Source organism: Aythya ferina (genome assembly GCF_964211825.1).
Source record: "Aythya ferina genome assembly, chromosome: 6".
NCBI lineage: Eukaryota > Metazoa > Chordata > Aves > Anseriformes > Anatidae > Aythya > Aythya ferina.
Window position 1 is genome coordinate 38,716,636 of NC_140303.1, and position 72,089 is coordinate 38,788,724.

The following is a 72,089-nucleotide window of genomic DNA, read 5'->3' on the forward strand; positions in this document are numbered from 1 at the left end:
CAGCTAGTCTTGTTCTTTTCCTTCCATGGATCAGCAGTTTCTGGGCCTAAAAAGCTCTGCGAGGAGTTTCCATCATAAACAAAATGAAGGTGGGAAGAAACCAGCTGGTTATTGACACCTTCTCTCTCCACAAGGAGTCAGTGGAATGAGTACCTGGCACTGCAGGACTACTCCCAGTGCCACACTCACTGTCTTGTTGCAGGAACAGCACACCTGTTGTTACATCTAAGTAAAACCATGGGTCCTGCTGAGTTCCTCCCATTCAGCATGGGATGGAACAGAAACCACACAGAGAATCCTATACTCATGATCAACTGCAAAGACAGTATCAGAGGTAGGAGCATCATGCCATAGATAACATTGTTCCAAATGCAAAATAGGACTGTCTTGCTACAGTGATATGTTGAGCCCAAATCACATCTAAACGGAGAAAACTAATCACACAAGGATGGAGAAACCCCATTTCCACCTGAGCCTTAAGTGAATATCTCCATTGAAAGATGGGTAAAAAGTGGAAGAAAAAAATAAATAAATCAGCTTTCCAACCACTGCATGGTTCACCTTTACAGAAAGGGTAAAAATTGATACAGAAATATCCAAGGTGCACACAGCTTTCACTCTACATCAAGATACAAAGATATTTAATGTTTGGGGAAAATCAGTAGTGGGCTTCATAACTCATTACCAGGTCGCTTTACCCTACTTAGAATATCCCAAGTTGGAAGAGACCCATAAGGATCAAGTCCTAATGCATATGAGGACTCCACTTAAATGCATATATGCTAATTTAAAAAAAAAAAAAAAGAGAGGAAAAAAATAGCAAAAAAATTGCTCATAACCCTCAAGAGCATTGAAAGCAGCCTTAAATAAGAAGCACAGAAGGTCTGTGTATGCCTGCAGTATGTGTACTGACTGCTTGCTATGAGCTCCAGTACTAATACCAGACTCAGGAGCTGCTTGACAATGAATCTGCAATAGTTGAGGACCAGCAGCAATAAAAAAGAAGTGGTTCTACCTAGCAGCTGGAAGCATGTGCATTTTAGAATAAAATTTGTATTAAAAAAATAATAATAATAAATCAGTTTTTATAATATTCAAGTTTCTTTAATACCTTATTTATTTATTTTTTGTAATGAATAACAGGGGCTGTACATCCACCATTTGCAAACCTTTAGAATCATGAAAAGGAAGAATAAAGTTAACCTATTATGGCTAATTAAAATTAGTTTGTTGAGAGTTTAATCAATTAACACTGAATTTTCAAGGCAATATTGCTGCTATTCACGCTCAGTGGAAGCACTTTCAGGCAGTCCCTTTATTGCAACATCTATGTTCAGATGACCTTTACTTCATAAAGGACTGAGCTAAACATTTTATACACAGGGCAAAATCTGTTTATTGAAGGATGCCAGGGGACTGTCTTTAGGAATGCGATTTGGCCTCACTTGGGTAATTTACCAAAGACAGAAGAAAGTTGCAAACCTATTTGTAGCCTTCATTTGAAAGGCATGCCATTTCTTTGTAATACTCCCTCATCTCAAGATCTGTGCTGCAGTCCTGCAAATAAGCCTCCTCCCAGACTGATGCTATAGTGATTGTCCTGGTAAGCCAAAAACGCTAAACACAGGACAAACAAACAAACAAACATCCTTCCACACAGCAGATGCTTTCCCAATTACTTAATTTGACTTTTGTGTAATTCAGACATGATTTCAGTGAATAATATTTTCCAGACTGAACTTACTTATGAAGCAGTTTGTGGTCAGACATCAATTACCCACAGTAGGCAGCATATCATTGTGAGGTATTACCTTCTCCATTCAAAGAGCAGCAGAGATAAGGGCATTAACACTACTGCTGGGTCCCTAACTCAGAGGGTTGGTACTTTTACCATATTCCTCAGTGGTGAGGATCCACCCTAGTGCTTGTGCAAGACCATATGTTGAAACAGCACCTGACGTCCACCCTGAGCTCCTGAAGTGTTTGCTGACTCATTGTCCACAGAGAGGAAAAAATATACAAGTATTTACAGCTAACAACAGTACCCTGTCTGGGTGAGGGATGTAAAACAGATTTCTGAGCTTTTTTTATATATTTTTCTTTTTAAATTTGCAGTTCAATTATTAACATGGCTTTTCTGCAGTGAATGAGATGAGCAGTTATTTAACTCCAAAAGGAAGAAATATTTAAATACGAAGATACTGCAGTATGAGTTTGTCTTACTGTACTGCTAATGCTTTGCTCTGTTGTCCAGTCAGACCTCTGTGGGCATTTCAGCACATAGCTCAGCACAATCTCCAAAGTCTAAACCAGGACAAAGTTCTCCTATACATGATTGAGGAACAGCTCAGGAAACGGGAAAGCAGCTTTGGCCATGCCATGGTACAACCTTGACCTCAGAAGCAAACTAAGGTCAGTTTACTTCACTGTGCTCAAGCAACAGGCTTTTGAGGAAAAGCCTTTTGGCCTGGTAGGATGCATGCCGTTTGGCAGCAATCCCTGCACCCATTAACAGATACCCTGGCAGGGTGCTGGGTGTCCGGCGACATCTTTTGGCAGAGCCATAAAATGAAGCCACTGCTGGGTGCTGAGATGCTCAAAAAACCCAAGGTACATTTTCATGAACCCCCAGAGACATGTATTTCCTTAGAGTCAACATACAAGGCTGTATTTTCTTTTCTTGGCAATTATTTTTTCTAAGCTAAGGTGCAGATGGAACCACAGCCAAATCAAAAACTTTTTATGAAAGTCCTAGTTCCTAGTGCTTGTTTTCAAGTAACACATAGGTGGGAATTTTTGACTCCCTTTCAGAAAAAATAGGGTTTAGTTATATCTAACCCTTCATAATAATCTTTGTACTAAACTATTACTGGTGTTAAAGCTCATTTTACACTTGAAATAAATGCCCACAAAAAAAAAAAAAAAAAAAAAAAAAAAAAAAAAAAAAGTAGGTATGTTGATAAGAAATGAAAAAGCCTTATCCAGTCTGCAGAGGAGTCCGAAATTAATAAGTAAAAAGCTATGAAATGTAAAGTGTTACTGTACAACCAATAAAGAACCTATCCAGGACACTGCTTTTACTGTCAACGTGTTCTGTTCTCTATCCCCCCCCCTCCTTTCCCTCACTTTGACTTCAGTTTCTCCCCAAAACCTCTCCCCTCTTCTTTTTTTTCTGAAACTGCCTAATAGATACTACAGCCATGAAAAGAGAAGTATTAAGCCCTCTTTTTCCTAGTTCGTCATGAGTGCTTTGTGAAAGTTTTTGAAGACAGACCACCACATAGATAATTTCTAAAGGTAGAAGTACCTACTGAAATCCTCTAAGCCATATTGGATGTATTTTGCCAGCTCTTCTAAATGATACTTTTTCATAACTTATTGACCAATATATACCCTTCCAGAAATGGAAAGTAATATGAAATGCAATTAAAAGGGTGCACACATTAAAAAGAATCTCTCAGAATAGAATGAGATTCCCCATATACACAAAAATCCCAGTAAAAAGTGTTTTTTTTTGTTTTTGTTTTTGTTTTTTTTTTGGTTTTGTTTGTTTTTAAAAGCTTCATAATGAATAATTACTCATCAGTTTCTTTAAGTTTGGTTGCAATTCAAGCCTTTAAACTTGTATGGTTATTTGTCTATTATGACAAATGTACCAATTCTTCAACAGTCATAAAAACGAAATGACAAGCAATATCTTGGAAAATAGTTGTGGGTTTTATTTGCTTGCTTTAAATGCAGCTGTAGTAATTCTTAGAAAGTAAACTAAACTCATTCTCAGCTAAATGTTGCCAAGCCCAACTGTATCACTCTCTCATCCAAGCTAGTCATTCACCTTCCTTTCCACTGTTTTTGCAGAGAGAGAAATTGAGTGTTATTCAGAAACACATTCAGAAAGGCAAGATCTAGAAATAGAAAAACAGCTTTCATTTATCATACTTATTAGCATCAGATTAGAGAGATTCCCAGAATCCCAATTGTGAGATAAAATCATTGTATTTCATGTAAAGTCCTATCTGGCTTTTGAAGCTACAGATTGGTGGGAAAACACAAACACATGCATGCCTGCAGCTTTTCCATAAGCTATGAGATGGCTCATTTCAGGAGACTAAGGGAGCAACATTTCTAAGAAATGACCCAAGACATGTTCTACACAGACACACATATACATGCATAGTTTACATCAAACGTATCACTGAAGTAACTCATGATCTTGAATCAGCAACACAAATAAAACTTAAACATTTAAAAGTCTTTTTTTTTTTTTTTCCCCTCAGTCATTCCCATCTATTATGCTGTAATAAGGAGGAATTTGGGGTGAGGAGGATTGTTGTTACAACTTCAATTGCTTTCATTCCAAAGACGTTATAAAGCCAAAACAAACAAACAAACAAACAAACAAACAAAAAAACAACACTTTTTTCACTTTTTTGTTTATTTATTTATTTATTTATTGTATTTTATTTTTTTCCCAAGGTACTGAAGTTGGTCTCTGTCCTCGAACAGGTCCTTATGCCCCTGGCCCCATGGAAGTTAATTCTTATTGCCACCAAAGGGCAAAGATTTAAGCAAAAATGCTCAGGATTGAGATCTGCAGGCTGAAACTCAGCTCCAGATGATGGGGCTGATATTTTGATGTCTGTCTACACTATGTACATATGGTCCACCATGGAGAGCAAGCCAATGTCATGCATGAAATGCAGAAAACAATTCAAATGGCCAAATGCAGGTATCTGCCTTAAGCCAATCTGAAGTACTTTCTTGGCTCCACTGATTATATGGACTAGATCTCACTGCCACAAGAGAATCCTCTACACAGAGATCGTATGAGGAAACCAGAATTTAGCTACACCAGACTGGAGAAGAGACCAGCTTTTGGTCTCTAGTTTGTTCTCAGTTTGAGCTGGGAAAACATAGAATCAGTTCTAGATCTTTTGCCAGTTCTTTAACATACCTGAATCATTTCAGACAGGGTTTACTTACCTTCACCCACAGAACTGACAAGGAATTTAAACTCAGGTAACTGAAAACTACAAATTGAGTTCTTCTACCTCTGTTCTCCTCCTTCCGTGTTAGTTTTAGTATGATAAAGTGAACAGTAAAACAAAGGCCTAATTTTTAAGAGTGTTAAAGAGACTTCATTGACATTTGAGAATATTTCAGTTATCACTTTGATATCTAAATAAGCAGCAAGATTTGCAGACATGCTCAGAGTACTAGGAGCAGCAGAAGGCTGAGAACATTTGGAAAGCTATCCCCAAATTTCATAAAAATTGGCAAGACTAATTGTAAGCAATTTCACTCACTAAGCTTGATGCTTAAACTTGCGGCACACTAATTGCCATCGGGGATGAGCAAGGACTTGGAATTCCTAAAGTGCTTCAAAAAGAATAATGGCTTATCTAAAATTCATTCACTTATTTGAGCTCCAAAGCTACTTTCCAACTCATGCAGTTAGGAGTCTGTTTATTTTATGATTATTACAGATGTTTCTACCATGGTGTTTGAGATCAGTGTCCCTTCACTGATCAAATGGTTCATGTGAAAGCTACTGCTCTGCTTCAACATGACTCAGTCCAAAGCGTGACTGAAAGCTGTCATGAAGAGACACTTGGATATCAGCAAGCAGTTGAGGGACGCATCTACTTATAAAAATGAATGAGGCTTCAATGCCATGGATACTTCCATGATTTTGAGAATTGTAAATATTATCCAACGAATCCACCATTAGATACTTGCTACCGTTATACTAAGGTCTTATCTTTCTACATACATATTTCCATAATCACTGTAATGTACTGAACTTTTGTCTGATATATGCTGAGAAGCTGACTTCTGCAGTTTTTCTTGCCTATTTCCATTTCATCTTTATTTTTGTTTAATAGCCTGTCACTTTAATCCAATTCATGAAGAAATCAGCCCCCGAATGCTCAAATTTATTAATCAGATTCATTGTATACTTAAAAACGTACACCCTTCTGTAACTTGAGACCAGATGAATGAACCAAAAAAACCAACAACTCAAGGATGAAAGAAAAGGCAACGCACTCGCAGTTCACTACATCAGTCTGACCTGAACATCCTGCAAGTGAATCGTTTTTGTTAAGAACAACTCCAGCATGTTTGGGAAACAGTGCATTGTCAATATAATCTTTACAATTACAGTCATACGATCAGTACATCTGGAAAATAACAGTCAAGTGATTAGTCTGAACTTCATCTGGATCGGGCAATTTTTACACGGCTCTGTCAAATGTCAGACCTCCTTCTCTCTCACCAATTTCAGAAATGTTGCACCGTGATTTCAAGCAGTGAATCATCCTTCCCTGTGCCAACCATCTGTTTTGTCTGCCCCCTCAGTGTCTGAAATTAGATGACGGAGGGCAGGGCAGGCTTTCTAGAGTGGCCATTAATGTTAGTGGAGGAGGGGCTCTGGCGACAGATTTTCCATCTGAAATCATGGACTGTTAGAACTGGCAAGGACTAGAGAGGAGTGAGTAGAAAAATAATGAAAAGAAGAAGAATTAATAAAGGAACAGGGAGGAAAAATATTCTAGAAGACAGCAAGGGACTAGGAAAAGGAAACGGAGGAAAAAAGTAAAGGGAATGTGATTGTATGAAGGAATAAGAGAGAGATTAGAAAGAGGAAGTAAAATAAATAAATAAAAAATAGAGACATAGAAAAGCTCCTGAGAAATTTGTGTGTGTAGAGCATTGACTTACCCCTAATAAATAAATAAATAATAATAATAATAAATCCTACAGTCCCCACTGAAAATTTCAGCAATCCTGGTACAGGTTAAAAGGAGGAGCAAAGGAAAAAGTTATGAGCAGTATAAAAGGAATAAGATGACTTCCATGAGCCATGCTTGAACTCCAGGACTGGCTGTTTCCAGAGAGAACCTGCAGAAGACGCAGGGATTAATAGGAAGAGTGCTGGATCCTGGGAAGATCATGAATAAGCACAGGGGATTGGTCAGCAGCAACTGCGATGGATTTTATTATTTTATTTAAAAGTAGTCCTGGTCTTAAAGCAGTTAGGTAGAGGTGGCCATTTATTCAAGGCCAAAATTTTACCTTTACATGGAATTTGCTGTGGAAATAGTAGAGTTACTTAGGAATCGAGCCTCAGAAGGATTCACAAATATTTCTGGTTGATAAATAATGCAGAAGCAACAGAGAAAGGTGTGCTATCTTCCACCTAACACAAATTTTTTAGACACTTTGTTTCACTGGCCATGGCCTAAAAATTTCTTACTCCAACACATTTCTCAGAACCCTTACAGCAACAGATTTAGATACTTTTTAATAATCTTCTCCCACAGATCCAGAATCATTTGCATGGGAAAAGATAAGACTGAGTCGTCCTATTGTTCTTCCTACCATACAACCTTAAATTTAGAAAAGTAAAAAAGTTATATATATAAAAAAAAAAGTTGCAAACAAACAAACAAAAAAAACAAACTCACAAACCAAATGTATGAAATCTTTTTTTGTTTTCCCTTCTTTTAAAAAACTCTGATTGAATGTTGTCATACATCCCTCCAAGTGTATTGTAATACTTAACAGAACAAGGAGTAATTAAGTGTGCCAACTATCTCTAGTCTATCTTTCATCACTGCCAGCATAGATTGTCCCTTAGCATAAAGGAAGGGCTATGAATTGCATGTGAATGAACAGTTAGATCTGTCAGCTTGTCCTCTACTGCATTTAACTAGCATACTTCAGTAAAGGAATTTAAAAAACTGCAGAGAAACTTTATGGATATATATATATTTTTGAAAAAACAGTATGAATCAGTTAAAATAAAATGTTTTCTCAGAGTATTTGAAGTAGGACACTATCCAGTAATAACTAGTTTTAGACCTAAATTACACTAACTTCTTGATCTGTGGTGAGACAGATTTGTCATTCATCTGATATATAATTGAAGTGTTTATCACTGTTATAAGGAAGCAGTCATTGGGTTGTATTGCTTGGTTTGCCCAGAAGTATGATTTAGCTCAATCTGGTCAAACACAAGCTTGTCTTTGTCAGAAGCCTAAGAGTCTACTACTGCATGCAGGTCAGTGACCTTTCTGTAATATTGCTGCTACTGAACAAGGTATAGGCTTAGTATAGGTTTAGTATTAATGTATTACACTAATAACATCTTCAAAAGACTTGTTAATAGATGGATCTTGTCAGATGGAAAATAAAATATCTGATTTACACAACATTCATATATTTTAAAAGTGGCTGTTCTTTTTGAGAAATCTTGTATTATGCATAATTCTGCCATATTTCTTTTTTTTTTTAGTACTGTGTGCATACTTAAGAAAATTTAAAATAAAATTAACTCAGTTTATCTGGGATAAGTGGGACAGTGAATTAATGTTTAGGAGGGCTAGATAGCTGTTAAATGCTATAGAAATAGTCTATTTCAAGTCATATAACCTTTTATTTGTTATTTAGCCTCAGAGTGTAAATATAACGTTTCCTGGAAGATTATTTGCTTCTGGGAGTAAATTGATGAACAAATCCAGTCTTGCAAAAAATAAAATAAAATAAAATAAAATATTTTATTGTACACAACAGACAGAAGTTAAAGGCTTTCAAACAGTAATGGACCAAATTTTTAAACCATCATCAAGTTGTGCTCTGATTTTGCATCCGCGATTTTGCACCTGCAGTCAAGCACAAAATTGTGGGCACAGTCAATTGTAAGAGCATCTAGCTGTTTGATTGTACCAGCAAATTAAATACTAACTGTTGATGCCTGGCTGCTATCTGCTGCACCCATCGTGAAATTCAAAGACAAAATTAGATTGCTTTTAAAATAAAATGGTGTGCATATCTGAACAAAGTTACTAGTGTACTTCCTGCATTTAATGACACATTCACGTTAGATTGGCTGAAAATGGAAAACAGCTAAACAGCTTCCTTTGAGAACTCAACCTGCACTAAGATCTTAAAAAAAAAAAAAAAAAAAAAAAAAAAAAAAAAAAGCTTATTTTTGCAGTTACAATGCTTGGTTTCTTCTGCATAAAATTCAGACACCTAAGTGATGCTGAAAACTCATCTATGTTCTCAGCACATCGTCCTTTCTGCTCTCAGGGTTTTCAGTAAAGGTAGAACTGAATTTCTCCTTGGAGAAGTATTTACCTGCCTTTCAAGAGAGGCAATACAGTAAAATTACCTTTTTAAAACTGATGGTTGTCTGACCACTGCTATGGCCTGTGCACATGGGTTTCTGCAGATCCAATGCCAGAGGTTACTTTCTTATAATTCCCCCAAAGATGCACTGTACAGTCCAAAAACAGAATAAAGTTTGCCCATTAGTTCAGTTTGATGTTACGTTGTAGAGCCATCTCTGTCACTGTTTTTACTTTATGACAGCTTTCAGGGGAAGCCATTACTACTCACAGCAGTAGGTTTAAAAGAGGAAAGTATTACTTTCATAATTAACACGTGGTGACTTTCTTGCTAAAACATGAGCAAGGTCAAAAATGAGACAGCAGCACAAGACTCATTTACTGGTGTCCCCACTCAAATATTCTTAGCAGTCACAAGCAGCAGTTGGCTGCCATCGATAGGAGACCATCAATTGCTGAGACCTCTTTGAATTCCCACCTGCTGATCATTTGCAGTGGTCTGTAAGCCTTGGCAAATGACAAAATGGCACTGACCATTTGCTTAATGTCTCCTCCCTTCCATTGATAACACTAGAATTCTGTTGGGCTAGCCCACAGTCATGCTCAGTACACAGAAAGGAAAAAAAAAAAAAAAAAAAAAAAAAAAAAAGAGCATTTCATTTCTTTGGAGAAGGGAAAATAAAAAAAGATGAAAATAATAATAATAATAATAATAATAATAATAATAATAATAATAATAATAAAAACACTATTAAAGGGAAAGGTGAAAGATGATTTGGATCAGTAGGACGGTCAGGAGATTACAGTGTTATGTGAACAAACTTCTTAGAGAAAAGTAATCAGTGATACCTAAAATGTCGTTAAGGTGTCCTATAGACTAACATACAGCCAGAGTTCACCCAACTCTTATCTGGACTTTAGCGGAGTATTGTACATCATTTGATTCATATGAATAAGAAAATGAATTTCTCTTTCCACTTGGAAAGACCAAAGAGTACATATTTTGTGTGCACATGAATAAGACGAAGGAGTTTGCTCTAGTCCTTGCATTTGCCAGAAGTCTTAGCTAGCTGAGAAAGATGCAAGCATTTCCCAAAGATTTAGAATTAGTCCAGCAAAACACTAAATAACCTTTAAAAAGTCTTGTTCTGCTACAGGTTTAAAAAATACTAAATTCTTTCCCTTTCCTTTCTTGTCCCCTTTGGATTCTCTGGTGGGTGAAACTACCCATGTTTGTAGTTAGGCAGCTGGCTCAAAATCACTGATAAAAGCAAATGTTGTAAGTACAAAGCACTGAAAAGCCTAAGTCTTCCTTTAATGCTTTACTAGCACTTCGCTAATAGGCCCATGGGGTGCAGTCAGTCAATAATAACCCAATAAAATCAATAACGATAAACAAGAGTCAGTGTTCTAATAAAAATAGAATTTTTAAAATCCAAACCAGCTGTTTCAGTGTTATGTACAAACACAGGCCTGGTGCTGAGGTTTACTCTGCTTCCAAGAGCCAGCTGCCAGTCCCACATGCAGCTTCCATGGAGGAGAAGGCTCCTCCATTGGTCAGCACAGTCACTGTTTATTGCCAAGGTGAATGTACAAGTTTATTGCTTGCTTTCTCCTGTGATTTTATTGATGCTGACGAATTTTGGTTTGTTTTCTTTTTATATATTTGTTTCATATGTTTTATTTGACGCAAACTCTGAAGATTTTTCCTCCACTATCTTCCAAACAGAAGAGCAGCACATAAAATCAGCTTTGGTCACTTATGAAATGCTTTCCCTTTGTTGGACTGTGCCCTCTCCTATATAATTACCTGTGGATTAAACCTATTGTTGCTGTCTATGAAGGGGCTGGTCACATGCTGTGTGAAGTTGTCTACAGAGAGCATGTAAGCTTCAGGGAGACGAAGAGGTACAGGACTGAAGTATCAGAGATATCTTGGTTTTGCTACAGTCAAAGATCTGCTTTTACTGGACTCTTCAGGTTCAATATCATCACTCTCAATATTTAACAGCAAATACCTAAAAATAGTAGTACTTGGGACTGGAGAAAAATACAGGCATGGATGTCAAAGTTATACAAATTAATCTGAACTCCCTGAAAAACAGAAAAAGCATTTCTTTCTAATCTTGTTTATGAACTATGGCTATGCCATATGAAGGTTTGAGACCAAGAGTTCCTGCCACTTTTTTTTTTTCTTTTTTTTTTTAATAGAAAAAACAACTCTGTACAATTTTTATAAAGCTATAAAGCTATTCAAATATGTTAGGAAGATTAATTAAGCTTCCTAGATTTAGAACCAATTTTATATATAGTTTCTTTGATATACAGAATTATGTTCTATTTTACAAATGACAGTTGAAAAACAGGGTTGTGGAAAGTCTCATCCAGACCCTAAATTTGACCCAAATGTTTTCAGTACTTTCATCTTCCCACTAACAGGACCTCCATTTCCAAAAAGAAATATGAGGTATTTGAGAGCAAAAGTGGTTCAACCTGGTACAGATACTTCAGATTAGGAACAACCTACTGCTAGACAATATAACCTGGAGATGTAGGACACTGGAGAATAGGAGACAGAAAAAAAGAGAAAATGCTCCCATGGACTCAGAGCAAGCATTTGAATACATTGGCACCACTAGGAGAACAAGGGAGTGAAAGACAGGGGAGGTGTATGAGCAAAGAAAAAAAAAAAAAAAAAAGTAAAATATATAGATAAATAAAATATGCAAGTAGCCCCTTTAATCTGTATAGTTGTAAGAAAACTTCTGCATCTGAGTTCTGATAAGCAGTCTGGTAAATGCTCAATTAGACTTTAGGACCTTTGTGTAACAGCGTCTGGTCAAACAGAAAGCATATGCAGATCTGATTGCCACTAACCCCCCACATCCCTCTCCCCTCCCTTTTTTTCTTAAAAAAATCTGAAAACAATTAGGGATGCTTTTAGCTCAAGAGTGCCGCTGCACAGGTGGAAAAGGAAATCACACAGGATACAGCGTGTGAGAGAAGTCTGATCAAATATTATTTTCAACAATTGCACCATAGCTGGATATCCTGACATAGATAAGTGGCAAGAAAAACAAATTTGGCTCTCATTTACACTCAAAAAACAGCCCTCTAATGGCACAAATAATGTTTCCTATCATTTTACTATCTACCCTTAAACATTTTTTTCCTCTCTGCAATCAAATTTATCTTCTAACATGCAGCTTCTTCTGAACGCTCTCTGACAAACCCCATCACAAAGTGCTATGTTATGCTCCAAACATATTTAGAGTAATGGTTTACTCATTTTCTGCATGAAAAGATGGGCACAGTACTTTGCAGAAACCATCAAACCTCTTACTTTGCGTGCTTTTTTCTACAGTGCTTCTTTTGCCAACATCATTAATTGCACATAACTCTACTGCATGTACTAAGAAACACAGACCTGGCCAAAAGCAGTTTCTGGCACCACTGCCATTCCGATATATGCATTTCAGCTTAACAATATTATCAACACGTGGTTTTGACTCGTACTCAGAAAAAGTTCTACCATCTTCATTACAAAGGAAGAAGTGGAAAAACTCTTGGTACAAAGTCTCATTTTAACAGAGCGGAGAACATGCTATTAGCAACCATCAAGAGTCCAAAGTTTATCCTTTTCTCTAGGGTTAGAGTCATACAAGGTTTCTAATATCCTTCAAGACAAACCCTTATTTTACTGCAGAGACAGAAAACCATGCTGTATACATTTTTATGTGCAAGAGGTGTGGGTGTCCAATCAGACAGAAATACATAGTACCATGCTCATGAAATGAATTACACCAATGTCTGTTATAAATCTTTAACATAGCTCATGAGATCAATTAAGATGTTCAAGCAGCTACAAAAAGGATGATTGAGGCAAATGGTAACATCAGGATGACCATATGGTAAGGGAACGCTAGAGATGTGTGGACATAAAACGCACGCCATCAGAGTGCCACCAGCACCCGCACACAAAACAGTGAGCAGGGAAATGGCAAGACACCGAGAAAAATACCAGAAGAAAAACAGAACAGCATGGGAACTGATGTACATACAAGATCCAATAACACAGGATTAATAAAAAAGGGCAAGGTGCCTTGTTCCAACAAGTCGCAGGTGTAAAGTTTTAGTGCACCATGGAGCTAATGCTCCCAACACCTTGCAGCACCAGCAGAGAGCACGTTGCCCAACCCCAGCACACCCCACAGAAAATGTAGCTGAATGTTTAAAATAATTATGTTTAATATGAGATGATCAGCTGTAAACAGCAGTGATTTTATCTTTCTCCTGACCTGCAGGGATGGAACAAATTAATTGACTGGCCCTTTTTAAGATCTCAGGCCGTTTCTTTCAAGATTGCCCATTGGGCTGTGTTACTGCAAGCCATCATCTCTGCAGGAGACAATGGCCTATGGACAACTTACTTCACATGCAGTTGCGTTATTATAAGGTGATAACAGCACCATTAAGTCATATCACTGCTGTACTAAGGTTAAAGACTTTCATTTCCTAAGGTTGTTCAAGCTGCTGAACTGCAATAGACAATTTAGCTTAACCTTTCACAGCAGTCCTAAATCCATACTTACTAATGAAGGCAGCAGCGCATGTGGGGAAACCGTGTTCCCAACACCTGATTAAGAACGGGGGGAAACTCAGTATCTAAGTGCAGAATCCATCTTTTTCAGGGTCCTATTCCTTACCTGAGCAAAAGATGAAACTAAATAGTTAGAATACTAGACCCCCCTAGCTTAAATGTATATAAAGTAATGGAAATAAAGATGAAATGAATCTCTGATCACTCATGTAATTTCCCTCCCATAGGTATTAAAACTTTTTCAGGATAATTTTTTATCACAGTATTTTATAATGTTGGGATTGTTTTGCCCTCCTTAATGTCAGAAAAATAAAAGACATTAGATCAGATTTAATGCTATCCTTATAAATTGTCCTTAGGTGTCTAAAATAGATTTTTGTTATTGTGTTTATTTTTCAAACATCCATTTTTAGATCTGTTTTTTCCTCATAGTGAGCCAATACTGCATATCAAAAATGTGGAAATAAACACTTTACACTTTTTTAAAAAAGGAAATATTGATAGAGGAATTAACATATTTACAAGAGAATGTTGTCATCCACTCAATACTTAAAGAAAAACTGAATAAATAGTTTTGTTTCAGTTCTGGCTTACAGCAACTAGAGTCAAAACTGGTAGAAGATGAAGCTGTCAAGGTGAAGGAGAGCATTTAGAGATTTTTAAAATTTACTACAATATATACAGAGAAAATGTCTAGAAATATTGTCACCAATTAGAAGTTAAGATTACTTTCTATGCCTGCCCTTTTCTAGCAAGAAATAGATGGTCAAGTTTTATGTGGATTTGAGTCTATTGAGATTTCCATGAGGACCTGTTAGATATTCAGCAAGCCAAAACCAACAACCAAAAAACAGCTAATTCACATTCTATATTCTAGGATATGGCAGAAAAATAAATGTTGTGTTACTAGTTTCATGAAATTCTTGTGTCACAACTTAGAGAGGTAGACACAGATAGCAAAACAATATACTAAATTCAGAGATCAAATGCCTCTCAGGGCTCAGAGCCTAAAACCCGAATCTGCCCATTCTCTCATGAAGAAAACCCTATTAAGTAATCTGATCCACCAGATTTGGCCATCTTAACATTAAATGAAGTTATTTTTGCTGCCCCTATGACCTACCTGAGTAGATAGCCCTGATGGCAGCTTTTCTGCTCTCAACAACAGAGAAAAAGCTGAATTTCTGCCTCTAGTGGAGAGAGAAGCAAGTAAGTGGGGGAAATAGCATCTCTTGAGTGATTGCCAAGAATTCCCACAAAAAATAAACACAGTCTGGTGGTTATGTTCTTAACAGCTGTGTTAATGGGGTTAAAGAAACCTTAAAGAAACTGTCTTTTTTAAATGAGCTCTGTTCTTAAAAACCTGATACAGTACAAGTTTTGCTTTTAAACCCAGCTGCAACTCAAAGAAGCACCACTCTAGCAACAATAGTGTCTTGAGGGGATGTGGAGGGCCCTCATGTCCTGGCAGAGTTGTGGCAGGGCACTGATGACCAGTGCAGTGCAAAACTTCAGCGTCTTCTTAGAAAGAGAGCAAGCAAAGAGCTGCACATGTATATAGCAGCGTTGTGTGTCATCATGCTACCTTTTCTTAGGTAGCTTAGCTTCAAGCATATCAATATTAAATTATATTCCTCTTAGGCATAAGTAAAAGTTCCTTCTATTAGAAACTCAGAACACACACACACACAAAAAAAAAAAAAAAAAAGAGGATGTTTGCACTTAGGTTTTGTTTCTCTTGTAGCGAGAGCTCACAGGATAAAATTTAGGATAAAGGGTGTCTCCAGTCCTCTCTCAAAACAGAGTATGGTCCCAGTCCATAGTATATGATGATGTAACAACTCTTCTGGAAATACCGTGTGGCAGGGAAATACAAGGGAAGGCACTGAGTCAAGCAAAAAACAGCGCCAGGGATCACAACATGTACTTACTTCCCCACAATTAAAACATTGCCTTTTTCTTTTTCAACTTTTTTATTGCTATTTCAGTAGCACTTGTGGTATAAACTTGGTCTACAACATGATAGCATGTTATCATCACGTACAAAACTTTTCCTAAGAGAAGGAAAGGCAGCATTTACCGAGCAGAACAGGCTCCTCAGCAGTGTTAGCCACAGCCCAGAGCCTCACAGGGCCCTCACCTTCACCACTTGATTTTGGGCCTCAGGGGAGCCACAGGCATGTTGTGCCTCTCCTGTGGCCCTCGCCAGCTCCCACCAGTCCAGCTGCTGCATCCTCCTTTGTGAAGAGTAGGTGCCTTTAGGTTCCTGCCCTGGTTGCATGGAGCCAGAAAAAATAACCACCACCCAAGGCACGTACATTTTTGGATCAGGGGCACCAGCACAGCCTCCCCCCAGAAAAGGCCAGGGTTCAATCTTTGGTGATTGGATCACCAATCTCCTCACAAGGGTAGGTGCAGGGTCTCCCATTCACAGCCACCCCCAGTGTATCCATCTCCACCTGGCATGCAGCAGGAAGAGAAAAGACCGCTGTAGAATAATCACTGCCAGCTGCGGGTAACTCCAATGCAAGATCTTTTCTTTGTGAAGAAAGAAAATAGAACAATCACAGGGACAATCCTACTGCAACCTCTGCATGTATTTTGGCAGTATAAAAATAGAATACCTCTTTCCCAGGTGCATCACAGAAAAGTTAAAGGAGAGGTTTAAACCTTCTTTAGACACATCCCTCAACTTCTACTCTATATGCATTAGAGGCCCTCAGGGATATATTGTTGTAACTGTGCCTGATCACACCTTTGAGCACACTTCTTGTGGCCCTGAAGCTGCCTGAAAGCAGCTTCTTGTAACTAGTTAGAGGTGACTGCCATTGCCATATTCTGCTGGGGGAAAAAAAAAAAAAAAAAAAAAAAAAAAAAAAACAAAAAAAAACATACAAACTTTGAAAAATATTATATTTTGTGAACTTGCCTTTAAATAGATGTACATACAATTACATTCTAAAATGAAAAAAAAAAAAAAAAAAAAAAAAAGCTTTGGCTTTACAGTTTCAGAGTGATCTTTCTACTTCAAGTAGCCTTTTATAGTGGATGTTTTCTTCCAGTCTGAACATAAAATTCAACCCCAAATTATTTTTTCCGTATTGAAAGTTGGTTGAAAATTGTTAATCAAAGTGAGCATTAAACTTTTCATGGGGAAAGAATTTGCAACCATCTTTGAAGTTAAGCATCATCTGTAGGAACAGGTATGTCAAAGTCTCCTCTGGCCCCCACACTTTAGCCCTGATAGCCTATCACTGCCCTACTATCATACAGACACGGACAGGGACTGTACACATGGTATGGGAGTAGCCTGGGGAAGAAAATGAGGAGGATTCAAGGTGAGTAAGTGCTATACTAAATCCTCCAAGATCTGGATATAGGTTTACTTTGCATGTGAATAGCAAAGGTGTTGTAGTAAAATTGATGTGCAGAGTACAAGTGAATGGGAGACCATATCAACAGACAGGGCAGGAGACAGTTTAGTCAAGACAGAAGGCAGACTTGAGTGTTCAAAGAGCTGTACTTTGGCCTCTTCTTCTCATACCAGATGGATTTTCTGGCTGAGACTTTTCTGCAGTTTTCCTCATAGCTACTTTACAAAGGGAACAGAGAAAAGAAACCACTTGGATCTGTTTTCCCTAGAACAGGAGAGAGAATATCTTCAGTGCTGTTTTGGATCTAATAAGTCACAGGAGGCACCTTACCCCTTACCTCCCAGTTCACGCATTCGTTGCATTTCTCTGATAACAATCCAGCTTTCTCACTTTCCACTTGACTCTAAATTCTACAAGAGAGCTTGATTGGGTTCAAAAGAGGAGCACAGAAAAGCTTTGGAAAAATCATCTGAGTCTCTTAAATATGTAGGAAATTCATGAGTTCAAGGTATTCACAACCAGAACACAAGAAAACCAGCTTGCCCTAAAGTTAGAGCCAAAACAGAGACCCAAGTGTCATCAAAATGGGGGTGCTGGGAAAAGAATCTAGATCCAGGTTTTTCATCTGGCCTCATCTCAGTGATACACTGGCCCAGATCCAAAAGCACCAAAATGCTTTGGTGCTCTAATCCACACTAAAGCCCTCGTGTGTAGCTCTATTCCACACTTCCCAAATCCTCTTTTCTCTTGAGCAGACAAAACCCCCGATTTTCATACATGCCAGAAATGCTTTGTGTTTGATCCTAAAAGCAATGATTTCTCCTCTGTCACTTTTTTTTTGATGTCAACAGGATGTCACATATCAATGAGCAGTAAGGTCAGAAGGAAAAGAAAAAAAAAGAGCTTCTCACCTGACTGATACCCAGGCTGCAACACCATTACATAAATTGCTTCCAGCAATCGTAGCTTTCTGTGTTCTTGCAATAAAGTATAACAAGTCAAAATTCCTGCAATTTCTGGGTCTTCAAGGATGAATTCCAGTTTGATGGGTTTTGTGGGGTATAAACAGAGACCTGACTTCAACATGTGCATCATCCCAGGTCTCTGAACTTTATGAGCACAAGAAGAGAAATAATTCAACCACAAAAAAAAAATGACATAAGGAGCATTGAGAGCCTGATTTAAACCCACAGAAAGAAACACATTCAGAGTTAAGACTAAAAATGGGCTTAAATCATGCTCTTGAGGGCTAGAGGGAGAAGGACTGAAAAAAGAGGTGAATTTACACAACTTCAGCATTGTATTCGAGTCAAAACTTTTTGCCTAAAGCCTGAAATCGCTGATGGTTTTAGGACACAGTGATGTTATCAGGGGCAGCACCAGAGATGTTTCTCTCGCTCTGTGGCCCCTCACACCTCCATGGTCCTACAGCAAGAACTGGCTGGCTGATGTTCCTTAGAGAGCTCCTGCACCATCCCAAAGCCTCCTAGATACCCTGTGGGAAAAAATAGCATTTGGGTTGCTGGTGGAGAACAGACTCTTACAAACAGGTCCAGAGCTGTCAGACAAAGCTGGAATATGAATTATTCATAAGTTTGATTTATTTTTTTTTTAATTAAACACAGATTTTTATGACAATTTGTCCACTAAGTTTTAGCTTTTAATAATTACTTTTTTAAAGCAGTCTCCTTATAAAAGTGTGAAACCAGTCATTTACTCTTGATTGCATTTATTCTCTCTAAATACTCCCAGAATCCAACTTTACATGAATTTTAATGCCATGCATTAGCAAAAAGATGTAGTCAGGATACTGAATCCATTAAATTGTTTTTGGAAACTCCTAGAAAACTGTCATGCTACTAAAGGGAACGTTAAAAAGAAAAAAAAAAAAAAAAAAGTAATTCCTAGAAAGACACCCCCTCCACAGACATTTCCTAAATCATTCTGCCTCTGTTCTACTACAGTAGACTTTAAATGTCAAAAGATACTACCACATAAGAAATATCTCTGCTTGTTAGTAAATCTTCAAGATATCCAACAATATTCCATTTATACCTCGTGACTTTTAGTGATGCCTTTTACTGATACTTGCAACTGCCTCCCACTCAAACACTAGGCCTTTTCTTCAATGAAAACTTTCATAAAGATTCAGACGTAGAAAGTTAACTTTTACTTGAAATCTATTAACTCAGTGGAGCAGGGAAAAGAAGTTTGGAAGGATACTCTCAAGCCAGAGAGATACTCATGTCTAACAAACTGTGCCAGCTTGTCACCTCCAAGAGGTGCTCTAGGCACAAAAGCAGTTCAGTGACACACACAGCATGCTGTGGACCTAAGAATGAATGGGGACATTGCAGTTCTCATCCTACTACAGACATCACCAACAATGGGACCAAAGCCATTCCTGAAAACTCAGAAATGACCTCCAAAATTTGCATGTTTGTATTCCATTCCCTTTCCAGCTCCTGTGCAGATGGGCCAGTGCTGTTATGGCCCACAATATGTCCCTTCTCCAAGAGCGCTATAGTGCCATTAACCCATGACCCCAGCAAAGCAGGACAGAAACCAGTAGGATGGCTTATCACAACTTGCATGCCTTTGAGGATTAAATGATACCTTCTAGATTTGTTCTTTATGCATAAAAAATGTATTTATTTATTTTCATATGACTTTCAGGATCAGGTCCATACACGTTATTTTTTAATCTTGTAATGATTGCAAACACTGACTTTTATCTATGGGAAGTGTACATGGCAGGAGATATCAGCACAGATGCACCAGATTCAGTGAACTCACCGAATGAGCTGCTTTCCAGACTGATTACAAAATTTACTTTCAGATTGGCTTGTAAGAAGACTCCAAACTTTAATTAGTGCAATAGCAGGGGAGTGGGTGAATAAGTCCAAAGCCACCATCTGAATAATTGTCTATTTGTTTATTATTATAGCTTCCACAGACCAATTATTTGCTTAAGAAAATACCTTTAAAAATCCACACATAAAAATCAGTGGTTTGTTTTTCCAGTGTGGGGTTTACACTTTAAGTTTCAGCAACATAATGTACCAGATATTTAATGCTACAGATGGTTGTGGGGAACCAGAAATACTTGAGGGAGGCAGGGCAGGATGTACTTTTTGTATCTCTTACTAAGAGCTAATGCTTTCTCGGTAGCTTTTTAGCAAGAAATTCAGCAGAATCACATTGGTTTGCAACCAGTTCTCCAAACCTGACTGAAGAGGCAGCCACAGGGGCCATGCTAATTATGTTAAAGCACATGCTAATGATGTGCTGGAGGTTGCATTCATGGTTCCAAAAGGGAATCTAAAAATTTATATTTTCATGTAAAACTGCGGTGGTACACGGGGCCCTCTCAGGACACACCCCATGACACACCAAAGCCGGAGCTGCTCCTCACATCCTCCCCTTTTGCACAGGTACCAAGTCTCTTTCCCTTGCTCCCTCTCTCCCTTTTTAGTGGTAATGGTTAATTATGACACACATTTCAATTAGTGCTCCAGCCCTGTGATCAATGACCCACACGCCTTTGAAATGCCAGCGACATGCACAGCACAGCTCCTCCAGGAGGAGCCACCGCGGTGCGCTGGGCAGGTTCCAAAGGGTTAATCCCAGAGTGAATTCTTCAGATGTGTAATTTAATACTTCATAACTGCTGAAAATTGGAGCCCACATAATTTATTTTCTTTGGTCTGGGCACATTTGCCTCATGCTTGGCTGTGGCTGACTTCAGAGAGACACACCTAAAGCCCTCAAGTGTCCCAAGTGGCCCATGTCAGTTGTGCAGAGAGATTGTGGTGCTTGGAGCGAGCCCAAGGATTAGGTGTTCCTGAGAAGGTTTTTTTGGCTCTACAAAGCCCACGGATGTCATGGGAATAGGCTGCACTCCTTCCCCCGGCTCCCCCCCTTGAAGGCCACATATCAACGGGGTATCTAACCACTCAGAGACAGGCTTCGCACAAAGGTATACATTAAAATAAATAGAACATGCAACCAGAAAGCACGGAGAGGGAAGGAGGAATTGCTAAGCGGAGACGGGAAACAATTGCTTCATTGTGGAGCCGGCAGCAAGGAATCGCAGAGCCGAGCTCCACCTACAGTCCCCTTCGCAAAGCTGACTCCAGCAGCCAGGCACGGCTGGGCTTCCCTCCTTGGGCTGCTCCAGGAGTTTTCATTTTTTCAATGATTTATTTTTTATTATTATTGTTTATTACAAATAAAAAAAAATCACTTTTTTTGTTTTGTCTAAATATGAAAGTGGGTAAAATAATCACATCATCCAAGTACTTTTGAGGTTAATTTGCTTTCTGTATTTTGAAAGGGAATAGCCTGCTTTTTCCTGGAATTAATTTTAGGATTCTGTCTCAATCTCTGACTTTCGTTTACACCAGCTTCATACCATCTGACAGCATTTGCCATTTTTATTGCTGTTTGAGTGAAGTTCAGTAGTTTCATCATTCCAGTAAAAAAGTTTGTCTAAACTGTATTCTCGCCTCCTTTAAGAAAAAAAATAAAATCAAAGTTCAAAAATGATTGGGATTGTAACTTCCAAAAGCATTAGCCAGCCTCTGAAAGCTTAAGTGAAATCATTCTTATTTTCCATTTACTCAAAAAAAAAAAATAATAATAATCTGAGACTAATTCATGTTTTGTTATTGGTGGCATGCAGCAGCCCATCTGCAGATGTACATTGGAGGCAGAGCACCAGGTCACATGGTGGGGCTGCATGCCCAAGGAAACGGCAATGCTATCTGAAGCCTGGTCAACAGCCTGGGACACCTCATAGCCTCACCAGGTTCCAGCAGGGCTCCAGGTTGAGGGTAGCACTGGCTGACACTTCCTGCCCTGTGGCAGCTTACACAGTGTGTTTTCACCAGGTGACTTCTGCCCTCTGGTTACCTGCCTGGGATGCAGTTCTTCGGCAGAGAAGATTTAAATTTTCCTCAAAAAAAGCTGATGAAATCAAATGTCCTGCAGGAGGTTATTTGCTCAGGTTATTTGATCATGCAAGAGCAGCCTCACTGCACCAGTACCATAACCAGACGTTTGACTGTGCAAATGGCACATATCACAGGATCATATCTACAGCCAAACCTCAGCTTCCCAAAATCCAGAAGGGATGAAAAGATATGGATGAGGGTGTTTTCCAGAAGATCTTCTGCCACTTCATTAAAGTGCTTATACAAGGAGCTCCGCAAGTGTGCTGCATGCTTCTTAAGTGATAGAAGAAACCAAAAACAAAAATTAGGTTTTTATTGCATATTTTGTTCATTCGTTAACTCAGACTCATAAAAGCCCTTATGCTAATTAAAGCAGCATGCTCTGCTTGATATTCAGTCTCCTGACAGTGGCAGCACCAGGTCTATTAAGAGGTAGAAATCTTATTCCATTAAAGGAATTCCTGTATTTGGATTCCTACAATATCATTTGGAAAAACAAAACTAGAATGCTAGAATGAACTCTGAATCTTGGATGGAGGAAAGGAGGTGAGCCTAAATCACCCCAGGAAGACTCAGAAGTAGCATTTCTTCCCATTCCAGACAGTAAGGACGATCTGATTTACATCAGCTGGAGTACACTGCTGAGAAAGTTCTGAAGAGAGGGAATTATCAAGCTATGATCTCCTACTACTTAGGCTGTTGCTTTCAAAAAAAAAAAAAAAAAAAAAGCCACAAAAGTGATACAAGCAATGGGGGGGGTGACTAAGGCTCAGAGGCAGCCTTGACATTTGTCATGGACTTACAATCCATGCCTGAAGGAGATGGAGCTGGGCATGGTCTTATAGGGGAGTGAAAAGAACACAGTGAGACAGGGGAAAGACCTCACTGAGAATAAGGTAAGAGATCATTAACTTAAGAACCTTTTATAAATAAATTATCAAGTGCTGCCAGAGTCTGCTATCTAAGACAAAAACCCTCTTATATGCTCAGGAGACAAGCCATTTAAAAATTCTCCATCACTTACAAGAATTTTTGATGAGCATTATCATCTCACTTCATGGTCCAATATGTCCAAAATTTACATAACTTTCAAATGGTAGTAGGTATTAGCATTTTCACATCCTAGGTGAGAAAGCAAGTAGAAAAGATTGAGTGATTTGGATGTCAACAGCAGCGTTAGAAATAGAATACACTGTTCCATCTCCTGTGCAGCGCGGCAGTTCTTGATGCACACTTTTACAAGGCAGATATTTGACCTGTTACACTATGATGCATGAAATAATAAGTAATGAGTGGGCGGGTGATCTCACCAGTGTCTTTAAACCTCCTGGAATGTGTGGGTTACAAGGTTTGAATCATACAGAAGTAGTACCAAATTTGCATGCTGTTTCAAAGAAACTGCAGAAGAAGGATCCTAACCGGTGAGGAATGAAGAAAACTGAAAAATGTTAAGAGAACAAGAAATGAGTCAAGGAGAAACTATTAAGAAAACATAAAACAAGAATATCTACCTGTATTTAGGAGGCAGGTGTTCAGTCAAGCTCCTATCCCTGACACACTTCTTCCCACTTAGAGAAAGGAAAATAAAAATTTATCTATATATTCATCTTATTTGGTGTGACAGAAGACAGGTGGGACATTGATCCCTCCCATCACTGTCAGCCAGAGCAACTCCCCTACTCCAGCTCCCACCCAGCTGCCAAACCACTATAAACGAGATCAAAATCAGAGTTCACATTTCAGAAAGAAAGATATTAATTTCAGCCAAACATCCATCTGTGCCCAGGCTGAGTTTCTGCCCCTATGTTATCCACAGCTCCAAGCAGCTGGGAGGCTCAGGAGGTCATTGCCAATAAGACCGCATGGCCAGGCTACACATTTATGAATGAGATGACTTTTCTCCAAATGTAAGACAGTAGACCATGGATGACTGCCACCTTTTTTTCCACAAAACCCTCAGGAAGATGAGTACACTGTATTTCTTCAATTCAATGCTGATATATCTGATTTCCCTCCAGGACAGACCAAACATTAAATAACATTGAACAGGCTGACTGTGAAGCTAAAACACTTGCAATGAAAAGTTTTCATTCTCAGCTTATTTCCTAGTTTACAAAAGCTCTTATCAAAAAAGCTCTCTAAATTGGAATTAGCAAGTGATCCAGGTCTCTAAAGCCCAGGGACTGGAAGTGAAGATTTCTTAATTATACCAGCAGGGGCTTGATTTCTATTCTTAGTGCAGCTGGGTAATGTTGTTAGGTTCTTGCCGAGCACTGTTTTTCATTGGCAGGGATAGCCCCTGGTTTACTTCGGCAAAAATATAGAGCACTTTAAATTGAAGCATCTTCATATATGTGTGCAAGGGAGCATGCACTCTTCAGCCACACACACAGATAACTCTTCAGCAGAGCCCATGTTCCTTCAGAGTTCAATACCTCCTTTCTTGGGAATTTAGTTAAAGCTCCAAAACTGGTAATTACTCTTCTTTTAATATTCTTTTTTTCCTCCCACAGGGTGCTTTTACAATACCTTAATTCCTGCTTCAGGGCTAGAGACCAGCCCCAAAGAGGCTGTTGAGATCGTGCCCCAGATGACAAGTGGCAACACAAGAACCACCAACGTTAAAAACTTTCATTCATGGTGACTCAATTTCTGCACAAATCACCTCCCTGCTGTACTCCAAGGATATACCCAATATTGGGAACAGCCACCAAAAATCATCTCAAGCCCACATTATATAGTACTAGAATCCAAAATTTTACCCCAAGAAAGAAATCACTACAGATTAAATACATAACTCTCAAATCCTTGAAATGCTCTAATAAAAAAAAAAAAAAAAAAAAAAAAAAAAAAAAAAAAAAGTCACATAATAAAATAGTGTGCAAAGTATAACAACACATGCCCATAGCTGCAGTTTAAATGCACTGGGGGTAAGGGGTAGGAGAAGGCAGCATATTAGTTTATCTTCTTAAGGCTCCTCCTGGACAGAATCCAAAGAATTGGGTTCAATCCTCAAGTAGGTCATATATTTTTCTCTTTAAAATATTTGACTCATACTGGCAATGTTCTCTGAAGAAAAATGAACTCTGGACTCAGAACAAGATAAAGCTGTAGTTGTTCAAACAGATATTTGAGTCTCATGAGTTGATGGTTACTAGTTGCCTCTGTGAGAGTCTAGTGGTCATCTGAGGCATCTCTCATTTTTGCACACACAACATGCTTAGAAAATGCCAGCAGTCACAAGACAACTGGTGGTCACATGCAGTGCTATCTTTAAAAGAGAGAGAAATATTGCATCTTTACTTTCCTATCTGTTCAAGCTGCCTTATCAAAATTCAAACTTTCTTGCTGGGAAACTGTTCTCTCTTTGGTACCTTTTCTGCCAAAATCCAACTGTAACAACAAAAGTTTATAAACAATGAAAATTCCAGCTGCTTGACATCAGCGATGTGAAGCTTTCACTTCACACTGATACAAATATTTACCCTGAGCTCTGGCAAAGCTTTCCTTGCCCATGTCGCCCTTAATCATACATTTTTCCTTGATTGAGTTATGCTTTCCAGTACGTGATTTGCTCTGGTTTACTTTTTAACACATCCCAGAGGCTTCGTCAAAATCAGCTCTGTGCAGGCCATGTCATTTGGTAGCTGCCAAACATGCTATTCAGAAGGACCTTGGCGAATAGCAAAACAGTGTCTTTTTCTAACTGCTCTAATAAATGTGTTTGTTCTTTTCTGACCACCATTTATTTTTTAGGTCCCACATATCCATAAAGCAATGAGCCAAGAAGGTAAGCAGAAACACGCTCATTTTTCCCTTTAATCTACTCCCTTTAGGCAATATGCTGTCTTCTCTTACATACACCTTAAAGCTGAGAAGCTGAAAACTATTGATGACTCACATTTTATAATTTACAAGACAGAAAGTTTATTATCAGAGGTAAGAAACAATAGAGAGTCACTTTGTTGCTGTATTAATATTCACGAAACTAAGTATACAAGAGTCAAAACAAATACCTGAGTACATTGGATCATCACAACCTATTTGGACAACTACAAAAAGAAAGAAAGAAAAATTGACAGGTTTCTTGATTACATTCGAAGAAACTCGTTGAAGTGCTTCAAGGAGAAGCATCTACTAACAAGGGAAACTTGCTTCAACATATACATGAAAGTGTACTCATATCCCAGTGCATTAATCAGTACAAAATACTACTTTTGGATATACCCCACCCTCTTTTCCTTTTTCATGCCCCTCTACATCCCAAGCAAAGGAAGCAATGTACATAAGTGTTGAAGCATTTTGGGTCCTGGAGAGAGTCAGAAGTTACCATAACTTCAAAAGAAAATTTCGTCTTAACAGCCACAGCCCAGTTTCAGCTTGATCTTTGTTAGATGTGCAGGGACAAGAATAGATGGGTCTCAATGAAGTGAGATGAGAATTCTGCCACCAACTTGAATAGGATTATAATTGTTTATAACATCTATTTTCATGACATATTGGGGTGTAAGACACAGACTTGAGAATGGCTTATTTTATAATTTTTCTTACCTGTTAGTTTCCTAGTGACCCTCATTTCAGTACCTGGTTAAAGTTTTAGAGTAGATTATTCTAGGAGTTATTTAAAAACACACCACACCACAGTCATTGGCAACAGCCAACACAGGTTCACAAAGGGAAGGTCATGTCATAAGAGGACATTTTTTTTGTTAGACAAGATCTCCCAGCTAGTTGACCAAAGGAAACCAGTTGATGTAATCTTTCTGGATTTCAGTAAAGCTTTTGGTACTGTCTCTCACAGTATCCTTCTGGACAAAATAACCAGAATAGAGTTAGATATAAGCATAATAAGATGAATGACAATTGACTGACAGGTAGGGCCCAAAATGTTCTTGTAAATATATATTTACAAAAGCAGAGAATCCTGAAGTATTCAGCTATTTAAAGTGGTCAAATAACTACTCACCCACCTGAAAAATAAGACTCAGATGTCCCAAAACCATCTACTATTTCACTATTAACTTGGTGCACACATTCTAGGGTCCCAGCTGAGCTGTTTGAAACCCTAAATACATCAGTTCTGAGTTTCATGGAGAAATTTCTTTTCACAGCATGCATGTTTTCACTATCCAAAGCATGCTTACTATTGGCATTTCGTATCAGAAACAAGAAAATTAGGAAAAAAGTATTTTATGGTCCTAATAAGTCACTCTAATTCAGCTCAAAACTAGGCATTAAATATTTGTGAGTATTCTTCTGTTCTTTGATAAAGTTTAAATCTTCCAATAAAACAAATCCTATGAAAGTGTTGAAGTACTAGTGTTTTAAGTTTTGTTTCATTCATTTACAACAAAATTATATTGAGATATGTGATTATGAGTGTAGTGATCCTGGCTTCAGCTTGAAGTTACCCCTAGAGATCTCAGGAGAAGTGGCAAAAGGGAAAAAGCAATCTGGGAAGACTTTTGTATGGCAAATTGTTAAGCAAATAACAGATTCACACTTCAAGCTGGTCAGTGCACATAACTCAAATACAGCAGCTGAAGTGAATTTTCACCTCTGGTTGAAGGAGCACCACCACCCACGGTGGCCCCTTCTCCAGTCCCAGCATGGCAGGAATGGGGATGACTGATACTTGTGATAAAATCAAATTAGAAAAATAAACTTGTAGAATTTAAAGTGCAGATTAGATTCAGTCTCTCACATTTTTCTACAGTGTCCCAGCTAAACCTCACATTGTAAATCCATTTGCATCCATAGCTTCAGTCTTTAAATAGAAAATATTTTTAAATTGATAGGTATATGCTGAATGTTTTGAAATCCTCTAGTAAAAACACATTTTAATGTTAAAATCATTTAGGAAGCTAAGTCTCAAATACCCTTGTATCTAATATATATTTTTAAAATTTGATTCTGGAATGACATTAGGGACATTTTAACATTTATACCAAGGCAGTATGACAGGAATCCAATAATTGTATATCTTGTGGTTACTGTTAGCCTTACAGATATGTGTTTTCATCACATGAATTTCTGGGCACATTTGGAAATTAAAAAAGATATCATGACTGATGATTTGGTGCCTGAATTCTACAAAACAACTGGGAAAATGATCAGAAAGGGCTAAAATCTAAACAAAAAAAAAAAAATAGAAAAACAAAACAAAACAAAACAAAACACAACTAACATACAAACAAACATAACACACTGATCTTGTGACCACACAGACAAGAGTTTTCTTTTTTACCTAACCTATGTCTCAGCTGGACAATCATAAGACCCTAAATAGTCAATGAAAAAGGAAAAAGATGTCTCTAAGGATTAATTTCTTTAATTGCAAGGAAGAAATTTAAAGCTTAATTCAGATGCCCAGAAATGATTTGGTGCCATTTCAGATTCTCAGTGGATCCTCCATGTTTCAGGACACAGGACAATACAGAGCGTAAAACCTCCAGAAGCTGCAGTATGAGCTTAGGTAGGAGCTTCTCATTAGATGTGTATTTATGGCCAACTCAACCCCAAAATGCTTTATATCAACCAGATCTTAAAAGCCAATATCCCTCTTTGATGACAGTGTGACTAGCTCAGTACAGACAGGTAATGTCAAGGAGATTAAACCCAATCCATGTGCCTTCTGCACAAGACACATCACAGCACGCTGATCAGGAAAGCAAAAGGGGAATTTCCCACAATCTTAATTGTGAACTCATAATCAATAAGTTAAATAGAAAAGTCTATAAACATTACAGCTTTCTACAGATCATGAGTGAAAATTCAAACGTGCTACCAAGGACAGGTTTGCCATTCTCTTCAGTAGACCCAGAAGTGGTCCCATCACCAGTCACTGATTATAGGAAAAAATACATATGAGAAGCTAAGAAAAACAGAAGTCAGATGGAAAACATGTGATTTATTACTTACATTATTGAAATATTTAGAGTCACGGGTGAAGCAAACAATTTAGACTGAAAACAACTTCTAGAGTTTCTCAGTCTCACCTCAACAGAATTAAAAACAAGAACCCTTCCAGGCTTTTGACAACAGAGGAAAATATCAAAACTGTAGTCAGATAAGATTTTTCCTTATTAAATTTGTTCTATATTTAACATATAACATTTGTTGACTGAAAGAAATTCAGGTAAAAATAAGACTATCCCTACTTTATCCTCAAATGCTTTGGAATTTAAAGTTTTTCCATGACTGGAGTGGAAAAACAATGCCATATTGACTAAAACTAAAAATTTCACCATGTATTTCAACTACAGTAATAGATTTCCTAGAATTTGATGGTACAGTTACATGTAGAGAGCAACTGCATCTTTGTTGTAACTGTGGACTTCTCTCAACAGCTTCCATATTCCTTGCCCTCTTAATCAAGGATCACAAGGACAGTTACCAATATCAAGCTGTTGATGAACTTCTACTGTGGTATTCAGGAGAATACTGAGGTATTCAGCTTCCTTTCCTATGGAGCACCAAATATCCACAATTTTGGTTACAATTTTATCAGGCCAAAACCTTGCCACTAACGTCAAACCAAGATGTATCATTACTTTACTCCACTCCCTGTGGACACACTCTTGTCTCTTTACTTGTTCCCTCAGTACTTGTGGCTATAATTTTCTAGCTTCCTAGAACTTTAGGTAGATGCTTTTCTCCAGCTTTTCGAGGACTTTTCCCTGTTTTTAAGACCGCTAGAACCAACATGGAACTTCAAAACTAAATTACTTTTATTAAGTCAGTTTTTTTTTTTTCCCCCCAGCAATGTCAACAAGAAAGTTCACTGCTGTATCTATTATGTAATTCCCAGGTGCAGAGACAGTAGAGGGAGCACAAGAGCACACAGAGAAGTATTAGCTACAAAAGTATTTGAACTTAGTGTTCAGTCCTAATTATTCTTTGTTTGGGGTTTTTCTTGAACATTATCCATTTGTTACCTGGTGAGGTGGATGGGTAAAGTTCGGCAAGACAAACAATGCTTTGAAAAAAGCAGAGTCAAACAAAAAAAGCTTAGAAGATATAGACTAAGAGCTAGAAAGCTCTCTAACCAAGGAGAAGAAAAAAAGGAAAAAAAAAAAATGTTTCTTGAAATAGACATCTTAAACATAATGCTGAGTAACTTCCTATTTTAGTAACTGCCACAAAGTATTTCTGACTATGTTCAGTACATAACTCATTAAATTAACAGCATTATTCATCAGGGTCAACCAAGAATTATCAGTTATGTTGAACCTTGGTCTAATTTCTGTTTGTTACAAAATAGAAATAAAGACAAAGTTTGCTTGTTTCTGGATTCAACAATCAAACAAATCTCAGCTCAGGTTCATCTAAAATTTGCTGAAGTTCCAGTTTCTAAAGAATTCCTTTCATCTGACAGATTGAAGTCTCTAGACTCAGCTTGAATGAACTTGGAGTGTTTATTATTATTATTATTTTAATTAAAAATGTGGCTAATTCAATTATTTGTCATGGCTTTAGCTTGAAATCAAATACAATATTGCATTTCTAAATGAGCTTCTTTTCAACTTATCAGTTATTTGAACCTCAAAGAAAGATGAGGGTGATAAAGCTCTTATTTATTAATATAAGAAGAGTAATCACACTGATGTTAGTGTTATTCCACTGTTACACCATTTTAAAATGAAAACTTTCACTTGAATTTCAAGTCTGAGGAAGAAAAAAAGTAGTCTTTACGTGAATCCTTATGAACTGCAGTGCTGAACATTCTTCTAATTAATGTGCATAAAACTGCACACAAAGTGGGGTACGAATGCCTACTGAAGGACCAAGTAAAGTTTCATGACTTTACTTAAGGTTTACAAAGTTTAAGTTTTTAAAGTTTACAAAGAAACTTGAAGTTTCTTTGTATATAAGTATATACTAGATTATGTTTTTCCACATTATCTCAAGTTAATTATGTAAAATACCATTCTTTACACAATATTGAAAGTTCTGCAGACTCATTCATAACTGGCTTAAAAGCAGTGAAATATCCCACCCTGAAGTAATTTTCCTGAAAGTATCAAAACAGTTTTTACTTCCTCTCCAAGTCAACTGATTCCTTGGATATTTGCCTCCTACCTTATCATACATGAAGCATTGAGTGTTATAGTATAGTAGAAGAATAGTAGGAACGTAGAAACAGGAATCATAGAAGATGAGAGAAATCGCACACACACAAAAAAAGTCAGTTGTCTTCAAACATTATGTCTAGTATGCATTAAACCTCTCCAAACTGCTCTGCAGAACTATTTGTTTTAGTTTTCCAACCAGCTCAATCCAAAAGTCCTGGAAAAGATATTCCAGCAACCACCACCATCACCTGCAAAACAAAACAAAAAACCACCTTACTGCCTCACAGTCATTCAACTTGGATACTAAATATGCTGTCAAAACAGTTACTCCTTCCATTCTAAACAGATCAGAGAATCTGAACCCAAATGTGAGAACTCAGGTGTAGGTCTCATAAGTCCAACCAAACATTCAAAAGAAGAGAAATAAGAATAAATAATAAATCTCCTGGAGTATTTGAATACCTTAGCCCTCTCAAAGACCACAGAAGTCCTTACCAGTATCTTTTGTACAACTCCTGCTGGCTATTTGGAAGCTAACTACTACTGTAAGACTTCACAAAATTCCCATGCAGTACTTTAATACTTTCTTTAATCAAGTTACCGCATCCCTTAGACTATATATTTTTTTTCCATTCATGAATCATTTTCTTATGCTGTCTAGTTCCCATATCACGTGAGCTGAGACTAATATTTTCTAATCTATATTCAAATGTTTATTGATATATCAGCAAGTATGAATCTACCCAACTGTCATTGAAGCACTATATTTCTTGCACTTGTTTAAAACAGGGACCCATTCTGAAAGGTCAGTGTGTATAAACAATATGTTTATTGGCTTCCAATTAACTCTGTCCCATCTGTGCAGATGAAAATTATTCTTGTAATAGCTAAGCTTTGAAAAATCAAGATCATTATATACATCATATGAGTTATATAGGAAATAACAACACTACCTTGTCTTATCTAGGTCATTACCTTTAAGTCAAGATTCCTGTCAGCTTAGTCATTTCTGGTCCTGGTGGAAATTTGTATCTGCAAGCATGAGATGCAGAAATGATTCAGCAAAAATTAAAATTACCTGTAATCCTATTTCATAGCAAGAGACCAACACCTGCATGAATCTGACATTCTGAAGCTAATAGCTATGAGTTTTCTGAAAAATAAGCTCCTCTCAGAGTCCAATTAACACCCAAAATTTGACTCTCAAAGTGATTTGACTTAAAGTATATGTATTCTTAAATAGGTGGATACGTGCTTTACAGACCAAGTGAAAGCAGAGGAGGAATCTTGATCAAAAACTACCTACAGTAAATAGTATTTCACATATTAAAAGAACCAGGTAATTACTAATTCTTAGTTAGAAAACATTTAAAAAACCCCTTTGCTTACAGAACAAACTTCAGTGTCATTTTTACATCCCTTAAGCTAATATTAAGCTACAGTATGTTCGAAAATACTAAGCCAAGAGCATTGAAGCTTCATTGATTACAGCAGTATCAATGTACACATGATGCTTCTGTAAAAAGCACGAAAGATGGCACTAACAAAAGATACAGCTAATCTAACTTTATGGCAACTCAGAAAAATGCACAATACTGTACTACTATGCTGTCAGGTAATCTACTGCCTCTTTAAATAAATCTAAATATTAGGTCTAGGAGGGATCAACCTGAGAAAAATGCTAAAATATAACTGCTAAAGTTAATACTTACTTAATACTTGCTTTTCTACAAGACTTAAAATGAAAAGGCTTTCCCACTATTATAAGATGTACAGTCTTAATCTACATTTCAATAAGATATTTAAAGGCAATGCTGAAACTGTCAAGGACCCTTTCTTAAGCCTGAGAGAGACCTACAAAGGAATGCTGACAATTTCGTTTTCTGTGACACAGAAGCATTATTTTATCAAGAAAATATTATTATATTCATATTCATTTTAGCACTTCTCTTTGCAAACCCCAGATGCGTTTGGCTGCACAAATGCTATAGTAGCATTTGTGTTGTCAAGAGCCCTTACGATAAAGGTAGATGAAGAGATCAGCATAAATGTACGTTCTTCTGTCAGAAAGGCTAAAAATGAAACTAGAATGAAATTTCTCACTGAAATACCCATAAAAATACTCTAAGAAGTGTCATTCAACCTGTTGTTTTACTGTAACATACATAGAAGTATAGAGGGTTTTTCTAGTATCTCTTTGTTACAGTTTACATACCTATTGTTAACATTAAATTCCTTCTTTATGCTAGATACACATTTTCAGTTTCCTCTTCTTTTTTAAATCTCAATTATAGATGTTTTAAACATAGTAGGTCAAGCACCTAGTTAAATTAACTCTTTCATTAATAATGTGGATCCAGTTAAAAAGGCTTATATTCTTGTGTGAATGTATACATACAGGCCATAAACAGTTTCTAATTAGTCACATGTGGATTCAAATGAGGACTTGTATGCTATAAACCAACACTGAAGTGTATAAGAAACTGTCAGTCAGATCAAAAGTCAATCCAAAATCATCCCATTTGCAGAGCTGAGATGCTGTCACAATTAGTTAGCCATAAATGTTTAAAACAGCAACCAAACTTTTATTCTAATTGAGCATGAGTTGAAAGGCTGCACGCTTTGATGTCTTTGCTTTTATCATTTGTATATAGCTTAAAACAGCAAAAAAAAAAATTTTTTTCCTTCTCTGAGAAATAGGAGACATTACTTCTTATTGAAAATATACAGGTAGGTCAAGCTGTATTTGTGGACTCAATATATGGTTTTCAATCATGCATGTAATCACTTACAGCAATAGTCTTTAAAACTGCAATTACAGTAGTTTCTCATTACTATTTAACCATTTCTTCCTGTTAACTGTTGACTTTTTTTTTTTTTAATTCATCTTCAGAATATTATCTGGAATGAGATCCTACATCTCTTAGAGAAACTGATCCCAAGGACCTAAACGACATCGTCATTTTCAATCCTTTTTTTTTTTTTTTTTCCTTCAGGAGGGGAGAAGGCAGGGAAACCTATTTTCAGGAAGCACATTTGAGCAGATGCCTACAATCTGAGAATATGTTAACTGAAACTTGAGAGGCAGCAATGAAAAGTCCATACTTAATCTTATTATAGAAACACTCTGTCTGTTAAACAAGGGAAGCAAAAAATTCAAAATGCTGGTCAGGTGGAGCAAATGAAGCAAAGGAGCCCCTCACCCGAGTTTAAAGTGGAACATGAGCACAGTCAGTGAAGTATGCCTCAGACCACCTCTCCTTTTTTTTGAGGGGAGCTGGCAACAGAAAGTTTGCAACATAATACTCCCACCTCTGCCTTCACTATGGTCTAAAAAAAAGAAAAAACACTTATGTTCAACAGACACTACAACATTCCTCAAACCCATTGCCCATCTAACAGCCTTTGCTGTTGCAGGGATTCAGGACTTTAGCTTAATGCTGTCACTTATAGGCTGAGCAATATCACTGCACTTGCATCATCTGACAATGAGACAATGCTGGACATGTACCTATGTATACAGACCTGGATTCATTTCTCTCCTGGTAGGATGCAAACCTCTATCAAAGCTACACCAACTATCAGCAACTACACATGCATGAAGGTAAAGGGCAGCAAGAAGACCCTGGCTAATGAGACACACCTCTTGCACTTTCTGCAGTACTTAGTCGGTTGTAACATCAAAACCCTGGGAACGGGGCTGCAAAGGCTGTCATCCTCCTCCTCATTTCATGAAGGTTCTTTCTCCCCAAGATGTTCACCACTCACACTGTTCAGGATTTGTTTAAACCCCAGCTCTTTTTCCTGAGACAACTTGCGTACATAGCACTAGCAGCAGTTTATTGCAATCTGAGGGAAGCCACTTCAATATCCTTCCCTGTGAAAGAAAGGAGAGGAAGTAGTGAACAATCTTGCCTTCTTCATGGAAAGCACGTGACAATGCAACAGCTTGTCTGCAGAGACTGCAAAATCTCTATGAACCCAAAGGTTGCAGTTAAGACCAAGAAATCCTGATGTTAGGGACTGTACAAAAACATGCCAGAGCACAAATTCAAGTTCCAAGGATCTAATGAGACAGATGCAAAAGGAATGAGAAAGTGATGACTTTTTCCAGACGAAGAACAGAGGAAGATGACTGATTTTGTTCTCATTTTTTAATTTAAGCGGTAGTGTAACCTGATGGTTTCCAACATGAGATAACGCAACCTTTGATGGTTTGTCCAAGGACACCCCAGATATCTGTGGCAAAGCTGGGAACTCCACAAAGCCAGGGGTTCATTCCTAACACCATCCTAATACCCGTGAACAGTCAGCCAAAAGGTGATTAGAGAGAAAGTCTCCTCAGACAATATACATATTGAAATAGTGCCCAGCATATTCCCTCCAGAGATACTATGTCAGCGTTTCTGCTCTCCCTCACTGGACAAGATGCCAGATACACTGGGCACACGGTGACAGTGGGGAAGGTAGTTGTTCATGCAACTTAGCTGCAGTTTGAAATTAAAAAAAGGCTTCAGGATCTGTGGGAACAGGGTATCTAGCAGTGATTGCGGCCATTATTTTTCTCTTTTATACTGATACCTTTTAAACTATGCTTGAGATCTTTGTTGTTGTTGTCTAGTACCCTGTGGCACTGGCCTGGTGTGATGAGACTTCAGCAAGATACGCACATAAAAGCATACACTGCAAGTGTGACAAATTGCAATGACAAGGTTGGGTTGGAGGTAACTTGTGAATGATCTAGTGAATTGAAAATGCCTGCGTGCTCTGCCTAGTAGCAGTGAAAAGAGAATATGGGCAGTGCCAGTTGCGTGCTGCAGGCAGGAGTCTTGCTGAGAACACAGGAGAAACACACCATACCTTATTAACACGCCCAGCTTCTCAACGAGCTCTTTAGAAAACAAATATATAGCATCAGCAATCAACCATATTATTATTAATAATGCAGTTAAAATGTGTGGAGGAGGTGAATTTGGTATGAATCCAGCATCTGAATTATGTACTATTAAAATGAAAATCTCTGCTTAGGTACCCAGAGAACACAGACATTGCTATAAAAACCCAATACACAGCATACAAAGGCATGCAACTAACTAAAACCCATCTCAAGTCATGAATAAAAACAATGCAATAATTTTTTGCACTCTAGAGCATCTTTCATCCATGGTTCAAAAATCAGTCTGCACACATTCCCTAGTAAATACAGCATTTTAGCAAGACAGATGAGGAACAGTATCTTGGTTTTCAGGATGGGAAACCAAGTCAAAAATAATCCAGCATCTGAACACCAGTGAAATTGTATTGATTGATCAGAGCACATTATAAAATGTTGTGTCAGGCTAGTATGCCAAGATAAGTGCACCCTTTGTAAAAGCTGTGTATCTCTTTGGTTCCTGTCCTCCTGCAGAGGAATGCTGAAGTCCCTTTCCTCCCCCTAATCCAAAGTGGTAGATGTTGAGGTATCATATACACTCTTACATTATTTAACTTTGATTTCGTCATCACCACTTCTGTCCTACAAAACTAACACAGTAGAGTCTCTGTGATTAGACACATCTCAGCTAGTTCAAATCAAAGCTTAAATTATCATCATAGACCGCGATGACACAGTATGATAGACACCTAAATTCACAGAAAAGCACACAGCTTTCCTTATGACAGATAAAATCCCTGAAAATTTAGTCAAAAAAAAAAAAAAAAAAAAAGTCATGGTTTACCCCAAAATTTTAAGTTACGACAGCATAGTATAAAATAAGGCTTACATGTTATAACCTTTACAAACAACATAAATCATTATGGTGTGGCATGCAATATCCCATGTTGAAAGGCACCCACAATTATTGTTGAGTCCAACTCCTAGGTCTACACAAGCTACGTAAAAGTTAAGCTGTATGTCCAAGAACATTGTCCAAACACTTCTTGAAACTCATCAGGTTTGGTGCTGTGACCACTGCCCTGGGAAGCCTGTTCCAGTGCCCAACCACTGAAGAATGTTTTCCTAATAACTGATTTTTAATTTATTGCACCAGTGAATTACTTCAGCTATTTTGCAATAAATATCAAAGTATAAAAATGATAAATCAAAAAAATATTCTGTCTTGATACGTATGCCCTGGAAAAGAGAGAATACTGCAACTCTAAGTAAGGCCTGGTATTTAACAGGAAACTCATTTCCTGTTTTCATGTTACATGTTCCCAAAGCCATTCAACACCTTTACTTTCTTTCCACCCAATAGCCAATGTGTCAATATCCTCCTTAAAACTTAAATACTATATCCTTCCCCCTATTTCACCACGACTGTGGAATGTAAATTATTTCCAAATACTATCATAACACGATAGGAGTTATATGTCATAACATGATAGGAGGCCTCTACATATATTGCCCCTAGTCCTTTTTCCACTCTGTTGCTGATAACCTCACCCAAATATGAGATGTACCTTTGCTTGTGAAAGTCAGTGTTTTATTAACTCTGCTCAGGCTTTTGTATTGAATACATGAGATGAGCCTACTCATTTTTAACATTATATCTGTATTCAAATACTATTCACCTAGAACTTGTAATTTGTGATAGCCAAATAATTATTCCATAGATTGGTTGCCCTTAAAAATACTATTAATTTTTTTTATTGCTGTTTATTAGTTTTATTTATTGCTGTTTTTTTTCTTTGATCTAGAGTGAAATTTTTTACTTCTTGATAAATTAGAGAACAACCACCACAGTTAGATAGGAATTATTAAAAAGGAAAATAAAATTAAAAAAAAAAAAAAAAAAAAAAAAAAAAAAAGCACAGAGCTCTATTTCTTGAGGTACTTTAATACAAGCATTTTTTTTCTTCTATGTGCATCTTACATTTTTTTCCTTCCTTCTCATGTACCACTGAGATTTTTGTGTGCACAAAATATGTAGTTCTGTATCCCATTGATATTTCAGCTAGCTATTCATTCTCCATGCAGTTTGACTAACGGAGAAGAGAGCATCATGAACACTAACATGTAATACTAGAAAGTGTAAAGAATTCAAATCCACTGTTGTAAGTGAATGATGCTCTGAAGATTACAAAAGGTTTAGTCTAGTTTCCCATGCTATATTTAAAAGGCCAGTAGTGGCAAATGGAAGTAAGAGTCGATAATAGATATTTTTTTATCTATTATCACTGAAGAATAAGACCTGTACCAACCAAGCATCATGCCTTTCTGTAGAGGAAGGGATATACTTTTAAGAGGTTCCAGAAGCATCTTATATTATGCATCACACTATCTTATTTTGCTCAAGGTGCACAATGTATTTGGCCAGGTCATCTGCTGAAACTAGAGATCTACATTTCTGAACAAGGACACTGCATCTCACAAAAAAAATGATTTGCTTTTGGAAATAAACAGCAAGTGAACAGTACTGCATAGAATGGAGGAAAAAAAAAAAAGAAAAAAGTGTGAAATCTGAAGATCAGAGGATGGTACTAAGGCCAGAATATCCATCCCTTTGATTATCCTAGTAAAAGTTATCCAGCTAGGGCAAATGCAGTATTTTATTTTATTTTATTTTATTTTTTTTGAGGAAAGACCAGAAGCAAGGAGACAAAAGACCATTCTTTCAATGTGCCTAAAGCTGACCAAATCTAATATATGAAAGAGCTATAAGTATATATGCTTTTTCTTTAACGCATTTCAAATTGACCTAAATAAATCACTGAATTATTTACTACTTTCCAAATCTAAACCTTTATAGACCTCTAGATTTACCTAGAATTTATGTATTTTTTAATCCACCCTGTCCTTGTGGGGGCAAACATTCCCATATATTCAAAAATTCTGACTTACAAATTGCTGTAAAAACAACAGTATTTGTTTCCACCTCTCTGTTATTATATGCCAAGATCTCATTCCCGTTGATTAATGACACTAACCAATGGCCACTGACAACTGATTACCATCAAGAATGTGTTTTCTCTATTATAAAATTGGCTAATACTTTAATAGAAACATTATTCAGAAGTTATCCCATATCTTAAAATTCGAAGTATTCTGTCAGGCTGAAAAGGAGAGAAAAACATGTCCCCTCCCCCCTTTGCTTTTCATATAGCTGATGAAAAGAAAAATGTTTCCAGTTTTGCTGTGCATTTTGCTGTAAATTTGTCACACATCTCTAATCATTTCCACTAAATGTGGTTACTAGCTTCAGTGACAGTTTTGTTGGGAGAAAATCACAATCCTTACCAAAAAAGAGTGCACATTTTTTTAGTTTCTTTTTGAAAATTGTTATCATTGCTGCAAATATGTCTCCATTGGAGAAGTGGAATACTAAGGAAGCCATCACAAGGAGGAGGATGTGAGGCATCTTATCACAGCAATGAGTGGGAGTGCATTTCCTTGTAGTTACTGTAATAGTAGTGGCAATTTTTTTTATATATATATATATATATATATATATATATATATATATATATAAAATAAATATACATATTTATTTTTTTTACACTAAAAGGCCATAATGATAACATCTAGGAAATGGCACAGTGCTCCCTGAGAAGTATCATGAATATTCCAGAGCTGGATGATAACCAGATGCAAACAAAACAAATTAATTCATAAAATATATAGAGAGAGACACACTTTGCATTGCTTTAAAGATAAATAGGTGAAGGAAGCTTCAAAACAGGATTTTTGAGCTTTTTTTTTTTTTTTTAAGCATTTGAAGAAGGAAGAGCTTAGCACAGGGGAAGCTCCAGAACTGCCATTTCAAGTGTTTTGTTTTTCAAAACATATTTGATTGAGGACAAAAGAAGGATGAGGAAAGTCTAAGTAGAGTTTCCAAACAAAAAGGGATGACTGGGAGGGCAGAGTTTTGGTTGAAGGTTTCCGTTACATACTGTACATCCAGTCTCCAGGCACAACTGAGGCGAACGAGCCAAAACGCTCAACTCGATCAATGCCATTCATTCAAAAGCCAGAATGTGACAGTGAGAGACTGTGGGAAGCAGCCTAACACAAATGGAAAATTTGCAAGTGAAGAACTATAATAATCGTCTCCCATAACAGTCAGGTCAGGTTTCGAGCCCTCCCCCCAAGCCCCCCCACTCCTTCCTCCACTCTTGCTGGGTACAGTTTAGCTGGCACATTTTGTTCAGGATACTTAGGAGAAGGACCAGAAAATTTCTGCTATGGTAAATAGGTTAGGTAACTCAGGCTACAGCATGGACAAACAGCAGCAAGAGTCTCAGTGAACTCCACTGACTGTCCCATATTTAGGAAAGAACTTGGGCAGGTATAGAGAATCTCTTAATTATTTCCACATCCACAGCTGCTACAAATCAAACGCCTTCCATTGAATACAGTATACTGTAGCAACTCCCAAGCTGGGAATATCAACTCTTAGCTCCCCAGGCACATGTCTCTGTGCAGCACAGCAGATCTACCACAGGCCTTCAATGTGTCAAGAGCAAAAGACCTACGGTTCAGCCACCCCAGCAGGTTACTGCACCAACTACATTTAAGTTCACTACAGGTTAGCTCTCTAACATGAAGTAGCAGCCTGGGTGCACCTCTCACCATGGTCCTCAACAGCTGCTTCTCCTTTCAGTGACCTACCACAGAAAGGCTAAACTTTTTCAGGTTCACATGCTAGGCCACCTAGCAAGAAGTTTATGTTGCCAAAACCTTTGCAGTTCCTACTACCACATGCCTCCTTCCCCATCCAGAACTCAGCAACAGAAATCCCTATCACGCGCTCATGGTTGCAACCACTCAAATTCACTCCCTTGGCTTCAACCAGCACTTGGACTAGTTGATCTCTACTGAAAAAGTCCATTTATGCTGGCAGTGGTACAAAAGCAGTCTACACTGAAAACCAAACCAGTGGTTCAGAGCTCCAGTAGCCTCTCTATGCTTTCTGTGACTGTTAGCTACCACCACAAGCAGACAGTGCATCACGTTCAAGAAAATGTGACCCAGAAGTCATCCCTCCTGTTGTCAAGCTTTACATCTTCCTATACCATGGTAGCTTCCCTGCCTCTGTCACTACACAGCTCTTGTTCTGTTTGTAGTTAGTAACATGAAAAGTAAACATATTTAATTGTTAAACTATTATTTAAAAGTAACTGAGAAATTCAGATTTTGCAATTGTTTTCAGTAACAATTTAATATCTTTTTTTCCTTTAAATAATTAGCAGTAACTAATACTAATACATTTAAACTCACAGCCATCAGAAAATGTGCAAATTCATGCCTATATTTGATCCATGACTGCATAATCACTTGTGCCATATCTAGTAAAACCAGATTAGGTGTACATTATTATACTCATCCATGTTGAAGCAGTTTACCATAGGAAAGTGAGAATAAAAGTATTTATTTTCCAGAGTTATCTCTTATTTTTGGCAGGGCAAATAATAACAATAATCTTGCTACAAAGATCAGTTTTCCTCAATCTTCATCTCTATACGCACAGCTCTCTTGATTCCATTTGTACCTTTGGTGGTACATTTATACCCACATAAAGAGCTGCAATATCACCATTTTTAATAGATTCATTTAAAATGTATTTAACACTATAGTATCTCATTTAGCAAACTTCAGCTCACAATCAATGTACGATCCTCTAAAGGAACACACTACATAGAAGCCCCTAGAAAACATTTAGGAGCAACCAGGCAATTGCGCCAGGGCAGGGAGGTCCCAGGAACACACAGAAGGATAGAGTGCTGACACAGGAGGAGATGGAGACTAGACTCAACGATGGAAAGGAAACTTCCTAAAAGCATCATAAAGCTCCGCACAAAACTTGTTACGATTCAAAAGACCACTTACTTGGCCAAAACCAAGCCTAGAAGCCAGGAACAGCCCTCAAGCTGGCACCAAGTAATCACTTTTGCCTTCCATGACTACTACAGTTTTGCTCCCACCTATGATTATCTTCACTTTTATTTTAATAAAACCTGGATTTGCTGAATTTAAAGCCCATGGACCACAAAAAATGTTACCTGGACAAATTCACCACACAGCTCTAACTGACTCAAGGCCATAACACATCTTCACAACCTCTTTATTTGTATTATTAACATTATGAAGATTGAATATAAATCTGCAAGGTCATAGTAAAAAAACAGGCTAAACTCTGCATCACACACCAAAGTCATCAAAGAACCAAAAATCACACTGCACTTACCTTGATGGGCCATGAAGCTGCAAGTGACACTCAGAAGCAGGAACTGGTGAAAGAATGCCCTCACTGAAGCATTAGGAGGAGCTTGCATTAACACATAGTAGAGCTTTTGAGCCATCCCAAAGGACCACATTCAGGCCCAGGCAGAAGGAAATGTGGGAGGTGATGTCGACCTGCCCACCCAAGGCAGACTCATTACCTCCACCATCACCACCCTCAGGTGAGCACCACCACCACCCCATACCAACCCTCAGCCTGGTGCTGATTCACAACACAAATTATTTCTTCCTGGAAATGTGTTCTTGTAGGTACTGCTAAATATGTACAAGTACATAGTCACCTGCCAAATCCCTGATGTCCCTATAAGCAAACCCTTTTCTTAGGTCAACAGTGAGTGATTTGTTTTTCTAACAAAAAAGCTTCCATAGTGAACACCTTTGAACAAATACTCATATGATAATCACTACATCATACATTGTATTTCTGGCATAGCTTTCATACAGCACAGATTACCCCTATTTGATTCACTGTCGTAGTAATTATATTCCCCATGTCTATGTCTGTCTCAATTCAACCTTGGAGCAGTTTTGAGAGCTGCTGGTCCAAGGGTAGTCTGCATACCCTCCCAAGGAAAAGTATGATTTCCTTTGCTTAAGAAATGTTAACCTTTCCAAAAGCTAATTCCAAATGTTCTGTTTGCTTTCTTGTGTGTTTTTGGGTGGTGTCAGTCTGGTACTTTTATGAGTCAGATCTTCATAACTGCAAAGTGCAATTAACACAGTTAAAAGCAACCACAGTTTCATTACAGTTCTATGCCTCACATTAAAGACATATTTCTCATATGCTTTACTTTTACATGGCATGTTATACTGAAATCTTTGTAACACAGTTCTATGGTTATCTTCCTTCAAACCAAGTGAAAACTGTCAAAAATATACAATGTTCCAGAACTTACTATCGTAAATAAAGTGGCTTTGATTCCTTTCTTTTCCATTACACTCATTTATTCCTAACATACAATGTTCAGTAATGCTGAAACTTCCCAAGGTTTGCTATTTGGTGATTGCATCTGCAGATGCCCACCAGAACCTCTTTTTTTTTATTTTATTTTTTTTTTGTTCATCCCTCCCACAACATCTTGCTCTGTAAAGCAAAACCACTTAAAATACAATTTGAAATATCACTAAGACCGTAAAAGAATTGGCTTTTCTCCATGGGAATAGGACTTTACTGTCTGTTCATATACACCATGTGAAACTGATACATGAAACCAGAAGCCAAGTTTTAACCTCCAGCTTTACTGATGTTCCTTGGATGAGTCCTACAGAAAAAAAAAAAATATATATATATATATATAAATAAATAAATAAATAAATAAAGTGACAGAAGCAAACCAGGTATAAAGCTATCAGCCTGATGATGGGTCTAAATCTCTCCTGGTCCTACACTCCTTATAGATCACAGCATCTCCAAGTGCCTGGATTTTCTCCTTCCTCCTGAACTGAGACTGTAGCAGGGGTCACTCAGTTCCTGCTTTGTCTCTATTCAGGCTTAGTGCAATACTATTGATAAGCCAGACTTGCAAATCCCCAGGGCTACTTTAAAGATTGCGTTTCATTCTTAAATACAGACTGTGCATGGGCATGACCACTAACAAGTAGGTGCATGCTGCTAAATGTGCTTTTAAGCTGCAAAGCCCTTTTGTTAGATTTTTTCAAATTCTCATTCAAGCATTAGTTTTGAACATTTAAATGGAGGGTAGAAAGAAGAAAAAAACAAACAAACAAACAAACTTAAAATTAATCTAGAATGCTTGCTCTACAGATGCTTCCTTTTTTATTATTATTGATCTTTTTTTTTTTTTTTCCTAAAAGATTTTCTGAAATTTTCTAAAAATTAAAGTGGGAAATTAAATGAAACATACAAATATAAATAGCAATGTACAGTTATAAGGACATGTATTTTGAAAAAAAGTCCCATTAATCACCTATTTATCAAATATACTAGTAAGGCACAAAGCAGACGGATAATAAAAGGACACCACTTAACCACTTAGCTAATCTGTCCAAATTGGAAAGAAGATATTCAGACTCGGAGGTACTATTTAAATAAAGGAATATGCACCATGTGGTTCAAAGCATTGTATAAAATGTCATGTTAGAAATGCTAATATTCTAATAAATAGATATATCCCATCTCACATTCCTTTGGATTTAAAGCTTTGCAGTATTATAATATGCTAAGTTAAACATACAGGGCCACAGTCAGAGGTGACACAAATAGCTGTGCAAATTACACATTGGTGAACGTGTGCAAGCTCTGGTAACTTGTATCAGAGAAGGCAAAGTACAGGGCCAGGAGCCACATTACAATAGGGAGTAGCTGGGTAGGAGCAATAGAAAATAAATAAAATTATGTAAATGAATGCTATGCAAATGTGCCACATCTTTTTAAAAGGCAGTGAATTGCACGATATCTATTTCTCAACACAAATAATTGTCAGGATCCTGGGTATACTATATTCAAGGGGCTGGTGGTGGGTGAATAAATATCGGGGCTGATTATTTGACTGATTCTAGGATGTAAGTGGTTTTTCAGGTAAACAAGACCAGTGCCTGGAGCAAAATACGATAGTAATATGACCAGAAGGGTGCACAGATAGGTGTCATACAATGACATTCGATTAAAGATGGTTGAATACATTTTTTCAATTACTTTTTTAAAACTGTAACTGGAAATCTTGGTTTTCGTTGAAATGCATTTGTAAATTAGAAGCACACATCTTGAAGAATATTTTATTGTTTGGTCACAAACACTGTGAGTAATGAGAAGCTATTTCCTGACCAGCTCCCCTCTGCGTAATAAGTTGAACAATGGCTATTCCATGAAGAAACCAAGATGATGGGAAGAAAACAAATCTTCCAAGAACTCTTGTCAATCATCTGCTGACTGTGGTGTAAAACATCGACCACTGAGGCCAGAATTCAATTCAATAAATTAAAAGAACTGAGCAAATTATTTCATTCTTCTTAAAGGCAAAAAGTCAGGAAATGCAAGACAACTATCCGTATCATAGCTGTGTGCAAATAAGTTACACAACCCAAAAGCACTTCTTCTCCTTCTGGTCGACAATGCAATGTGTGTCACAGCAGACTTGTACCTCGAAGGCTCCTTGTCTCTTCCTGTCTGTGCATTTCCTGCAAAGTTACTGGTAAATCCTGCACGTTTCTGGTAAAGAATACAATGCTCAAGTTATATTTTATATCGTTAACTATGTTGCTCTTCATCATCCACAGTTTCCTGACTGTGCTGTAACATCACATATTTATATGCACAAGTATACATATGTGTACAGACATACACACAACCCTAGATGTTTACAGGAGGATTTTGCCTCTTTTGCCTGAAGGAAGCATCAGACAAGTACCTTAGGACTCAGCCATGATGCTTTAAATTTACGGTGCCACTGAGTGTGTAGGTATGCCTGCCCGTGAACCCAATGTGCTCCCGTCACTGGGGACAGCAGGTTCTTTCGTCTTCCTAATGGACGTTCCTCTATGAATGTCTGTGGCCTACCTGACTATAATCCTTTAAATTTTAATTCACTTTACATTTAGCCGAGTCATAAATACCATTTAGGTACCAATATTCTGCTTTATGCAATCCCTAAGGTGGTGCTTTTATTTTAATGAAGCCATTTGCAACTTAAGAGGAAAAAATATTCCATCTTTGATTGAATATATTTGTCAGTTTTATTCCCGACTGACATTTTTATGTGAAAACTTGAATAAAACTAAGGGATAGCTTCTTACCAACTGGGATAAAAGTTTCAGTGTGATTTTGCCTTCAAAATTAGTTAAATAAATTGTCTTTGAAAATCATTTTGAAAACATCAAAGTTAACCCAATCTATAATCAAAAATAAATTCCAGAATTATATTACATTACAAAATGAAAAAAAAAAAAAAATCCTGTTATTCACTATTTTAGAAAAAAATATACAACAACAGATAACAATTTTTTCTATTTAAAATGTCATTTTTAGTATCATAGAGTATCATTGACTTACTTCTACTGTTATGTGAGAAGCCAAATATTGAAGGTGTTCTAATATTATTTGCTTTCTCCATTTTTGTATTGTGTGGTAAATTGTTTGTAGTAACATGTCATTTCACTGAATGAGAATGTGTGTTTAAGTGATGCTAGTTTTGCTTAATGTGCTGATAGAAAAAAAAAAAAGAAAAAAAAAGAAAAAAAAAAGAAAAAAAAAAAGAGAACTAAAGCAATTTCACGTAACTGGCAGTAAAGTTCCTAACTTGAATATGCGTAATATCCTGTTCCTGGATAATTTGCTTTTCCTATTTCTATAGCTCTGGTGCAATGGGAATTACCATAGGAAAATGCTTTTCCCTTGTGTAAAACAGGCAGAGGTTGCCTTGCATTTAGGGTCTCCCTATATCAGAGTAAATAGGATTTTATCACATTAATACTATTGCTGATCAAAATGAGAATTTTTGTATTAGGGCAAATTGTAACACATTTCATCATTTTTAATCATGTTTAGAATTGCACAGATTATCATTAAAAATATTTTAAACAGAAATTATCATAGCAAAATACACAGGCCTGCTCTGCCTGATGTTCCTGTAATAGAAGTAACTCAGTTTGAAACACCTTGCACTTCAGGTGCCTTCCCATTCCAGCTCATTCCCAAGACATGAGAGTTGTGTGTTTTTTGTATGACAGGCAGGGCACTTGAGGTAGCTGTTCTACGACCCTGCAAAGCACTGCTGGTATTAGAGCAAATAAAAATCAACGAGACAACAAAAGTAATAAATTCTGACTTTCGGTCTCCTTAAAAATGTGTCTCTCAACACATCTCTCAACAGAAGGTGCAGCAACAGAAAATGTTTTCCCAAAAAGCTGTTGAAAAACAGAAATATTTGTAAAGTTAATTCAAGCTTTAGTTTCATGCTCATAAAATTTCACTGAAACAGGTAAATGGCATTATTGCCTTTTTATACATAGCAAATTACATCACGGGTCCCACAAGACAGTGAGCTGCCTAACTCCTGCTGGAGTAAGTCTGAATTAAGCATCTGGAAACACTACAAACACTTAATACTGTGTATAAACCAGATCACAGCACTCCAGCACTAGGGAAACCTTGCCTTTCTCAAGGTAAAAAAAAAAAACACCTTAGCAAGAAAGTGGTGCTCCAGAGTTAAAGTTATTAGAATTATTAACTCAGAAACTTAATAATATGAATTGTCTAGTCTGTAACATATATATATATATTTATATATGATATATCTTTTAGATAAATTTTTTAAAGTATTTTAAGTCTGTTTTATAAATGTTATAGCAATGTTAAGATAAGTTTTCTTCAATACTTAATATTTGTTAAGACCTGACTACTTTTTTATTTTGGCTGTACATAGTTGATTTACGTAAACATGCAAAATTATTTAACATTGGTCTTTGTAGGTTAACTTAGCCACTTATTGACACTGGTGGATTTGTGTGCAAGTACGTGTTTCAACTGAATATATGTTGTAGTTATTTTCATAAATGCTGGGAAAAAAAAATAATAAAAAGTTGTGTAAATGTCTAAATATGCACATTTGAATATCTGTCCAGCCTTCTGGTTTCATTCTGACCCAGTCCAGTGGCCTTTCTTGATCTTTTAGGAAGAGGCAATGTTGTGAAAACTGAACACCTCTTACTTAGCCAAGATTAAGACTGAGAACCAATTTATATCAATTTGCATGGAGCTACCAAGTCTGAGTTCTTCCCCTTGAGATTGGTGAAGCTGGATTGCCCCATTTTGGCCAACGTGACCACCCAAGCATCACTGTCTTGTTTCCTACCCTTAGCCGTTGAAATGGAAAGGAAGGTTAATGTTAATAATTACCTGCTTCAGGAAACACCTCTGAAAGCCCTCAGCTTTAGCAATAGAAATCTGACTCCATCCAGTATACTACATTTGGTTTGATCCACAGCTCCTTAAGTCAGTGGGAAAAAATGCAATTAATGTCCAAGTAATTGATGGATTGGGGTCAGTACTTGAATTTTCTGCAAATTCAGTTGTCTACTTTTTTTTACTTGGCCAAAATTGTTAAAGGTTTGTTTTTAATTAATTGACTGCTAATGAATAGTGCCAAATTCACATGAATTAAATCCTCCTTCTATCACAGATTGCTGAATGCCATAGCATCCCCATAGGCCTGAGTTCTCAGGAGGCACAGCTCTGCACCCGGGGCTGTGTGGGCACTGAGGTTTCTGGTCAGGCTGCAGGCTAGTCTTGTTGCTGTCTATTCCAACATTTAAAGTGAATACAAAAGTCTAGCAAAGAGATTTAGGTCAGTATTTACATATTTGTCCAGTGACATTATGGGTGCTGTCAACTAATACAACAAATGCATTTGTTGTTTTGATTGTTTATATTTCGGTTGCTTAGGGTTTTAGTTCTGTTTAGATTGTTGATATCTAGCAATACATACACTTGGAATAAGGGCAAAATCAAGGTCAGTGCCCTGGCAGATCCACTCCAGACCTTGCAGTCTGGACGAGGAGTTGCTGGATACTCCTGGGGCAGTTCCTATACTGACGGATGTGCTCAGGAACAGTCTCTCTCACTACTAGTGAGTGTCTAAGATCTCATCAAGCAAACATTGTTGAATGGTTAGACCAGAAGTCTTTGCATAATATACATTTGATTTAACTACTACTGCAAAATAACTAATGTAAAAATGCTAGGCAAGCTCTAAGAAAACAATGAAGTGTTCCTGCATATTCTCATAGGGAAGTCAGCCCTCTCCTTCCCCACAAAGGGTAAATGTAAGAGTAATTATTACATCAGAGTGTACATCAGAGATGGTAATGTAGGGTGGATTTTTTTTTCTGTTACATGTTTTCCTGCTACAAACTAGATCTTGGGTTTCACTAGAAACCCAGCTGATTTCCTATAAGAACAGGCATAGCAATCTCAGCAGCAAACCTCAAGCATTTACAGTGAGGAAAAGCATACCTAATTGTCATTACTTTATGGGTAAAATGAGACACAGACAGGGTGGCCTGGCTTGACCCAAATCACTCTACCTGGCAGAGGTGAAGCTATAGCTTGTCACTTCAGTACCAAACCAACAATTTATGCTGTCCACCTCATTCATTTAAAAATGTATCAGGTTTGGGCATTATCATATCATAAAGATGCTTATAAGAGTGGATGGTACAGTATAGATAGGACTCTGGCCTGTGGCCAGAAGCTCTGAATTACACTTTTTCTTGGCTGCACCACTCATATTCAGTCTTATATGAAACCTGAGCTAATAACAGATCATAGATATCTGTGCCAGGTGCTGAAGTGATCAATTATTTTTCCAAAAATAATCATATAAGTACAGTTAAAATCCCAGAAATATGGTGTCTGCCCATTGAACAGACATACATATTTTGATAAATACTTCCTAGGCCATCTTTCCCATTCACTGCAACTCCAAACATTCTGAGAAAAGTGTATCTCAACGTAGCATGAGTTGCTCAGCGCCATATCACATCTCTGTGACTTCATGCAATTTCTTATTTGCAATTGGATTAAGAACAGCAGGTTTTGGTTCTTTGTGGCTTACTAAAGACTCAGATAAATAAGCATGAACCAGGGCTGGTTATGTCACTCACAGACATTTTTGCTTTGAAATCTGATCAAGCAAAGAGTGCAACCACCAAGACCTGAAACCACTCTTAGATTCGTGGCTATTCTGGTCAACTCCTAATTTATATGAATTTATAGCATAGTTTTCTCCAAATTTTCTTTTTTTTTTTGGTTCCAATTTGTCTATTTTATTTTCTTGATTTGTAATCCTCATAATTCTTTTTTACTGCTACTATGCATTTGGATGAAAATTTAAGAGCTTTTTCATACTCTGAAGACACTCTTATGTTCAGTAAGGCAGCAACTTTTTACTTATCAAACCATTTCTCTTTCTCTACTTGAGCATGTGGATCATTATTCTACCTTGTGTGCATTCTGTTGCATTTCATCAAAGTCTTGGTTCTGACTGTACTTTAACCTCTTCTGAACTTGGACATTATTTCTCTGCTATTGTAACTTGTTTTTACATGAGATCTTAGCCCAAGCGGTCAATCTTCCACTTATGCCCCTGCAGTACTTTAGAGTTTCAGAGTTTAAGGACAGAAGTATCATTTCTAACTTCTTAAGGACTGCAGACCCCCACGTTACATTACTGCCTGGGTGCCCCTGTATGGTTTCCAATAACTTAGGTTAGAAATTGAGCCTCCAAAAATTAAACCTTTATGTGACAAAAAAAAAAAAAAAAAAAGAAAAAAAAAAGTTGTCAGTAATAACAAAGAAAATCCATGTAATGGCCTGCAAGAGGACATATTTGTACTGTTGGGTGCTGAGACTCCACATTCTCAAGAGGAGGCATGAAAGATGGCTCCATGGCAAAGAACATAAAAGTACATTTTTCCCAGTTTAATTTTTAAAAACACATTTTCACCCTCCAAATTAACATTTTCTCCCCCAAATGTGCACATGAGTACCACAATGTTTCTTGTACATAATGATCGGTTAGCATTTCCCAAAGCACTGTTCACCATGAGTAATATCAAACAGACACTCACAATGCTAGGTCATCCCCAAAGTCTACTTTATCTATCCTACACAAGTTAACAGGGTGCCCAAGTGCACCACAACATGCATGCCACATCACATTCTTTGAAAGCAAGCAAATGTAGTAGAAAACCATACTTAGAAATTCAGTCACCTCAGATCTTAACAAACATCTTTCCTTATTTCTGCCTGTAGCAGACTTCCTCTGAAATAAGACTCCGTGCTTTAGAAAATAAAATAAAATTAAAAAAATAATAATAAAATAAAATAAAATTAAAAAATAATAAAATAAAATAAAATAAAATAAAATAAAATAAAATAAAATAAAATAAAATAAAATAAAATAAAATAAAATAAAATAAAAAAAGAAATGAGAATCTAATGGGAACCTGCCTAAAAGCTGACAGATGTCCCAACTATTCAGAGGTACTGCATCACAGAGCTGGCACTAACAGGCTATGGTACCCTCGTTAGCATTAACTTTGTTCAGTTTATTTGCATTCATTTCCTTACAGCACCCCTTCTGATGGCCCTTTCCTTGACATTGTCAGGACTGCAGAAGTCAACATGCAGATAACCACGCTGGTTTTACATCAGCTATTTAGGATGTTACGGCAGCCTAGACATGGTGCTGACAAATTTATAGACATAGAGCTGAGACCAAGGGCTGAGACAAAAAAGTTACCACAGCTTGAGGAATTACTAGGAATTTGCTGAAGTGATTTGCACAATTAGTATATTCTTGGGCCATCTCAAAAGAGGACAAAACAAGTTAAATTAGACTTCTTTCTTTCAAGTTGAAGATAATGTATTTTACCTTCCCATTGCCAGAGGCTATGAGGATGCACCAAATTGGTTTCTGGGGCTCAGCTGATGTTTGTTAATTTGTCAAGCCACAGTAACTCAATCACATACCCGAATCCCTAGCAAGAGTCACTGCCATTATGCTAAATGCCTTATGCTAGCAATCAGAATACGGTTATTGATATTAATGTACCATCTTAGAAGCTGTGTTCAGCTAATACAGAAACACTGGAAAATGTGTCAGAGAACCTTTTGCTTTCCCTGTTCCTTGGTGATGGTGGATCCAGTGGAGGTTTGGCTCTGTCACCATATCACATCTCACCACTGACAGTGGCGATCCTTTACTGGATGCGGGGGTAAACTTAGTTACTAGAGATGAGGAAAAGGTGGAGGTGCTTAATGCCTTCTTCGCCTCAGTCTTTAGCGGCAATACCGTTTGTTCTCTGGATACCCAGTACCCTGAGCTAGTGGAAGGGGATGGGGAGCAAAATGTGGCCCTCACTATCCACGAAGAAATGGTTGGTGACCTGGTACGGCACTTGGATGTGCGCAAGTGGATGGGGCTGGATGGGATCCACCTGAGGGTACTGAGAGAACTGACAGAGGAGCTGGCCAAGCCGCTTACCATCATTTATCAACAGTCCTGGCTATCAGGGGAGGTCTCAGTTGACTGGCGGCTAGCAAACATGAGGCCCATCTACAAGAAGAGCCGGAGGGCAGACCCAGGGAACTCTAGGCCTGTCAGTTTGACCTCAGTGCCAGGGAAGCTCATGGAGCAGATTATCTTGAGAGTCATCATGCGGCACTTGCAGGGCAAGCAGGCGATCAGGCCCAGTCAGCATGGGTTTATGAAAGGCAGGTCCTGTTTGACGAACCTGATCTCCTTCTATGACAAAGTGACACGCTGGGTGGATGAGGGAAAGGCTGTGGATGTGGTCTACCTTGACTTCAGCAAGGCTTTTGACACCATTTCCCACAGCATTCTCCTCAAGAAACTGGCTGCTCTTGGCTTAGACTGGCGCACGCTTCGTTGGGTTAGAAATTGGCTGGATAGCCGGGCCCAAAGAGTCGTGGTAAATGGAGTCAAATCAGTTGGAAACCGGTTACTAGTGGTGTTCCCCAGGGCTCGGTGCTGGGGCTGGTCCTCTTTAATATCTTTATCGATGATCTGGATGAGGGGATCGAGTGCACCCTCAGTAAGTTTGCAGGTGACACCAAGTTAGGTGCGTGTGTTGATCTGCTCGAGGGTAGGAAGGCTCTGCAGGAGGATCTGGATAGGCTGCACCGATGGGCTGAGGTCAACTGTATGAAGTTCAATAAGGCCAAGTGCCAGGTCCTGCACCTGGGGCGCAATAACCCCAAGCAGAGCTACAGGCTGGGAGATGAGTGGTTGGAGAGCTGCCAGGCAGAGAAGGACCTGGGAGTGATGGTTGATAGTCAGCTGAATATGAGCCAGCAGTGTGCTCAGGTGGCCAAGAAGGCCAATAGCATCCTGGCTTGCATAAGAAACAGTGTGACCAGCAGGGCTAGGGAGGTGATCGTCCCCCTGTACTCAGCTCTGGTGAGGCCGCACCTCGAGTACTGTGTTCAGTTTTGGGCCCCTCGCTACAAGAAGGACATCGAGGTGCTTGAACGGGTCCAGAGAAGGGCAACGAAGCTGGTGAGGGGCCTGGAGAACAAGTCCTACGCGGAGCGGCTGAGGGAGCTGGGCTTGTTCAGCCTGGAGAAGAGGAGGCTCAGGGGCAACCTTATTGCTCTTTACAGATACCTTAAAGGAGGCTGTAGCGAGGTGGGGGTTGGCCTGTTCTCCCACGTGCCTGGTGACAGGACGAGGGGGAATGGGCTTAAGTTGCGCCAGGGTAGTTTTAGGTTGGATCTTAGGAAGAACTTCTTTACCGAAAGGGTTGTGAGGCATTGGAACAGGCTGCCCAGGGAAGTGGTGGAGTCACCATCTCTGGAAGTCTTTAAAAGACATTTAGATGTAGAGCTTAGGGATATAGTTTAGTGGGGACTGTTAGCGTTAGGTCAGAGGTTGGACTCGATGATCTTGAGGTCTCTTCCAACCTAGAAATTCTGTGATTCTGTGATCCCTCTCTGCCAAAGCAGGGAGCAGACTCAGGGAGCAGGAGGGTTACTGCTTTTAGGGTTTGGTGACAGCAACAAAGACCTGTCTCTGTTGGAAGAAATACTGTGTGGGTTTTTCTCTCAGTAATTTTTCCAGGTGCAGAATATCTGGGATATTCTTGCTCAGACAAGGGCACAAGACTGAAGCTCTTACTGATCACTCACAATTACTACTTTGAACTGAAGCCTGAAATCTGTGGGAAAGATATTCTACATGGTGTTCACTCTAGCTATGTCCAGATAAATTAACAACACAGTGTGACCCTTTATATTTATTTCTCTCACAGAAAAAAAAAAAATATATATATATATATATACATAAATAAATAAAACAGACCTTTAGTTATTCCTCTCTGATTTAGCAAACGTACTTGACGTTCACTATAAGTTTTGTTTTGTTTTGTTTTGTTTTTTAATTCTACTCTTCTACTATAAATTTCATTGTATTTTACTATTTACATATTAAACGACATACTAGAACTGATGTTTATTGTTTGGGACAGTAAAATAAGTATTCCATCCCTATATTTTTCTGAAGTATGTGCCGCATTTTGTAGCTCTGGATTTCACCTCATTATTTCAAAATACACTCCTTAATTGACTGAGATAATGCAGATAATTTTCTTATTGATATAGTACCTTGTGTGCAGCCACAAGAGGAAGGCAGGTCAGGATCTCTTCTATACACTAGAGTAGAGTATCGGTGCCAAAAACATCATCGTGGGTACTTAGAATAATATTATTGTACGTTAATATTGTAGCCTGTCAGTTTCTTTAAAACAGCGCAAATTTATTCTGCTCTCAATTTATTCTGCTTCTAGCCCCCTCAAACTGGTAGTGAGGAAACTAAAAGCTTCTGGGAGTTGGATACTGGGACAGATTCTGCAAAGCAGCCTGGGCAAGTTCTCATTTAACTCTTGGCCAAAAAGCTTTTGTGTGGTGGGTACTGCTAAGCCCTGCTGGAAGTGTCATGGAAGTGTGCAGGTCTCGTGCAGCTGGAAGAACAACACACAGAACTACAGTTCTTTTCCTGAGACATGGCATAAAAGCAAGATACTGAACCATAGTTAGGTCTATAACCAAGCAATATTTACTTCAAGCCATTTCAGTTAATACCTGTGAAAGGATTAGCACTGTAGACAAGCCATTAGTGGCAACAATGATTATCTACTATATGTCATGAGGTGCAGTGAAAAACTAAAGTGCAAAATTAAGCTCTTTACTAGCTTAAGGAGATTTTTTGTTTAGGTGCCTATGCAAGGATAGATGATAGACTCTGCTTCACCACAAACATTAAGGATCAGCAAATCATGGTGCAAGACACTTATAGGACTTGGGTGGCCATTTGAGATATGAAATGAAAGTCACTTTATAATAGACTTACAGTAAACAAATAACATGAATTATTTGGAGTTGATGAAAAGATTATAAATTAGATATCCCTGAATGCTATTAAATATCAGTTACTGGATCTTTTGGCAAACTTACTGAAAGGTTGCACAGTGTTTTCAATGTAAAATCAGACTCTCTGGTGAATGGTAATGATGTCAACACTCATTTTATTTCCATTTTGCAGATGCAGACTATAATACACAGCAGATAAACTGGCTCACATATTTACTTTTTGAAAGATGACAGAGGAGAAAGCAAGTACTGCCCCCCAGGTCCTCATCCACAGCACCCAGCCATGCATTCTTAGCCTGGAGTAGGAGTGGGTCTATTTTTCTATTACATCTACTTTGAAAGGGACAGTATTAGCCAACTCCAATACAATTTGAACCAAATGTGATTCTCAGTAACCTGACTGCTATGAGGAAATGAACACAACAAAGATTTCTCCCAGCCTGTCTTCCCAATGGCACAGGAAGCTTTTTTCCTCTGAATCTGCAGTACTGCAGCTCCTTGGCTGTAGCATATACCCTGCCAAGATACACACTGTTAGGAGGAAAATCTAGCCTGGAGTTAAAGCTGTGTGGATCAGGAGCAATCTTCCATCTAACCTAGCAGATGAAGACCAGCTTTGATTCATCCATTGAAAGCATGATTGGGTCCTATTCAACTATATTGCCATTGAAGGAGCAATGTGAGCTACCATTTAGATAAAGCAGGTAAATGTTATAATGGGTTACAAAACTGTATTTTTAAATAGGTGATCAAATCTTTGTGGATTCCCCTGGTGAATGTCCATAAACCTATGACAAAAAACATTAGCATGACTTGTAGCTTGAACTATATGAACTTATGTGAACACTGGTGTAACTGCACTGCGATCTTGCGGTGTTTGCATTAAATGAGCCACAACCTCAAGGCTTGAATCTCAGTTTCTTACATGGAGAATTCACTCAGGTAAAAGCATGAATTAAGTTCTTACACATATTAAATTACTTATATCTCCAAATTACATATTGCTGGTAATACAATAGGTAATAGACAAGTATAAACTTGGTTATTCACATGGTAGCTGGTTTCCTTCAGAAACAAATATACAATCAAGTCTAAGTATTTTTTTTCACCTCTATCCAGTTTCTATCTAGTTTCCATCATGAAGGTTGAGCAGAATGCTTAATGAACATACAATGACATGCCGCCCTCACCAGATTAATCTATTGGTGAACATATTGCTTTCACTGGTTTTAGCGTCTTTCCTTTCCTTAAAGAGGGCATCCCCTGCACTTGTATCTTCCCCAAACTAATCACACAAATTCTGCTGATTTCTGTCTTATCCTATTCTAAAAGTGAAGTTCCCATGCCTATGTTCAACCACTCTTCTTGGCTTCCACTGTACAATTGCCTGAAGGTAGGTTAAAAATTAGCGTTCTTCAACAATACCACTAGTACTGTAAACTTTCATTAGACCTTTTAAATACTTGCCCCAGACTGGACAAAATTCCCTATTAAATCCCCTCTGGTTTCTGGCAGTCATTAATGAGAATGAGCCATGCTGCCTCTAAGGCTACCCAGCACTCACGTCAGCATCTTGTAGTGTCAGGACCAGCCAGTGCTGCACAAAGAATAAGGTTTTAAGTACAACACAGCTCTTTTTCTGCTAGAAAACTATACATGCCATACAATCAGGTTTTAGCCTTCAGATTGGCCATTCAAGAATGGTTTTACTGATGATAAAACTGGCATCTATCTGGTGCTTTTCAACAGGTGAACTATCTAATAAGCAGCAGAATCCCTGTGCTAAAGAGATTACACTCTGAAGCACTGAACGTAGTAAAATGCTGCATTAAATTTAGCAGGTGCTTGGCGTGCATTTATTAAGTGATTATTCCCTGGGCTGGTACTTCCCTCCTCCCTATTTCAAAAACTGAGCTTTTTTTTTTTTTTTCATTGACTCTACATCTATCTTTGAGCTCCCTCTCCATTGAAGAAATTCACTGCTGCTCCACAAAAAGACCATACATCAGATAACTGGAGTTAAGAGCTATTTTGAAGTCTTAAGTTGCACTTGTCCTGGCTCTCCATGCAGGAATGAATTTCACTCCCTGTGTATGTGCACATTTGAAGGCTCTAAAATGTTTTAGACTCACAAATTGTCATTCTGTTCTGATGGCTTTTTATTGTGTATGAGGCTAAGCTCTTGAGTCATGGCATTTTGCTGCTGATTGGAGAGGGAAGGAACCACTTCTAAGGAATTACAATGTTTTCAAAATAATTCTGAATAGATATTATGAAAATACATTACATGAACCTACTGAACCTACTTCAATTCACTTCTGCTTTCTTTCTTCATTCATAAACATTTAAAATAAAATTAGTTTAACTTCACCTCAAATTAAAAACTGAATTTAACTTATTCTCTATTCTCTAATTAATATTGTATATATATGTAATACACAGTTGCAGTTATATAGATGCACTGTGTAGAAAAAGCATCCTTAAACCAAGCTCTCTTTCTAGAGCCAAAATAAATAAATAAATACGGTAAATTCAGAAGTACCATTTATTAAACATTATAGCCTTTACTTAGTATTCATGTACTTAATTTCTTTGAAAGTAACTTAGAGTAGCTTCAGTTTTCTTTATCCTTTCCAGAATGTAGTGCCTTAGCATTCATCTCATGTGGAATTCATAAATACAAGATTACAGATTTATGTATAGCAGCACACTTAGCTGTGGATGTTGATGAGAGACAGGAAAAAAAAAAATATATATAATAAAAATTTAGCAACCTAATAATAACAACAAATTTGATTACAATAGCCTTATTTTTCCATGATAATTCATATGACAGAATTTTATGTTTGTCTTAACAGAATTTACCGATAAAAGACTGTGATGTCTGCATTCATGCAGTGAATTTGCTACACCTTCCATCACCCAAAGCAGTAGACTATACTCAAAATTTTCTTCTTTCTTGTTTTAAACATTCTGAAAAACAGAATATAAAAATTCTGTATGTTATTCAGCATTGCTACAGGGGTTAAATTGTTAATGCTTTACTTTCACTGTAGTTTTTTATCAAACTTTCTTTATTCTTTCCCTGGGGATAAACAAATGGACAGCTTTCCTCTCTAGTATTCCTCCTTCCATTACCATCACAGCAGAATGCATCTGAGACTATAATAATTCAGTGATGAAATACAAAATGTCGCAATGCCATCTCTCTTAAAGTGAACTGAGATTTTGTTATGCCATTTTAGGTGCACTAATAGCTCCTAAAGTCCCATGGAGTATCTTAATGTGAATTTAATGAGCTGATAGCATATAAATGACAGTACTGTGAGGGTGAAGGTGACATAACCTTTTTCCTTCTATTTGATGTTTGTCTTTGAAAAAATACAGATCTTTTCAAAACGTACCACATTATTACAAAGTGCCGCATCATTCAGCAAGGAGGCTACTATTGTTTTATCATTTTAAAGCCTATTTTTTTCCGCTCTCTTTATGGCACAGGAAACAAGCACACTTTTTATTTCATCATTAAGGTAATAAAAATAATTTCCCATGAGGAACAGTGCCAATACCTGGCACTCAGGTGCTCGTGGTCATGTTGTATTGTGCACATCCAGTGAAAACCCATCATTTTTAGCATTCCTGTTTGCCCTGATGGCCATTCTAGTAACATGGCATCAGTACGGTTGTGTGTGAATCGCACCTATACTATCCGTCTTTATGTCTCATGTCATTTTTGTTTCCTCCTATCAAGGATAAGACTAAGAGGTCTACTCATCATTGCTGACTCCCAAACTCAGTATGTCATTACTGGAGCATTGCCATTTATAACGAGTTGCCTCCCTTCGCCAGCCTGCTCTGCTCGATGGTGTCACACCCCATTGTGCGCCCAAATCCCAATCACCTTCCGCGCGGTAATGAGCTGTGATCCCATCAGCACTGGCTTGGATCATCACTGACACCATCACGCCCAGGGGAGGAAGGTACCGACGGTAAAAGATAAATATATCGGTAATCAGATAGCAGCAGATGTATAGAAAACATAAGTGGCAGATTAAGGAGGTAACCGAATGTATTACGTTATTAAAGTTTGCCAGAGTGTAGCAAGGCAGCTTTCCCAGTGCAGTTAGAGGTATTCTGTTTAAAAATATTAATTCAAGTTTAAGGAAGAACATCTCATGGCTTTTTTTCCCCTGCCTTGAACACTTAGGGACGTGGCAGCCAATTATTTGATCACTTTCATGCTAAATGTCCCAAAAAGAATAATAATCAACTTTCTTTTCTCTTTCACCAGATCTTACAAACATATTGCTCCTAAACAACACATAAATCCCAGAAATTTTAGAAGGTTTTCATTGTTTGCATTTAGGTCAGTCAAGGTGGGCTTTTTTATTTGCTTTACTTTAAAGCATATGTAGGACAGATTATGAATTAGATCTGAAGGCAGCGTTATTTCAATGTTTTTACAGTCCCAGTGCTGCTACACTCAGTACACAAGAGGAAATAAATTAAATTTATAAAAGTTATTTCTTCCACCAGCATAAATGATAACATTTGCTCTTCTGAGAAAGATGTACCTTGGGCTGCATTTGACAAAGGAAAAAATAAATAAATAAATAAACAGCTTACGTGTTTCAAAAAGTTGGAATTTTGGCAATCTATGAAATTTGTTTAGAAAAACCTTTTCGTTGCCAGGTGACAAGGCAAAACATATCACATATGCTTAACAACCAGCTTGTACATATTTTGTCTTTCCAAGGTTTCTAGGGCTGGTCAGGCACAATGATGCATTACAGCTGAAGGAGCTTCCAGCAGGGACAAATGTTTGTCTCTTTCCAAAAGAATTTTCCTAATCCTTAAGAAAAACAACTCAATATTTCTCATTGTTTAATGATTGAGTAAGGATTAATTCTATTCAAAATTCATCGTATTACCAGTCATAACATATATCGATGTGCTTGCTGAGAATGCATACTACTGGTTTTCTGGCACATCATGTTTGTTAGCATTTCATGGTATAGTACAAGAAAGTATAAGCAGTAGTTCTGCTAATACATACAAATTTCTTAGAACAGTCTGACATTCTGTCACTGCTCTAGTGTTAGAAGACAAATGTAGGCAGTATAAAAAACTACGGACAACTAAGGATCAATGATAATAATGGGATAAAATGTACATCTTAATACTTATAAAAGCTATGGTTACCATAGTCTAAGCACCTTAGAATCTCTGATATTTGTGTGTTAGCAACATTTAATTTCACTGAGGAACTTTCTCATTTCAGTGGAAATGAATAATTGGTTAAGTTTGTAGAAGAAGTCAGAGACAAAGCAGAAAAAAAAAATGTAAAAATGTACTCAGATTCCCCCTACATCAGCCATCATCACCAGAGGCCCATTCTTCCCTCTCAAAACTCAGGCCATGCTTGTGAACATTTACACGTATCCCATGGCCTGTAGCTGGAGTTAATGGACTTCATACATGTGAAATTAATTGTGGGGATAATTCTGAAACAATTACCTTTTCTTGGAATCGCAGTCAACAACTATTCTAATAAATCATGGTGCTGCTCACATTATAATGATCATTAGTAATCAAATGCATCTGTATACTCAGCCTGTTTGCTCACTTAAAGTCAAAATATTAAGAGGCAGAGCAGAGTGAAGTGTCCAAGCTCCCATGTGCCAAATGTGCACTATGGACACAGAGGGTCAGTCCACTCACTTCTAAGCACTTTATTGTAGCTGTAGTTGTAAATTGTCTCTGCCATACTGCAACTTTTGATCCCACTCTTTCTCGGAAGGAGACTCATATTCATGCCTACATACTCTACGTACGTACATCATTAAGTATTGTCTTTTTTTTGTCACTCTTTTTTTTTTTTTTTCCTTTCCTTTCTAATTTATGGTGTCCCTCAGAAGAGCATTCAGCATGACTCTTGAAATTAAAATATTTTTTTATCCCTCTTCTTTCTTAAGTATTTCAGAATATTCTGCTGTATTAGCTTTCAAACTGTAGGCATTGTTTTCTTGTGGATGTACTTCATGAGAACACATAACAAAGTTAGCATAACACATCATTTGCTAACAGCTACATATTCCTTTAGAATCCTTCATATAATTACAAAATGTCTACATACCATAGAAACAGAATTAAAACCACGGGAATTTAGGTATCAAACCTAGTCTGAAAGATAATCATATCTATAATAACACTTGTCAGTAGAAAGAAATAAATCAATTTTCAAATAGCATCATTGATTCATTTTGAACAGTGAGTCGTTAGTTCTTTATTTCTCTGTGGTAGGGAGGAGCTGCCCTCATGTCCCCTTCCCACCCAGTTGGGCATTGCCTTCTAAACAGGTTGGGTTTGATACTGGAAATTTTTCTTCTCTCCACACCAATCTTCCTCATTTCCCATGTTCTTTAGGGGCAGCCATGAGGCAGATGTCAACAGGGAGCCAGGCATGCAGGGGATGAGCACACACATTGCCCTTCTCCAGCCTGCTACACCAACTCCCACCTAACCCCTACCCCATGAGGGAATAGGGAGGGGGAAGTGCAGACAGAAAACTCAACCCTAAAAAACTTTTTATTTTTTCCTCTCAATTGTAGAATATAACTTCTTGAATTAGGTATCTGGTAGGATCACTTGTGCTTGCAAATTCCAGTTTGCTCTCCCTGCCGGTAAGCCACGCATGCCAGCAAGCCAATTTCCTAGAATACTCATCAAAAGACAACAACAAAGGGCAATAATGATGGTCAAATCAAATTTATTTAAAAGGAAAAAAAAATACACAAAGGCTTTCTGCATTACAGTCCAGCTGCAGTATGCCTCTACCTGCTGCCATTAATATTTGCCAGTCCTCTAACGCCTTAAAAAATTCAATTCTGTTGACCTCTTTTGCTTTTTCATTGTAGATTATACCCAGTTGCAGTACAAGGCATCCATTTAAACAGTGTAAACTTACACTGTGAGATATGATCCCAGATGAGGTATTGCCTCAAACAGAAAATGAAAAATATTCCATGCATTTTAAACATGAATCAAAGATCATAAGTTACACAAATGCGTAATACATTTCTGCTATTCTCCGGCAGAAAAGAAAAACAAAACTGGCAGCTATAGCAATTGTATAATGGTAATTATTAGGAGAAATAATTATGCAAAAACCTGTTCAAATTATATAGAGGATGGAATGACTCAAAGCAAGAAGAATTTAAAGTGATAGCTAATACTTCAGCAAACCTCTCTGTATGGCACTGGGCAGCAAAAATCAGACAAAAAAATGCATCTGCTGAAATCTTTCTGGACTCTGAAGTTTTTTAAAATTGGACTATACACAACTATTCTCACTCAATGCCTGGGGTCCTGCTGCAGGGATTTCAAGGTAGGCAGTGAAAAGTCTTTTTCCCCAGTCCGTTTGCATGTTAGCTGCACAGGCTGGTTTACTAGGCAGACTCCAGGCCACCCAGGGCTCTCTGCAGCACTAGGGCACAAGTACTCTCCTACACACAGGAGAGGGTGTCTTTACCCAATTTTATTACAAATGGATCATCATCACATATTTATGTTCATTCAATATTACCAGTCCACCCTCAGCTGCAGGTGGGTTTAGAAAATTAAAACACTGAATTAGAGGTGAGTAATGGAGCAAGATGCTGCAGCTGAGGCAGGTAGTCCTGCAGCACTGAGGTCCAGCCTGAATCATCACCCACCCTGGTAAGATTATTTTTGTCTGTCCACAAAGCTGATACTTCTCATCCAAGAGGTTTTCACCTCTGGTCCTGATCACTGTAGCGAGCCTCATCCTGTCACCCTGATATTCTGTAAGGGGGAAAATTTCAGTCATTGAAATTATCATCTTTGAAAAGTCAAGGAAGGCTCACCACATCTTCCTGTTTTGTTTGTTTGTTTGTTTGTTTCCTAAATCTTTCCCACATTCAAGTTCCTCATTCATTCTGTTCCAGATCTTGCTTCTCAAACAGCTCTCTTTATTTTCAAAACTTCTATTTGTGTCATGTCCCTTCCTACAATTAAACCAATGTTTTGAAAACTTTGATCAGCATCCTTTATGGTGACTTTACTACTAAAAAGCCTATATACAGTTATTATTTTGTTCTTCACCCTATGGTCATCAAATACCAAATCCAGGCATGTGCTTCTCTTTCCTTCTCAAGATACATAGAATGGAAAATGTGCTCAGGGACTCAAGAGAGAGGATTAGTCCATCAGCTCTGATCCAACACATGCTCTTTTTTTGTCAGATGTTACTATATGTCTTTGACCTCCTCTTCATGGACCATTTCATTGCATGGTCTGAATGTTAGATCTGCTATCATGTTCACAATTCTGAATACTGTACAAAACTTACTCCTTGAAATTCTGATAGCCAGTGAAAATGCAGTAAGGAAACTGACAAAGGCTTCAAGATACAACTTGAAATGTCAAAAGACAGAAAAAACATGTTGTGCTGACAAGACAGTCATATACAGTGAAACTTAATCAACTCATCATATCAAGAAAGTTGCTTCTTTCTGTAAGGAAAAAAAAAAAAAAAGAAAAAGAAAAAGTTAATTTTATTTTTAGAGGGTCATATATGGTTGTGGTTCCAACGTCTAGGACAGCTCAGAAAATATGACATTTTTGTGCATAGGGAACAGGGGCAAGTGGTTCATATGATTTACTGTTATTAGGAATAGTGTTATTTCCTTCAGTATTTAAATATTTTATTTATTTCTTCAACACACATAATCAACTCGCTGTGTTCTTTCTAATTACATTAGCTTCCACTATACAGTCCTTCAGTGTTACAGCACTATAGGAAACAAATACAGTGCCATAAAAGCAAAAACCCACTATGGACTCAGACAGTGAGACAGTTGCCCAAAATTTAAATTAGGAAAGATAATATTCAAATGTTACTTGAAGTAATAATGTAAAATTTTCTAATTTTAGAAATTATGCATCCCCTACTCTTGATTTCTTCAATGCTGTTGCCTGCTGGGCACCTCCATGAGGCAGGGAGATGTGATTATCCCTAATTTAGGGATAAAGACCTGAAGCACAGAGTGTAGTTGATGTGACGTGTCAAGGTGACATGTGGAGCCTTGGCTATGTAACAAGTACCATGGCCTTGAGATGAGTATCTATGCAGGACATCCACAGCACCAGCCAAGGAAGCCCTTCAATCTCCATTTTCTATTTGTTTCCTCAAGAGGTCAGGTTAGAAGGACCATTTTCTTTACTTAAAGGGTTGTGTGGCATTGGAATGGGCTGACCAGGGAAGCAGTTGAGGCACCATCCCTGGAGGTCTTTAAGAAACATGTAGATGTAGAACTCAGTAGCATGGTTTAGTGGTGGACTTGTCAGTAAAGGTTGGACTAGATGATCTTAGAGGTCTTTTCCAACCTGAATTATTCTATGATTCTATGATTTTTATCACTTCTGCCTGCATTAAGCACTCTGGAAGGAAAGTTCATGATTCAGTCCACACCATGTACCTTTTTCTGTGCCAAAATTTGGCTGACTCAAGAGTACCAGTGCCTGATCCCTCTCTGCACATCCTCTTCCCAGGCATATCCTGCTTCACCAAGATTTTGCATGTTATTTCAGCAATCAGTTTAGCAATTTACTTCTCACTCCCCTTCCCTTCTCTGATGTCTCTCTCTCACTGAAAAACACACATAATTCCTGCATATTTTATTTCTCAGATTTCCCTCTTTCTTTATTACCAGTTGCATCTTGGTAGTAACTCAAAGACCATAAACAACAGAAGAGTCTTATTGTGGTATAACAATAAATTCAACTAAAAAGGTAATAAAAATATTGAGAAATAAAGAATAAACAAACGACAAAAACAACAAAATTTAAATGGTGTGTGGTTAACATGAAGGCAGTGACACTGGATTATATTATCTGAGACGGATGAAGAAGAAAATGCTTTATCCCACCCACTAGATCATCCTGGTCCCTCTCTATAGCCATAAGTCCTTTTCTGCTGCCTATAAGGTGTCACAAAGGGAACAGGAGCAGTGGAGATACTTGCTAGCAGTCACATGAATGAGACCAAAAATACTGAATGCTATCAGTGGAGAAGAAACAAACAGCAACATCACAAAGTTCAGGGGAAAGAATCTTAATATTTTTCCCTCCACTTTGGCTTTCTGCTGAGTTATGTGGCAAGCTGGAACTGACACTGCATATCTGAGGAGGTTAAAAGGAGGAAATCAAACTGAGTTCAATAAAAGACTGAACATTGTAATAGCAGCAGTTTGGGGGTTATTCATTTGTATTTTGTACGACATACTGTGGACACATATTTTGCTTTCCAATGTACTGAAGTTGTATGCAATTTTTATTGACAACTGCATTATAAAAGCTGCCACAATTCAGTTTGACATGCAGCTTTTGCACAGTGGGAAGATGTGGCAAATGGTTTGTTTTTTGCCTTACAGGAAATTACTGAGTTTTTCAGGACCGGAAGAGAAAGCAACTATTTTTACTTCTATTTTATTGAAAAAGGTGAGTTTCATTTTTGGGAAGAGGAAACTCATTCCAAGAACTAAAGTCATTATATCGCAAGCTATAACCCAAGCCCATTTTTGTAGCCAAGAACTCTCACACCATGTGTTACAAGGTCACCAGTGAAGCTGCTAGCAATGTTGCTATTCTTGTCTCCTTTGTTAGGGTTAACACCTTCTGCAAAGCATGATCTACTTTTAAGGCACAATATAAAAGTTTAATAGCACTGGTAATTAGTTCCAACAGTGGTGGTTTCTTTGATATCTACAAGGGTTTAGTTAGGGTCCATAAATTCCATTTCACTTGGGTCAACCATCCATCAGGTGATAACTACTGTTCCCTGCTACCCACCTGGACTTGCTGCAGTGTGAAGCTGCAGTCAACACTGAGTACTGTTTATTCTTACAACCTAACACAATAGAAAGGTTTCTTTGGTTTGTCTGGATATTTGGCAGAAAACTTTGGCTTACCATCGGGTCACAGACTTTGCATGAATGCTGTTATGCATATTTTATCCTCATATTGTGAAATGTGTGGCAAGCTAGGTTGCTTGGATAAACTTTACCAAAAAAATGACAATAGCATAGCAGTGAATGGAATTTACAACTCATGCTTCCCAGTACCTTCACAGCACAAAAATTGTTTATTAGCACAAGTTTTCCCTTTGTATGTTGTGTTTACTTGTTTCCCAGCAGGGTCTGCTGATGTTAATGGACTCACAGCAGTACATTCTACTTCTGTTATTACAGGTCTAATTCAGTCATTAACATTTCATTAATGGACTGGCCTCCTAGCTGTTTGCATGGCTGTCTAGATATTGATGAGCTTTCTAGTATAGAAAACTGGTATTTAAGGCAGACTCTTAAAGGTTTATTAAACTGCTAGTGAATCTTCATAGCATTCTGTCATTTATTTTAGAAGATAAAAGCTAAACAGTTGAACAAATTTACATTTTAAAAGTTGTCAGCACCCGAACTGAAAATAAATCGCATGCAAAAGTGCTCAGGAGGAGAAAAAAAAGCACAGATTCCACATGCTCCATTACCTGGATACACGAGTCTCCAGCTCCTGCCTTAAAACTGATGTGGCTCAGCACTGCCAAGTCTGCTGTGCTCTACCTTGGAAGGAATTGCACTTCAGTAGGATACAAATTGATTCCTTTTTCCACCTCACAAGGGTGTTCTGCAGCTCCACTAGTTCACATTTTCAGAGACTTTGAACTGGAGGTTTTAATCCTGCCCACAACCTATTCCATTGTGAATAGCTTTACTGATACCACTGGAATTAGTCTAAGAGACTGTTCAGAATAGCAGAGCAGTAGTTGTGGGACCTTTGATATTACCACCAAGAGGAAGACATCATAATTTCTAGAGTTCAGTAATTTTCTAGCATTATTAACAGTACAGTGGAATCTAGTTATAGAACTATCTAGGTAATTTCTGTACCCCAATGGAAGGTAAGAATCCTTGTGAAATTGTTCAATGGAGTTATGAGGTGCTTCCTTTTACCACCTCAGCCTTTTCCCTGTTAAAAGGAGTGTGTACTTTGAGGCACCACAGAGGACTGGAATATATTGTATTATATCATATGAGCGTCTAATGCAAGTACTTTGTGAAAATTACTAATTTGATATCATAATTATGCTTGTAATATAAAATTATTAAGCACTGTCATATTGCACAGTAAATTGAACTTATATTGATGTAATAAAATGTATTTCAATTCCATTACAATAACTTTATCATATTCTTTAATGGTATCCACAGTTAACAAAAATAAGATACAGCCAGGAAAAGCCCAGCTGACGGGTCCTGTATACTACAATATTAGGTCATAATAGATATAATTTGTGAGCTCTCTTATGTACTTTATATTTCTGAACAACCACAACTTATTTTTGTTTTTGTTAGAGAATGAGTTATTAAAAAGTAGAGGTAGGATTAGAAGCAAGTAAACAAAATCCCTAGAGTAAGTTCCCTTAATAAGTATGGTATTATACATGCCTTTGATTTCTGCTTTATAAATGGAGCTATAAATATTATTGATCCTAAATTCATATTTTTTTAAAGGATCTTGCTAGTTCAGTCAGTCAGTACTATGTCAGGGTGACATTAAAATAGATCTCTTATTACCAAAACTGAAGCTAATTATTTTGATAAATGTATCTATGCTTGAGAAATCAGAGGGTGGAGGGGGTGTAAAGAGAAGAGAAAGAAAGGACACTGTGTTTTCATACAAATATGTTCAAGTGTTTTTCTCCTCTGTAGAACTGTCACAGCCCAGTATGTATGAACTACTCATTTAACAGTGGGGGAAGAAAAAAAAAAAAGAATTATGAGAAAGGATGACAAATCCTCATCTAAACATTTTCATCTAGGCTTCTTTTGTCTGTCAGGGTAAATAAAATGAAGAAACAAACTGCAACTGGGGTAGGGAGAGGGGGGAGCAGTCAGCTAAAATGTCATGACTTGCTTCTCTGCAGGTGTCAACTTGACTTCACTGAAATGGCATACAACTTTGATTTTCTCATCAGGAAAAAATGTTTATTCCCTTTACCAGACCTAACAGATAAGAAACTACTGTGTGTAGCATTGCATATTTTGATATTGTGGATATCTATGTGTAGCTGTTATTGAGACCATGCTAAAAATATTTTGTGTGCTTCATGTTGAATTGTTGTCATGAATTATTAAAATGATCTGTTACATTTTCATTAAACTGGCATTCTTAATAATTTAAACACTGGTCTTTAAAACACTGACTGTATATTGATGATATTCACAGGAAGAAAGAGAACCTCCCAATTATTCTACATCTTGAATATATTTATTTATTTACCTCTCCCATTATGCATTACTATATTAGTTTATTGTTACAGACTATGCTGTTCTACATTTTATTTGTCATTGAGAAATTAGCTGCTTTTAATCTTGCAGTCAGTATTTCCAGTTACAGGAAACTCATACTTTCAGATGGTTTAGGTATACATCATGGGTAAAAGTTCAGTTTACTTTGGGAAATGAGGTAGGAAAAATCTTCATACAAGTGCATATGGTAGTTTATAGCAAACCAGTGGTCCATTTAGATGGCAACCTTCTTGCACCTGAACAATATCTAATACTAAAAAGGAAAACCAACAGTTAAGAGACATGAATAAGTTCACTAGTTGAAGTCTAACCTCAACAAAATCCTCAAATTTCTTCTCAGCTATTTTGAACAAAAAAAATATATTTTTTTTTTCTGGTAACAATAGATGAAAATGAAGGTTTGAAAAGCCTTTTGACAAAGCATTTAGCTTTGGTGATCATCTAAACTTTATCAGTGATTATGTAATATTACATTTTATATGGGAGTATCTAGGACCATTTTACTGCCTTCAGGGATGTGCCTCAAGGATAGATGTTTGAAGAATGGTCAACAAAATTAGAAGCAACTGTTCTACCATGTCATTGCATCTTAGATATGTGCTTAACAACTGTATCTCCCATAATCTCTTGAAGACCTGAAAGTTGTTCCAAAATTACTATTATTAATTATAATGATTATATTAATTATAATCATTAATAAATTTTGTTTATAGTAATTATTATTAATAATAAAAAAACATATTCAACTGTTATTTAAACTTTTTGGAAGGGGGAAGTCTGATTTATTAAAAAGAGAAACAACTTAATAGGCTTTACTCTTTCAAAGCAATTGTGAACAGCTTTCAGTGAGGAGATGATATGGATTTCATGATTTTGGATCACAAGCCCTGCAAGATTGCACCCATCTGCACAGATCTTACAGTACTCCTAAATGTATCCAGCCCAGACTTTGACATTAAGTTTTTGCATTACCTGTGGAAAGTCACTTAAATCCTCTGTGTTTCTGTTTAACTATGAAATGGGAATGAGAGACATTTTCTTCTTTATAAACAGGACTTCCTTAGAAGAATATGTTAAAATAAAAAGGCCAAAAGTTATTTTAAAACATTATAATAACATTATTTTTAAACCTTATAATAACAATAATGAAAACTGCTTTAAAGTTAGAAGCTATCACAAAGACTTCAGTAATTATTCAACCGATTTTAAACTAGTGCAAATCTAGCAATGTCAAAGCCAGAAGGTAATATCCACCATCTTCTACCTTAGCTACCAAAATGACAACATTCACCACAGGGCTTTAATGAACTTTCTAAGGATATTTTGGTATGAAAATACAACTCACACATCATCATACTCACTCAAATACTTCCAGTTGAACCTCAGAAAGTGTTGCTTTAGACTTTCCGCTTTTTTGGTTTAATCTCTAGATGAAACACAAACTCATTTGAGAGCAACCATTTTTCTAAACAATGAAGGCTTTATCTTGTTACTCATCCCTGAAATGACCATCAGCAATGGGTTTACAGGACTACAAGAAGTATAAGAAAGTATTCAGATTTCAGGCTGTCAAATGAAATTGAAAAAAGAACCAATTTTACTGTTAAAAGTTCAGAGAACAATTCCATTTCATAAGGTTTTTTTTTTTTTTTTTCTTTTGCTGAAATTAAACTTTCATAAATTTAATTATAGATTTTTAGAAACAAATTTTCTGACAAACAAAATAGCCTGTGAATTCCAGAATAAGAAAAGAGTTTAAAATACTGAAATGCTTTAAATATACAAGAATAACATATTGAGCTTAATGAGAAAATAACAAATTAATTATCCCATTGCAGACATTATATGTATTTGTGGGTTGGTCAATTCCCTTAATCTCTGTGGCTGTCACTTGATTACACCACAGAGCAACAAAACAAGAACTGTTTCAAAACACTTTCCCAAAACTGAGAACAATCTCACAAGACTCACAGCATTCCTATGGAAGAACAAGAGAGGACAAAAATCAGAAATTCTGGGAGTCAGTTAGTGTTAATGAGACACTGTGATGTGTTACTGATGTAACACCAATACTCATTTTACATAGCACAGACATAGCAAGACTTCAAAATGGTAACTTCAAACATCATGCAAAGTATGAATAATTTTCATTGCTGCAAATCTAAATAAATAATAAAAAAAAAGCATCATATTTCTTTCCCACATATGTCCTTGTAGCCTCATAAAACAAACTGTGTTTCATTATATGATTATGAGCTTGTGCATATACATCACGAAATGTTAACTACTGCAGAAAGTAAGAAAATAGATTTTGACATTGGAGAATTATTTTTGCTACTCTCCTGTGCCTTTGGATCAAAAGGCAGAGCTACTTGGCTGTTTAATCTGGCCTGAGTCCAGAACTGCATACTATGGTGAGAGATGCCAAGAACACTGATGCCACATGAAACAGAAGTTATCTTCTAAAAACTCTAAATAATCACAGGACAATTTGTATTTTAACTGATATAAAGAGCAATCTTGTTTGTCTTTCTTGCCTGGTCAGGAGTTATTTTCATATAGGCAACTGAATTCTGTTCTTATTAATAATATGTCTGAAATGCTCTGATATCTTCACTACATAGCATTTGACATCCCTTCCATCCCATCCACCCACTGAAACGCATGTTTTTCAGTTCATACCATGCTATAAAGGTCACCAGGTAGTGGTAAAAAATCATAAAATACGTTTTTTCTCTTAGTTTGAAATCTAAATGTATATGAACAAAGACTCTTCTTGTCCAGTTTGTACTTCATCACTATTAAAAACCATCTAGTTAGTCCTGTATGCTTTCTGTCCATTGTAAAGTAAACTGCTGCCCTTTTAATTAATTCACAATACAGACTACTATTGTTTGGTTTATTATCTTCCTAAAAGGACAGTTGATTTCAGATGCACTAGATGTTTAAAATGTTGGAAAAGCAGTAACAAAAGTAAATTTGTACAAAATATCATTACATTTTATGTTTGCAGTTCTGTTTTTATTTATGACATGGAGAAAACTCAACTTATAATTCTCTTTCTAAGATAAAATTCTTCCCTACTTCTGTGAATACCCAGTGTCATAGCTCCTGTTGCTCTGGTTGGGAGAAGACCATACAGATTTTGTAGGGCATCATGCACTTCTCAGTAGTTTTGCAAATAAGTGTTTTGAGTTTTTTGTTTGTTTCCTTTTTTAAACATACCAGGATTAGACAACACAAAACAAGTATCAAATCACCAATCACTTACTAGTGCCTTCTGATCAACAATACCTCATTCACAACACAAGAACAAGCATCCCAAATATCCTGATTAAACAGTCGTTTCATGGTTGTTTGCGCCATGTGAATACAAACATTTTCAGACACACTTTTTGTATTTAGCTGAGGGTCCCTGTTGATGAAATGCCAAACT

At 37.4% G+C, this 72,089-nt stretch overlaps 1 long non-coding RNA gene across 1 annotated transcript; it reads right to left on the reverse strand.

The window, feature by feature from the left end:
- Window positions 1–30,853: 30,853 nt before the first annotated feature.
- LOC311438652 lies at window positions 30,854–42,431 on the reverse strand. The gene is made up of 4 exons (XR_014694245.1): window positions 42,303–42,431; window positions 34,781–35,014; window positions 32,113–32,169; window positions 30,854–31,385 (listed from the first exon to the last, which is right to left on the reverse strand). It is a non-coding gene; the product is annotated as an uncharacterized lncRNA (long non-coding RNA).
- Between the last annotated feature and the right edge of the window lie 29,658 nt (window positions 42,432–72,089).